Below are 70,114 nucleotides of genomic sequence, written 5' to 3'. Positions count from 1 at the left end.
TTCTTCCTCTCCCTCTGCGATTTCTCTCACTCTTGCTCTCTCTCAAAGAAATAAAATCTTTTTATTTTTTTTAAAGTAATACATGGGTGGAAGAATCAGATCTGGTCAAACACAACTTTGACCCACCACCCACTCTTTTCCAGTTCCAGGAAATTTCCTAGTCAGTCTACTCCCTCTGTCTGTGATACTGGGAAGAGAAAAGTGGACAGCAGGCTGCAGTGAGCACTTGCACAGAGGAGACCACCAGCCTGGCCTCCCAACTTTCCCTCTCCAGCCCTTCCCATGCCCCTGCTTGGTCTCTCTCCCCATCAGTCCAGAGTCTCTCACCAATGGAGGGTCAAGTGTCCGCAACATCTCTGGAGCCTCATCCCTTCTCTGCCCTACCTAAGGCTTCCTCAGGAGAGCAGATGCCCATGAGTCAGTGGTCAAATCCTTCCCTGCAGAGGCTGCTGAGCAGGGCACCAGCTGCAGATAGCAGCATGCCTGAGGGCTCAGCACCAGCATACCCTTATTTAACCTAACCTGCGCTTCCCTGACCTGCCCAGGCGCTGGGAGAAACAGGCAATTCGCGCAAATGGGAAGATGCCTGCCCTCTAGTGGCCACAGGCCTCCAGCTGCCTCCCCTAAGCTACACAGAAGGAAGGTGTGAGAACAGGAAGCAGGGCCAGGAGGACTTGTCCTGGAGGACAAGGGCTATAGAGAGAAGGAGGAGGAGGAAGGAAGTGTCCTGTGGGGCTGGCAGATGGAGAAAGCCTTCCAGGTGGGGGCAGGAGCAGGATGGACTGACTGCAGAGGAAAGCAGAGACTATTTCTCTGCCTGCCTTCCTTCCTTCCTTCCTTCCAGTCTTTTGTTTATTCTTAAAACAGACCTACCTACTGCAGATCAAGGGCTTGACTCTAACTTTGACCATGGGACACCCATGAGTAAGACTCTTGTTTGGTAGGAGAGGAGCTTCCAGTGGACTAGGAGAGACATTAACGTTAACAGAACTACACCCAGGGGTCAGGGCCATATTGGGGGTGGGGGGTGTGATAGGCACCCAGGGGAAACATAGTGATAACCCTCCACAGTAGAGTGGGCCCTGGAAGTCTCCCAGGCCCACAGCAGAAGCCAAGAGCCACAGCCCCAGAGCTGCCAGGGTAGCAGCAAGGAATATAGGGGCGGGAAATGAGCTCAACAGTGAGGATTTCAAAGGGACAGCAGGACATAATAGTGGGGAGGTGGCAGCTGCAGCATGGGGACACTCCAGTCTCAGCTAAGGCACTGTTTTAAAAAATTCAGCTGAGTAAATTGGAAGATCTAATCGGCTTTCTTCAACAATTCATGAACAGGGCAGCATCTCGTCCAGCATATAGAAAGGAGCTCCTAGGAGCTCTACAAAGTGGAAGGCTCTTACAGGCAGAAGAGGAAAATGAGTGGATTGTTTTCAGGCAAGGTCACCTTCCTTGAGGATTAACGCACTAGTACTTCCCAATTAAGATGACATTCCTGAGAGGGACTGAGACTGGTTGGATATTAAGTCTTGGTTTGCTAAAGTGGGGCTTAGTGACTCCGTTGAGTCCAGCTGTCTGTTCTTAACAGCACCAAGAGGCTCAGGCGAGGAAGAGTGAGGGGTCAATAAGGGAAGGAGCCGGGTTTCTGTTAAGCCAGGGGGAGGCTGTGAAGTCTGCCATAAACACAGCAGTATCCTGTAAGGAGAGGGGGGGAAATTAGGAATAGTGGAGACAGAGGCCAGATGATCTGGAGAACTTTTAAAGGCTGAGCTGGGGGGGGCACCTGGGTGGCTCAGTGGGCTAAAGCTTCTGCCTTCGGCTCATGTCGTGATCCCGGGGTCCTGGGAGCCTGCCTCTCTCTCTCTCTGCCTGCCTCTCTGCCTACTTGTGATCTCTCTCTCTCTCTGTGTCAAATAAAGAAATAAAATCTTTAAAAAAATAAGAAATAAAAAATAAAGGCTGAGCTGAAAACCAGCAAGGCTGAGAGTGCTGGGTGATGGTGACCTCAGGGAGTTATGAACCTCCAGCAGCCTCATAAAAAGCTGTGGGCCCTTCCAGGTCATAATGCTCCAGAAAGAGAGAGGCCCAAACCATAGCCAAGTAGACACAGACCCTGGAAGGGCCCACCACAGCAGCTGTAAGAGATGCCCAGTTACCATCCTAAGGACTCAGTCCTGAGGGAGAGCTCTGTTTCCCCAAAGGGGTCCAACTTGGACAGGTTCCTGATATTATTTGATCTGAGAAAACGAGGCAGAGAGAAAAACCCAATGTTGATTTCAAAGGGGAGCAACAGTTTGCCAAGTGTTTTACACCCATTGCTCCTTTGTATGAAGTCATATTTCTGCCTTCCTACAAGAAAACTATTTGCTACCACATTATGGAGATGACTGGACTGTCTCCAAATTCAGAAGCAATGTTTGGCATGGCTTGATTTAAAATATGAACTATATAACATATTTGAAATTTGGTTTTAAAGGCATTGGAGCATTTCATATATTTTTACTGTCATAAACTAGCGTATGTATGAGGCAGGGGGTGTACCCCTGTAAAGATTTTGAGCCAAATTCAGGACTTCACATATATTTAATTTTGCCTTCATTTTATAATCAGGAAGGGACTGGTAGCTCCAAATCTTCATTACTTCTTACGCATTTGCTTTTGGTAGTTCTTGTATCAAGAAATACATATAAGAAATGACTCCTCATGACTTCCTATATGCCTCTTCCCCCAAATCCATGAAAAGCAGCATAAAAAATGAGGAACAGCAACTGCCTGTCTTTGACGAAATGAAGGAAAACCTCTAACTCTGAACTCTAAAGTCAATGAGAAAGACTGCCAAGGGCAAAGAACACCAGGCCATCCAGGCAGACCTTCAAGGCAGAGCTGGTCTGGGGCCAACAAAACAAGCACATTTGGTACAGTAGAGTGGAAGGGGACACAGTGCTCAGAGAGGAAAGAGGCCGCATAGGGCACCTGGCAAACCACTACCTTGGCCAACACGGGGAGGGAGCAGAAAGGGATCTAGGGGAGGTCACAGCCCCAAAGCTGCTGCTCTTGATCAGCTCAGCAAAGGAGAGGTAGCAGCCTTAGGCACAAGCACCTTCTAATTAGGAGTCCCCATGAGATAGTGCAAATACCCTGACTTCTCCCCAACACCATCCTTGTGAAAACAGCTAATCCAAGAAGAACTGGACCACAAAATGAATACTCAAAGAATCTGTAGCGGAGAGAGGGGGCCAGGAGGAAGATGGAGGATAAATAAAGTAGCAAGCGAAGAACATCTCTCAAAAAGATTTTATGGTAAAAATAAGTATCATGAACAAAGATTTTCCCCCAAGAACTCACAGAGTATGCTAAATGTATCACTTCCATTTTGCAAGATCCCAAAGCCAAAATATCGGTGCAGAGTGAAGAAATGATAGGAGAGCAAAACCAATGGAAACAAATTTTTCTAGCAGAGCTCAGGAAAAAGAGAAAGAGGAGAATTTGACTGTCATTGAAATAAAGGCTACAGGAAGAGATTGGGGAGGCACTGCAGATAACAAACAGGGACAGAAAGGAGAAGACTGAGAAAATTGAGAAAGACAAACTGAAAAAGATTGAATAAGAAAAAAAGATGAGACAAAAAGGGATCTACTAGACACATAGTTGGGATTCTGAAGAAGAAGAGCAAAAGGAAGAAGAGAAATGCTCAAAAATGATTTTAAAATAGCAGGTAGTAGAAGCAACTCAGTGTCCATCAGCTAATGAATAGAAAAACAAAATGTGGTCTCTCCATGCAAAAGAATATTATTCAGCCATAGAAAGGAATGAAATTCTGATTCATGCTGGGACCTGGGTGAACCTTGAAAACAGTATTCTAGGTGAAAGGAGAGAAACACAAATGTCACATGTTGTATCATCCCAATTCTGTGAACTGTCCAGAATAGACAAATCCGTAGAGACCGAAGCAGGCTAGTAGACTGTCCTTGATTGGAAGAGGAAAGCAATGGAGAATGTCCCCTAATCGGTATGGGGTTGCCATTTGGGGCAATGAAAATGTTCTGGAAGTAGATAGTAGTGATGGTTGCACAAGCTTGCAAATGTACTAAAAACCACTGAATTGTATATTTTAAAAGGATAAATATACTATAATAATAATATGTGAATTATGTCTTAGTTTTTAAAAAACGACTCAGGTGAAAACAACAGAAAAATCAGGTAACTCTTACCAAACAGAAGAGACTTTGAGTCCACATGCAGAAGGGCACACCGTACCACATCCCAGGAGGTAGCTTTCACACATCAGTCAGCGCTGAGACATTGAGACATTGCCTGCAAAGACACTGAACTTCAAAGACAAAGCAAGACTCTCGTGGCATCCAAGCCAAAAAGCATACAAAACTCAAGCCACCTGCACACGGTAGGTGAGGCTGCCTTCAGAATATCCAAGTGACTTTCAATATCAGCAGATAGGGCAGCAATGTCTGCAGAGTCGTGGAGGGAAAAAAAAAAATGACCCAACTTCATGCCCGAATTTCCCACCAGTATCAAGGCAACAGAGAAATGTTTTCAAAGTTTCAGAACTCGTGAAGAAACTAGCTAGCAGTGGCATCAGCTTTGCCTGCGAGATGCCAGTCATACTCACAGACCTTTTCTTTCTAAGATTTTATTTATTTGACACAGAGAGAGAGAGAGATCACAAGTAGGCAGAGCAGGCAGAGAGGAGGAAGCAGGCTCCCCGCTGAGCAGAGAGCCTGATGCGGGGTTCGATCCCAGGACCCTGGGATCATGACCTGAGCTGAAGGCAGAGGACTTAACCCACTGAGGCACCCAGGCGCCCCAGACTTGCAGACTTTTGAGCCCCAACCCAGACCTGCTGAGCCAGAATCAGCAGTTTGACATGATCCTCAGGTGAATCTTATGAACATAAAAGCTGGAGAAGCACTGTCCTAGAAGATGATTTTCAGCCAAAGATGAGCAGAAAAACTAGCGATTACACCAACAACAAAGTCAGTGGTGTTGCACTGAATGTGTTTATGTGTTTAAGGAGGCAAAGATAACTGCTACATTTGTGGCTCCAGAACATAAACTTAGAAATAATTAAAGAAACTGGCTTCAGAAGAGAGCACAAGTATACTGACTTTCTCATCTTTCCCAGCAGGAGAGTAAACAGATACTAGTCTAAGCTAACAGGTAACAGAGATACACTTAGGGGAATAAGACAGGGTGGCACACCAAAAACAGGCAGTTAAGTCACCAGCTGCATTAAAAATGCTGAATGCCAAGATGCCCCCTACTTCCCCACCCCCTCCCTGGGGGCCCCCTGAGATGGCAGCCACACCCCTCCCTCTAGGCAGGAGATTGGAGGGCTCCTTCCTGGAGACTCCCACCCCCAACAAATGGCCCACGTCATCACCCGCTGTGAAGCTCCCACTATGTTTTCTTAGTCCCCAGTTTTAATCACAAAAGGGAACCAGGAATTGCTAGACATCTGAGAAAAATGTCTAACACATTTGAACAAAAGAGAAAAAAACTAACCTGGAGGACATAGACACCATGCAGGGAAAGAACATTTTATGCATGTGTTAAAACTCTTCAAATTGTTTATCCAATGAGTGAATACTACTGTATGTTAACTTTAAAATTGAGTAAGATTTTTAAAGCTATCATTGATATTTAAATATATATATTTAAGATATATATATTAATAATATATATCTTAAAGATATATACATATATAATATATATAAAAGATATATAATATATATCTTAAAGATATATATTATATATATATGATATGTATTATTTCTAAAAAGAAAGAAACAAAGAAAGGGAAGAGGGATAGAAAGAAGGGCCAAGAGGGAGGGAAATAGGGGCACCTGGGTGGCTCAGTGGGCTAAGCCTCTGCCTTCAGCTCTCAGGCCCCTGGGATCCAGCCCCGAATTGGTCTCTCTGCTCAGCAGGGAGCCTGCTTCCCTCTCTCTGCCTGCCTCTCTGCTTACTTGTGATCTCTCTCTCTCTCTGTGAAATAAATAAATAAAATCTTTTTAAAAAAGAGGGAGGGAAATAGAAAGAAGGAAGGAACATTCAAAAGAAGGAAAAAAAAACACTGTCGGGAATTTTTATTTTATTTTAGTTATTTGACACAGAGAGAGAGAGAGAGAGAGAGAGTGTGTGAGGGAGCACAAGCAGGGGGAGTGGCAAAGGGATAGGGAGAAGGCGCCCCACTGAGCAGGGAGTCCAATGTGGGGCTCAGTCCTAGGACTCTGGGATCATGATCTGAGCCAAACACAGATGCTTAAGCAACTGAGCCACCCAGTTTTCCTGAGGGAATTTAAAACCTGAAAGCAGGGGCGCCTGGGTGGCTCAGTGGGTTAAGCCGCTGCCTTCGGCTCAGGTCATGATCTCGGAGTCCTGGGATCGAGCCCCGCATCGGGCTCTCTGCTCAGCAGGGAGCCTGCTTCGTCCTCTCTCTCTGCCTGCCTCTCTGCCTGCTTGTGATCTCTCTGTCAAATAAATAAATAAAATCTTTAAAAAAAAAATAATAAAACCTGAAAGCATAGGGGCACCTGGGTGGCTCAGTCCATTAAGTGTCTGACTCTTGGTTTCGGCTCAGGTCATGATCTCAGGGTCCTGGGATTGAGCCCTGCCTCTGGCTTTGCACTCACTGGGGAGTCTGCTGGAGATTCTCTCCCTCTCCCTCTGCTCCCTCCCCTTCAAATAAATAAATCATTAATAAATAAGTAAATAAAACCTGAAAGCATAAATGGAAAGATGTAATGTATATATGTTAAATAAATTGAATTTAAATAAAAATTTTAAAAAAGAAAAATGCCATGTAAAAGTTGCAAGATAATTTGAGAAAAATCTCCCAGAAAGTAGAGCAAAGGAAAAGGAATAGAAAAAAAAAAAAGAAGAAGAAGCAGGAAAAAGATGAGAAAAGTTAGAACAATTCTCCTTAAATATCCAAATGAGAAAACGGAAGGGAGGAAATAATCAAGAATCACAACAAATAATAGTAATTGAAGGAATGTTGCCAGAACTGAAGATCTTGGAAGGTTGGAAGGTTGGAAGGGTGGAAGAGCCCTTCAAAAATCTATAGGTACACAATAGAGAAAGTTATTATGAGGTTTCAGAACACTGGGGACAAATGGAAAATTCTAAAACCCGAAGAGAGAGTGGAAAAAACAAGTCACACACACAAAAAGATCAAGAGTCAGAATGGCTTTAAATTTATCAACAACCACAATGGAGATAAGAAAACAAGAGAGTAATCATTTCAAAATATTGAAGGAAAATAATTTCCATCCTAGAATTCCATATCCAAGACAAAGTATCCATCAAGTGGGAAGGTTGAATACAGATGTTTTCAGGCACGCAAGGTCTAAAAAATGACCTCCCAAATCCCTTTTTCGTGAAAGGCTACTGAAAGATGTTCTTCACCAAAACACAATATAAACAAAAAAGAGGAAGAAACAGGTCAATGGAACCAAAAGATCCAACATGGAGGGAAGTGAAGGAAACCCCAGGAGAATGCTGAAGGAGAATCCCTGGGCGCCCACCTTCACTGCATCATCTCGTAACCATGCCAACCTGAGCCTGATCCTAATTTTCATCTGTACTTAGTTTATATAGAAAAATTTCCTGCTCTCCTCTCCATGCCCTGCTGTCTGCATCAGCTGGGGATGCTTAGCCCACTGCATAGAAATACCTCTCTACCCATCATATTGCTGCCAGATGTGCAGCACCTGTGAACTCTGTTAGCCCTGGGGGATATTCTGACTATGGTGAGACCATCCAGGCCTCACTCATTATCTTGCCCACTGACTTCCTTGGAAGGGCCTTTGAAAACTCAAGGACAGCAAAGCCAAGGCTATGTCCCAGAACCTCTGCTCAGTTTATCTTCTGGAACTTCATCTGACAATGACCATATTGCCTTTTTCTTGCACAAATGGGTTTAAGTTTGTTTCTGGGGTTTTCAAATCTATAACATCGAGTTATTTAGGAGTACGTTATTTATAGTAAAACTACAAAGAAAAGCAAAGAAAACTAATACTCATTAATAAGTGAGGCTAGTCGGTATCTGGGAGGATGTGGGGAACATGATATGCCCCTAAGAACCTTACTTAAGGTTCTGGGACCAGCTTATTTCCCAACCTGAATGATGGGTATGCAGCTATCCACATTATTTCTCTTCCAGCTGCAAATATTCATTTTACATACTCTTCTCTATGTATGATACGCTTCACAATAAAGTTGTTCAAATTTTTATATACACATATACGATATTCCTTGCATATTATTTTGCCCAAAAGTTATGATTCAAAAAAAAGACACCTAGCAGGTAGTAATTGCTCAGTTTCTTTCATAAAGGGCTATAGCTAGTACAAACAAGTATACAAAACACACAGGGCTCTTAACTTTCAAATATAGGTGCCTGTCATTGTTGATGGAGAGACTGGGGACTCAAAAGGAATTAAGGCCTTAGTCTCTGGTTGTTACACATATATTCCCCAGTGAAATGGCAGCAAGAAACTTTAGAACTTTATCAATTCCAATTTAGAACTTTATCAATTCCACCACACATCTCCACATGTGTATGCATCACCAGGCTAAAGAAGAAAAATTACACGATCATTTTAATAGGTGCAGAAAAGGATTTGACAAAATCTAACATCCATTCATAATAAAAACTCTCAGAAAAATATATAGAGGGAAACCTCAACTTGATAAAGGTTTTACAAAAAACCTACAGTTAACATCATTCTTAATGGTAAGAAACTCAAAGCTTTCCTGCTAAAATTAGAAACAAGGCAAAGATGTCCCCTCCCACCACTGCTTTTCAACATTGTACTGAAATCCTCGCTAATGCAATAAAAAAAGGAATTTTTTAATTTTCTTTTTTTAGAGGATTTTATTTATTTATTTGACAGAGAAAGACAGCAAGAGAGGGAATACAAGCAGGGAGAGCAGGAGAGGGAGAAGCAGGCTCCCTGCCAAGCAAGGAGCCTGATAAGGAACTCAATCCCAGGACTCTGAGACCAGGGCCAAAGGCAGACACTTAGCTGAGCCACCCAGGTGCCCCAAGAAAAGGAAATTAAAATATACAGACTGAAAAGGAAGAAATAAAACGTTCAATCAAATGAACTTTGATAAAGTCTACGTAGAAAATCCAAAAGAATCAACACTTGGAACTAATGAATGATTGTAACAAGTCTGTAGGATAAAAGGTGGATATACAAAAGTCAATCATTTTCCTATATACCAGCAGTGAAAAGTGGAATTTGAAATTAAAAATATAATTTACATTAACACCCCCCAAAATGAAGTACTTAGGTATAAAACTAACAAAATAAATACAGGATTTTTTCCAGATTTTATTTTTAAGTACTCTTTACACCTAACGTGGAGCTCAAACTTACAACCTCAAGATCAAGAGTTGCATGCTCTATCGACTGAGCCAGCCAGGTACCCCAATATATACAAGATTTATATAAAGGTATCTACAGGGGCACCTGGGTGGCTTAGTCGGTTAAGCGGCTGCCTTCAGCTTAGGTCATGGTCCCAGGGTCCTGGGATTGAGCCCCACATTGGGCTCCCTGCTCAGTCAGGAGACTGCTTCTCCCTCTCCCTCTGCCTGCTGCTCTGCCTGCTTGTGCTCTCTTTAACTCCCTGTCAAATAAACGAAATCTTAAAAAAGATACCTACAAAACTTTAATGAAAATATCAAAGGACTTAAATGAATAGATATTCCATGTTCTTGGGTAATAAGACTCAATATTGTCAAGATGTCTGTTCATCCCAACTTGATCTATAGATTCAATGCAATCCCAATCAAAATCCCAGCAAATTATTTGGTGGATATCAAAAAACTCATTCTAAAGTTTCTACAGAAGGGTAAAGTTTCTACAGAATAGCCAACACAATATGAAGGAAAAGAACAATGTTGGAAGACTGACCCTACACAACTTTCCTATAAAGCTACAATCATCCAGACAGTGAGGTATTGCTGAAAGAATAGACAAATATATCAATAGAACAGAAGAGAGAGCCCAGAAATAGACCCACATAAATATCGTCAACTGCTCTTTGACAAAGGAGCAAAGACAATACAATGGAGGAAAGATAGTTTTTTCAACAAAGGGTGCTGGAAGAACTGGACATCCATAGGCAAAAAAAAAAAAAAAAAAAAAGACTCTAACCCAGGCCTTACACCCTTCACAAAAATTAATTCAAAATGGATCACAGACCTAAATGTAAAATGCAAAGCTATAAAAACTTTGTGAAGATAACAGGAGAAAATCTAGATGACCTTGGATATGGCAATGACTTATTAAAGACAATACCAGAGTCATGATCTTTGGAATAAATCATTGATAATAATTTAATTTTCATTAAAATTTAAAATTTCTGCTCTGCAAAAAACACTGTCAAGACAATGGAAAGACAGGGCACAGACTGGGAGAAAATATTTGTAAAAGACATAGTGATAAAGAATTGTTATCCAAAATATACAGAGAACTCTTAAAACTCAGCAATAAGAAAACTAACAATCCAGGGGACACCTGGGTGGCTCAGTTGGTTAAGCTCCTGCCTTCTGCTCAGGTCATGATCTCAGGGTACTGAGATCAAGTCCCACATGTGGCTCCTTGCTCAGTGGAGAGTCTGCTTCTCCTTCTGCCTGCCATTCCCCCTGCTTGTTCTCTCTCTCTCTCTCTGATGAATAATCTTTTTTTAAAAAATATATTTAAAAAAAAAAAGCTAACACTCCAATTAAAAAATGGGGGCAAGAGACATGAACAGACAACTCATCAAAGATATGCAAATGGTAAATACACATATGGAAAGATGTTCCACATCAAGTCATCAAAGAAATGCAAATTAAAATGACAATGAGATACCACCACACAACTATCAAAATGGCCAAAATCCAGAACATGAAAACACCAAATGTTTGTGAAGATGTGGCGCAAGAGGAGTTCTCGTTCATTGCTGGTGAAATGCAAAATGGTACAGCTACTTTGGAAGACTGCTTGTCAGTTTACAGAACTAAACATACTCTTACCATATGATCCAGCAGTCATGCTCTTTGGTATTTACCCAAACAAGTAGAAAACTTGTGTCCAGGGACACCTGCCTGGGTCAGCTCATGTCATGATCCCGGGGTCCTGGGATTGAGTCCCATGTCGGGCTCCATGCTCAGTGGGGAACCAGCTTCTCCCTCCGCCTGCCACTCCCCTTGCTTGTGTGCACGCTCTCTCTCTCTCTCTGTGTCTCTCTGACAAAAAAATGCATAAAATCTTTAAACAAAAAACAAACAAAACTTACGTCCACACAAAAATAGGGACACTGATGTTTATAGTAGCTTGATTCAAAATTACAATACTTGGAAGCAACCAAGATGTCCTTTACTAGGTAAATGGATCGATAAACAGGTATATCCAGACAATGGACTATAACTCAGTGCTTCAAAGAAATGAGCTCAAAACCGTAGAAAGACATGGAAGAACCTTAAATGTATATTGCTAAGTGAAAGAAGCCAACCTGGAAAAGCTACGTATTGTAACATTCCAATCATATGAAGCTCTGGAAATGGCAAAATTATGGAGACAGTAAAAAGATCAGTGGTTGTCAGGGATTGGGAGGGAAGAAGGGATGAATGGGCAAAGCCTGGAGGATACTCAGGGAAGTGAAACTGTTCTGTGTAACACCATAAGGATCAATACATCTCATTCTACACTCATCAAAATCCAGAGAATGTACAGTACCAAGAGTGAACCCTAATGTAAACTATGGACTTCGGGCAATAATGATGTGTCAGTGTAGGCTCATTAAGTATAACAAATGTACTACCTTGGTGTAGGATGTTGAAAGTGGGTGAGACTATGCGTGTGTGGGGGCAAAAGTTTTATAGTAACTCTGCACTTTACACTCAATTTGCTATGAACCTATTCTCTAAAAATAAGGTTTGTTTAAAAAAAAAAAAAAGAAAAACATTGGGACACCTGGGTGTCTCAGTCGGTTAAGCATCTGACTCTTGATTTCAGCTCAAGTCATGGTCTTGGGGTCATAGGATTGAGCCCCACTTTGGGTTCTGAGTTCAGTGCATAGTCTGCTTGGGATTTTCTTTCTCCCTCTGCCCCTCTGCTCTCTCTTTCTCTCTCTCTAAAATAAATAAATAACATCTTTTTAAAAAATGGCCAAAATGGTAAATTTTATGTCATATATATATATATATATATATATATATATATTTACCACAATAAAAAAGTCTATAATTATAATATCATTTAGTTAAAATTGTATACATATCATCTTTCACTTAAAACAAGCTATGGAAACAGTGGTAACTTACTTAACTCATAAAATCATTCAGGAAATTTAGAAAGTTTAATTCATGAGAAATATACATGAGAAATTCATGTATAAAACCTTGGTCTTATACAAACAAAAATATTATGCTAACATAATTTTTATATGATAAACTACTTTTTAAAGACCCGGTCATGCCAAAAAGCTATTTTAGCTTGGAATTAAAGCTTTTTCTTATCTTTCAACAAAGGTTATCCTGAATATAAATTTTTGAGCATCTACACACACATCAAAAACTACAATTGATAATTTTTCTTTCTTTGTTTTAGATACTTTTTACTGTTTTGGGGGGTTAGGTATTTCTAGTGTGCACACAACTTAGAATGTTCTGGGGCTTTGGGTTTTTGCAGGGGTTTTTTAATAGCTAATCTTTAAAATTTCCCAAAAGAGAGAATCGAGGATAAAGGAACAAAAAGAGTGAGAAGCACCAGGCTTTAGACCAACACGAAATTGTCATTTTAAAAGCCTACTTACATTTCCTCTACAAGGGGAGAGAAGAAAGTTTAGACGTAGAGAAACAAGAGAAACTTGGGGCATCTGAGTGGTTCAGTCATTTAAGTGTCTGACTCTTGGTTTCAGCTCAGGTAACGGTCCCAGGGTTGTGGGTCAGGGTCGTTGTCTCAGGACTGGGGGATCGAGCCCTATGTTGGGCTCCAATGCTTGGTGTGGAATCTCCTTGAATTTCATTCCCTTCCCCTCTGCCCTTGATCACACACACACACTCTCTCTCTCTCTTCCTTTCAAAATAAATAAATAAAAATCTTTTTAAAAAGAAAGAAAAACAAAAGAAACCACATTACAGCTGGTTTAGACAGTAACTTGGGGCTTAACTATTTTCTCAAGCCATCCCGCTAGAAAGCGAGCCCTTATTAATCTCCGAGGTATGGAAATGGAGTGATGTGTTTCCTACATTAAATAAAACTATTTCTTTGATACGCAAGAGGATCTTTTCATGAAGGTTTTTTGCTTTTATCCTAAGATGTGAACAATCTTTGTTCTAAATCTTTTGTCCTAAATGAACAATCTTCTCAATGTCTACATCTCCCCAAGTGGCCACTGTAATTCCAACTGTCACTGGTGTACAAGTTGGTGGTATTAGAGTGAGAAAATATGCAGGAAGGAAGTGTTTGACCTGGAATAGGCCTAGTTTTAAATGAGAAAGAAGCCATGGAACTGAATGGTCCAAAAGGATGTTGCATGTGTGACTCTATTTTTCTGGAGCTTGGCCAAAGACCTATCAGTCATCACCTATCAAGGCCAGACGCAACCTCCTAAATCCAGGCAGACTAAACTGAACAAAATAGTTCTCAGTGACATAAGGACAAGGATCAAAGAAGAAATCCTTGCAAGGTTTTTAAATGATGACCTAAGGAACGCCTGGGTGGCTCAGTCAGTTAAGCATCTACCTTCGGCTTGGGTCATGATCCCAGGGTCCCACAGCAGTCTCCTTTCTCCCCCTGCCTGCAGCTCCCTTGCTTGTACTCTCTCTGACAAATAAATAAATAAAATCTTTAAATGACCTAAGACAAAGCATGTCCGGAGGACCATAGGGCCAGCTAGAAAACAGATTTATCTGGTTTATGCCCATCTTTCCCTATAGAATTTTCATCTTCAAGAAATAACAAGTGCAGGGGTCTGGGTGGCTCAGTCATTGAGCGTCTGCCTTCAGCTCAGGATCGAGCCCTGCACTGGGCTCCCTGCTCAGCGGGAAGCCTGCTTCTCCCTCTCCCACTCCCCCTGCTTGTATTCCCTCTCTTGCTGTGTCTCTGTGTCAAACAAATACGTAAAATCTTAAAAAAAAAAAGAAAGAAAGAAAGAAAGAAAGTACAGGTGTTGGTAAGGATGTGAAGAAAAGGGAACCCCTTGCACATTGTTGGTGGGAAGGCAAGTTAGTGCAGCCAAAATGGAAAGCGGCATGGATATTCCTCAAAAAATTAAAACTAGAACTACCATGTGATCCAGCAATTCTACTATTCTACTACTGGACATTTATCTGAAAAAAAAAAGAAATCTTTTTCTCCAAAAGATATCCACACCCCCATGTTCACTCCAGCATTATTATTTTTTTAAAGATTTTATTTATTTCTTTGACACAGAGAGAGAGATCACAAGTAGGCAAAGCAGTACAGAGAGAGAGTGTGGGGGGAAGCAGACTCCCCGCTGAGCAGAGAGCCAGGTGGGGCTCGATCCCAGGACCCTGAGATCATGACCTGAGCTGAAGGCAGAGGCTTAACCCACTGAGCCACCCAGGCACCCCACTCCAGCATTATTTACAATAGTCAAGACATGGAAACAACCTAAGTGTCCATCAATGGATGAATAAATAAAGAAGATATGGTATATTCATACAATGGAATATTATTCAGCCATAAAAAGAAATACTGCTATTTGTGACAATATGGATGGACCTAGAAGGCATTACACTAAGTAAAAAAAGTCAATGATTTGTATACCATATGATCTCACCTGTATGTGGAATTTAAGAAACAAAACAGAGGACCATAGGGGAAAGGAGAGAAAAAATAAAACGAGATGAAACCAGAGAGGGAGCCAAACCATAAGTGACTTTTAATCATAGGAAACAAACTGAGGGTTGCTGGAGGGGAGGAGGGTGGGTAGATAGGGTAACTGGGTGATGGACATTAAGGAGGGCATGTGATGTAATGAGCACTGGGTGTTATACAACACTGATGGATCACTGACCTCTACCTCTGAAACTAACAATACATATTATATGTTACTTAATTGAATTTAAATAAAAAATTAAAAAATAATAAACAGAAATAAATGTGATCACATATAGAATGACAGAAATGAAATAACTCTCATTCAGTTGGTCTTTAAAAATCATTAGGCTATCATTGTTACTTTGGAATGTTCTATAGAGGCGCCTGGGTGGCTCAGTTGTTAAGCGTCTGTCTTTGGCTCAGGTCCTAATCCCAGGGTTCTGGGGTCAAGCCCCGCATCGGGCTCCCTGCTTGGCAGGAAGCCTGCTTCTCCCTCTCCCACCCTTCCTGCTTCTGTTCCCTCTCTCTCTGTATCTATCTCTGTCAAATAAATAAATAATAAACAAATAAATAAATAAAATCTTTTAAAAATAAAAAATAAAAAAAATTAAAATAAAAAACCAAGAATATATGTTACCACAGGGACTAAAACACAGACCACTCTTGAATGTAGCTCCAACAATTTCAAAATATTACAGTATTTCTCTTGCAAAGAAGGCTGGTGGGCTTGTGCTTGGAGGGGGACAGGCAGAGAAGGATGGCTGTGATTGTGACTGTATAACTGGGAGTTCTCTCAATTAACTTCCATGTAGAACACAGTGTTTATATTTATTAGAAGATAAGTAATACTGGAGCACCTGAGTGGCTCAGGGGGTTAAGCCTCTGCCTTGGGCTCAGGTCATGATCTCAGGGTCCTGGGATCGAGCCCTGAATCAAGCTCTCTGCTCAGCAGGGAGCCTGCTTCCCCCTCTCTCTCTGCCTGATCTCTCTCTCTCTCTCTCATCAATAAATAAATAAAACCTTTTTAAAAAAGAATATAAGTAACACAAACATACTGATTTGAAACACGTATGTGTATCATTAAAACTCATCAATAACCACAGCAATTGTTTAAAACTTAGATTATTAAAAGTTATTTTTAGGGGGGTGTATTATGTGACATCATTTAGAATTGCCAGCATAGCAATGATAAAAGGCAGACCGACTTATAACTGATGTTTTGTTTTTAAATTATCTGCAGACACACCATTGCCTACATTCTGGGTGGAAGCTTCCCTTACCCATCCTTGGTCAGCCACCACCTTCCTTACAGAAGGAACAGCACATGCAAAGGCCCTGGGGTGGTAGCACGAAGAGCAAGGGGCCAAGTGGCTGGGATAATGTCAGCAAGGGGGTGAGGAGGGGCTCAGAAGTCGAAGAGGATGAGGTAAGGCCTTATAAGACCACACTGAGGATTTCAGTTTTCACTCTGGGTGATGTGCAGAGGTCTAGCTGAGGACTGACATGTCCTGGGTGTATCTGAGGAGCTGGGTGAACCAGAGGACTCACCCATGGGAGATAAGGGTATCACCCATATAAGGGAGGCCCAGAAAATAGGCAGTAGTTGCCAGATGAGGCAATGAGAACATGCTTCCTCCACAACCCAGGCTCTGTGAAAAGCCATCTTTGATGCAGAAATTCTCAGCCTCGGAGGACAAAGCTAAAGCATAGGGAATTTCTACCCCAGGTGCTCTCCAAGAAAAGAATTCTGAAGGGAGGTTGTCACACTTGTAACTATCTGCAAAGACTTATCTACAGAAAAGAATGTAGCTTAGTTTCCTCTCATCTCCCCAAGGGATGTCCCACCTCTGGGCTAGAAAATGAAGGTGGGCTTTGCAATGGAGAAAAACAAATGCACCAAATTCAAGGCCACCAGTGTGGTCCAGTCCAACATCAGAGTCTCTGGAGGCTCTAATGGAGTAGAATGCTTTTCTCCTCAAGGAGATGACAAGGGTGAGCCAGATCCTGCAGCTTCCCACTGCTTTCTCCCTCCCATGGTCACTGACGGTATAAAAGTGGAAATGGTCTGAGTGATAGTGGCAAAGCCCCAGCTTCCTAAGGACACTCCGATCACACCAGAACAGACTTCCTCACCCCTGGTGGATTCTGGACACACAGTGGGGCTCAGGCAGCAACAGCAGCCAGAGAAATCAGGTGCTTCTGAAGATTCCTCAAGTTCTCAAGGGTCCTATCTTGTAAATATCTGCACCCAGGGCAACTGAGTTGTGGACCTACAATGGGAAGGAGGACATTCTTGAGATTGTGACTAGGACCCCAAGCCGATTAATAGAAACATTAAAAGACACGAAACTTTGTTTTTATGGGGAGGAACCTAAGCTTCTCCTGTCAGCATGATGTCATCCACTTGGTAGATTAGCATAATGCCCTATAGATCAAGGTCGCCATGCACTAAGTTGCTGCCCAGAAACCGGATATATCCTATGACAGCATGAGGTCAGGTGTGAACTCTAGCCCCTAAAGTTCATTCATTCATTGTTGCTCACAGGCTTTCAAGGCTTACTTGCTACAATGATGTGCTTCCTTCTCCTGGCCCTTCCTTCTTCTCAAGCTGAACAATTCAGCTTTAATACTTTGTGTTTGGAGTGGGGGACCTCTTCTCTTCTCCATCTTGGTAATCCAAGGATACATGAGACAGCAGCCCTATAGTGGCCAGCCTCCAAGATGACCCTGAATGATTCTTCCTTACTGGTATTCATGGTCCTGCATAGTCCCTTGTCACACTAAACAGCAATGACCTGTGTAACCAACAGGATCCTGCAGAAATGAGAACATGTGATTTCCAGGGCTGTGTCATAAAGGCATTACACTTCTGTCTTACTCTCTCTTGGATCACTTACTTGAGGGAAGTCAGCCACCAAGTCAGGAGGACACTCCAGCAGCCCTGTGGAGAGCCCCACATGGTGAGGAACTGCCCCCCTGCCAAGAGCCAGATGAGTGAGCCACCTTGAGAGATCCTCCAGCCCCATCAAAGCCTTCAGATGATGTGGCCCTGAGTGACACTGTGACTGCACCTCATTGCTAGATCCTGGGCCAGAACACCCAGCTGAGCTGCTCCAAATTCCTGACCCACAGAGAAATGATGAGAGATGATGCCTTTTATTTTAAGCCACGAAGCTTTAGTGTAATTTCTTACTAAAACAGATTAACTACTCTGGGGAGACCACTTTTTACAAACTAACTTTTAACTGGTGTTGTTGTTGTTTTTAAAAATTGTCTGCAGACACACCCCTTATTGCCTCCATCCTGGGCAGAAACTTCCATCACATACCCACTGTGTGGCTACATGGAAGCCGCTCTGCATTAACTCCTCTTCAAGAAGCCAATGTCAAGGGCATTGTGGATGTGAGCAATATAGGATCCCCACTCGCCACAGACTTGGATCCCTGGGTGTGGGCTCCAAGCCCACTGGAGTTCACATCCCTTGGAGACTACTAGTCCTCTCATCTGCTGGCTCCACTTTAAGCCAAGAAAAACAGTGGGACTAGGGAGTGTGAAAGTGGGCTGCCACCTGTAGACTGCCCATCCACACTCTGCCCTAATCTGAATGAGTCCCTACCACTACCATATATTGTCAACAATGTGCATGAAACCCTTTCTCATGTCCAGTTGACATGACTTCCTTCCTATGACTTCAGTTTGACTATTTCAATAGGAAACCAGCAAGAGCTTTAGTCAAGCACACAGACGTGTGATGCCACTTTGGAAAAAGGAAATTACTAAAACCCTGAGTTATGGTATGCCTGGGTGGCTCAGTTGGTTGTCTACCTTTGGCTCAGGTCATAATCCTGGAGTCCTGGGATCAAGCCCCACATTGGGCTCTCTGTTCAGTAGGGAGTCTGCTTCCCCCTCTCCCTCTGCTTGCCTCTCTGCTTACTTGTGCTCTCTCTATCAAATAAATATATAAAATCTTTTTAAAATAAAATAAAACCCTATATATAGAGTTACAACACTAACATACCTATTAAAAAATTATAGGGCAGTGTATGGCAGGGGGCTGGAGGGGCAAACTCAGAGTCATAGGGCGTTGCAGTGGAGATACTATTGGCCAACAGAACGGTGATGACCTCATTGGCGTGATGACCTCATTGTTGCTTCCATAATAAATCACTATATTAGCTGACTCCTGACAGGGCAGGCTGTATTAGTTATCACAGCATTTCAAGATGCCCTGGCCTTTAACTATCTCTTGGCCAAGGCCTTGTTAGGACCCCTTTGTTTACAAACACCCTATGGAATGTGCCAGGCTCTGTGCTGAAGGGCAGCAGAATGCGCCCCTCCCCCCAAATTTGCCTCATGACGTAAGGATTATTGAGCTAAAGCCACTTGAAAAATAGCAGGTACAAGAAAGGAACTTTGACTTTCCTTTACTTCCTGAAATCAGGAGATAAAAATCCCATGTGAAAGATGGTCTCTTTATCCCAGGAGGAGAGAAGGGTTATAATCACCAGAAACACAGAGTGGAGGCCAAGAGAAATCTGTACAAATAGATTGTGTTAAAATAATTCTTATCTTGGGGCACCTGAGTGGCTCAGTGGGTTAAGCCTCTGCCTTTGGCTCAGGTCATGATCTCAGGGTCCTGGGTTCGAGCTCCTTGTCGGGCTCTCTGCTCAGCGGGGAGCCTGCTTCCCTCTCTCTCTCTGCCTGCCTCTCTCTCTACTTGTGATTTCTGTCAAATAAATAAACTCTTGAAAAAGTTTAAAAAATAATTCTTATCTTTAGTTTCCCCATATATTTATTTTTCCACAATTGACTCTCTTTGTTCAACCTAGTATATAAACACTTAGGCCTGGCCACTTCTCTCGGTCTCCATTTTCCTGTGGGGGCTCCCATGCACACACACAAATCTCCATGCTTTTCTCCTATTAATCTGTCCTATGTCAATTTAGTTCTCTGGCCCAGCTGGAGACCTTAAGAGGATGGAGGTGAAGTTTTGCCTCCCTACAGTGCTATGGTCTCTGTTTGTAGGTCACAATCCCATGGGACACTGCCTTTATCCCCATTCTCTACATAATAAAACTGAGACCCAGAGAGACTGAGGGCTTTCTTGAGGTCACATAGCCAGTAAATGGCAAAATCTAAGTCTGTCTGAGTCCCACGACTTTCTGCTACAATGTGTACAGGAGTGGGTTGGGTGAATTCAAAGAAGAGACCCTTGGACTGGCCTTGCAATGATCAGTATAAGTTTATCAGACCCAGGAGAAGTAAAGGAGAGAATACAGTGCTGAGCACCTCAAGTTTGTAAAATGGGGCTGAAACCCAAGGCTCCAGGGAAACCGGGGTGAGGGAAGAGGCTGCTGTAGGCAAAGGCCAGCTCACAAAGGGCCCTAAATACCAGGCCTGGGTCTTGGAAATTACTTGGGTGAGGGGGAGGCTCCTGGGTTGCTCTCAGCTGGGGAGATACAGTCAGACTCAGCGTTGGAAACCAGGGGACAGCATGGAGGCTGAATTGGAACAGCAGTTCCCAGCATGGGTGTGGATCAGAATCATCGAGGCTGCTCATAAAACACACCTGGAACCCACACTCAAAGTGTGTGATTCAGCCAAGCTGGAGAGAGACCCAGGGATCTGCATTTTAACATTTTCCATGGGATTCCGATACGAGTCATCCCTGAAGAAACACCAACCAGTACAGTAATCCAGAGGGAGAGAAGCAGCAAGGAGACTAATTATGAGGTTGTCACCTGAGATAAATGATGAGTCCTGAACTCCCAGCAGTGGTAAGGAAAATGGAAACAGACTCACTGCTCTAGCAGGATAATGTTTTTATAATGTTACCCGTTGTTTTTCCTTTTTCTGGTAATCCATCCCCCAGCCCCTTCCAAATAGCCAGTCCATTATGTGCTCGTTGCCCCCTGGGGAGTGGGATGTGACAGGACAGAAAACAAGTCTTGGTGGTATGATGTATTGGGCTTGTTTCAATTAATACAGGAATTTTGGGGGTGGGGGGAAGTTATAAATGAATCATAATTGGCCAGGAGCTGATAACTGTGGAAGCTGGATGATGGCTGCAAGGGATTTGTCATAGAATTCTGTTTACATTTGTTTTTTTAAGTTTTATTTGAAAATTTTTAAGTATTGCTAGATTTGGTTTCATAAAGGACTTAGGGACAAGGAGAGACATCTCAGACAGAGCTGAAAAGTTTTGAGAATCTTCATGAGCTAAAGGAGATAAGGAGGCTCTACGAGCAGGATACTTCTGTACCTCGGAGAAAGAAATACTCATTTGATTTGTGTACCTGGGAAGAATACAGTTCATCCTCTCATCATGTGCTCAGCTCTGCTCTTCTTCCTCTTCAGATCTGCCACATTCACAGCCCCGCCAGGGCCTCCAGAGGGAGGGCCATCCAGTTGAGCACTGCCATGACTGGGGACAGGGGGGTGTCTACCGAGCTCAGGGTTCAGTTGCCTGCACTGGGTGAATGCTCCGCCCTGACGTTTGTCAGCAATAAGGCAATGTCCTGGCCTTCACCTGCCTCTCCTTTGCTTCATTCTCCACTACGTTTAGAACCCTTGTCAGGGGGCGCCTGGGTGGCTCAGTGGGTTAAAGCCTCTGCCTTTGGCTCGGGTGGTGATCCCAGGGTCCTGGGATCGAGCCCCTTATCAGGCTCTCTGCTCAGCGGGGAGCCTGCTTCCCCCTCTCTCTCTGCCTGCCTCTCTGCCTACTTGTGATCTCTGTCAAATAAATAAAATCTTAAAAAAAAAAAAAAGAACCCTTGTCAGTAAGACACTGCCAACTATGGGGAGGGTCCTCCAGAGACCCCAAAATGAGGGCTTCCAAGGTCTGGACAAAAGGGAGTGGAGAAGAGGAGGACGGAGGGGAGTGATGAGAGTTCACAGAGGCTGGAGTACAGGGCAGAAAACCCAGGAGCAGAGAGCAACCTTGCTCTGGGAAGCAGCAACACCCGTCATGGAGATGTCTCTGAGGCACATCCAGCCAAAAAAAGGACCTTAGCTAAGCTCAGCAAGATCCTCACAGGCAAGAGTGGCACACAGCCGGAGGAGAGCTGGGGTCTCCAGCAGACGTGCGAGTGAGAACAGCCAGGTCTCAGCAGCAACCGGTGGGACCAATGACATCCCCATGAGTATCTATGTAGACAGATGACACTGAGAACTAGATCCCCCCCAACACACACACACACACACACACACACACACACAGTCTTGTACACTCTCACACCCAAGTACTAGATGAGGCTCCAGAGCCTTAAACACAAGCCCCACAGAAGGAATAAAACCCTCAATTAGCTGAGATGAAGTTTCTGCCACTCCAGCAGAATGGGAGTTCAAAATAGAAATTAAGTTGAGTTATTAAAAAACTTTAATTACATTTCTTGCACAGGTGAATTCATGAACAGAGATTCCTCCTTGCTCCTTGCAAAACAGACATTTTGGAAGCAGAATCAACAAGACTTGGAGGTCAGATGGATGATAGGGTGGTGAGAAGGAAGTTTCTCCTTCCCTTGAGAGATTTGTTTCCCAAACACCCTGGGCTAATTCAGGTTCTTCAATACTGCCTGCAAAGTTTTCCCACCTTCCCTTGATGGTCTTCTCTCAGGGCCCTGTAACATAGGTTCAATCATTCTTGCCTACTCAATTAATGATTAAACAATAACCAACTCCTCTAATAAAGCCACATACTTAACTTGCCATTTCCTATTTACTACCTAGAAAAAGTATCTGTTAGAACTGCACCATGCACACTCTACTATAGTCACTCTAACAGTGAGGCCTGTAGGCCTGGAAAAGGCCACAGCAATGCACTTCCCCCCACCAGAACACCTCATCTGGACTTCCTTATTTCATTGCTTTCCCTGGGCCAAGGCTCCATCACCCTTGCTGATGGTCCAAATCTCAACCCGAGATTCAAGACCTTTCACACTGGACCCGATCCCTCATCCTCTCCAACTTTATTCCTTCTCCTCTAAGCCCCCTCTTCCTCTCAGGGGAAGCAGGGAGAGTCAGTCCCAGATCTTCCTGTCCAAAGGGGCAAACCCATTCTCAAGTTTAGAGGGAGGAGGACTGAGGGAGAAGGAAGGAGACCCTCCCTCAAAAAGGTTACCTCCCTCAAAAAGTGCAAAGAAAGTCCTTAGTTAGGGGGCGTCTGGGTAGCTCAGTCAGTTAAGCATCTGCCTTCAGCTCAGATCATGATCCCAGGGTCCTGGCATGGAGCCCCGAGTCAGGCTCCCTGCTCAGCAGGGAGTCTGCTTCTTCCTCTCCTTCTGCCACTCCCCCACCCCTGGACTGTGCTTGCTCTCTCCCTCTCTCAAGTAAATAAATAAATAATCTTTAAAATAAAATAAAATGAAAATTTTAAAGAAAGTCCTTAATCAGGCTGAGGTCCAAATCCAAGACTCAAGGGGAGGAAGGGGCCCTAATCATCTTTCCTCTGGTGGAGGCACTTCGTCCCGGAAGTCAGCCAGGATGACAGTGGTGAGTTGGGTGGGACTCAGTAACTGCACTGGGACTGGCTGAAGCCCACATCTGTAGAAGGCCCAACATCACCCATCCACGCAGATGTGAAACAATGCCAAGATGGTAATCCAGTTTGCACTGCCCTTAGAATTTCTCCTGCCCTCCTCTACGCTCAAGCAACTAGTTAGTTCTGCACCCACCACATTGGTTGGGAGGGCAACTAAATCACAGGGTAGTACTGGCAAACTACCCTGGATTTTGTGTTCCACACCCAAGCCCTTAACAGACCTGGGTGATGAGGTCAGTGGCCTTCACACTTGTGACCGTAGGCCCCCATAAAAGTAGTTTGGAAAAGTATACACCCTCGTGCACAAGACCAGCTAAATAAATTGTAGCACCCAGTCCAAAATGAAAATGTAGGCCTCTTGATCAAACCTTACGAAGAATGTCAAGGGGATTAAAGAGTTCAACTTATCATGATGAGCACTGAGTAACAGACAGAACTGTTGAATCACTGTATTGCACACCAAAACTAATATAATGCTGTTATATTACCTATACTGGAATGAAAATAAAAATCTTAATAAAACTTAAAGAATTTCCAGAAGACAAAGGCAGGGCATTTGAGGTTCAGAGCCCTTCTGAATGTGGTACCCTGAGTGACTGCCCAGGCTGTGCGTCCATGAAGCTGGCCCTGCCTTCATACATTTTTAAATTAGCACAGAAAAAACATATATATAAATAAACAGTTGCAAAAGATATAATTTCAGTATATTGTATACTTGATTTAAAAATATTTTCAGGCACCTGGGTGGCTCAGTGGGTTAAAGCCTCTGCCTTCGGCTCAGGTCATGATCTCAGGGTCCTGGGATTGAACTCCACATCAGGCTCTCTGCTCAGCAGGGAGCTAGCTTCCCCACTCTTTCTCTCTGCCTGCCTCTCCACCTACTTGTGATCTCTGTCTGTCAAATAAATTTAAAAAAAATCTTTAAAAAAATTTTCTTCCAGTTCTTAGAGCAGCATAACAAGCTTATTTAACGTATGAGAAATGTTTGTCATGTTGGCTCATCAACGTTGAATGGATAGTCAAACTATGGTACTTCCACACCATGGACTACTAGCCAGCAGTAAGAAAGAATGCGTATGGGTCCACACTACAACATGCGTGAATCACAAAATAATTATGCTGAGGGAAAGAACTCAGGCAAGGCAGTTCATACTACATGAAATGCAAAATATTCGTAAAGACCGAAAGCAGATCAGTGGTTGCCTGGGGAGAGGGGATGGAGTGGAGGGATGGATTACAGTCGGGTGGAGCCATGTGGCTAACATCTCACCCACAGAACGTGAGTGGAAATGATGGATAGTCACTTCTGGGTATTGCTCATAAAAACATACCATGCAACCCTCACTCTATCTTTTTCCCCATCTTCTAGATGATTGGAGAGAACACAGATGAAAGACATGTCACAAGAGAGAAGGGGACCAGATTCCTGAATGACTGCATGAAACAAATCCCCTTGGACTGGCATGGGACGTGACGTGAAAAAGAACTATACTACTATAGTATTAGACACCAAACATGTTGGGATTGTTTGTTACAGCTGTTGGCCCACCCTAATGAATACATAGTCCAGTGTCATCTCTGCCAAAAGATAGCTGGCCAGTCTTCGCAAAGTTAAGGTTCCACCCTTGGGGGCTTAGGCTGGTTTCCTGAGGTTGACAGACTGGACTCAGCAGTGATAGAGGTGAGGCCATCTGTGGGAGGAAGGAGTTGGTGTTGCCTGGCCAGTTTTGTCATAAAGCTGCTGAGAAAGTCCCTGAGTGGCTGCAGAAGGGGACTGCCTGGTGGTCACAGGTGTCATACTGCCACCATGTAGAAGAGGTTCTCCCACAGTGAGAGCATTTTGGTGAATGTCCATCTGAGACACAAATCACTTTATGCTCTGAAGCCATTCTGGGCACTTTATGCACATTTATCTTCCTCAAAACTTCCTGTCACTAACCTTCAGTCTGTTTCCTTCCAAATCTCTGCCCAACAGACTAAATGATCCAAAGCCCAGGAATCAGTGTGTCTGTACTTCAGGCCTTCTGGGCGTACTTCAGGCCTTCTGGGCATACTTCCCTTTTCTAGGTCCCTTAGGCCCTTTTGAAGGCAGGCAGGAACCCCACAGAAGCCACTTCTGGCTGAAGTCGCATACTGTGCAGGGCCATCTATAAATTGGGCTTTAAACTTTTCTTCCTCAGGCAACTCATCATCAAATCATCATAAATGATTCTCCATGAGACCATGAATACCAGAAGCAGGAGAGGAATGTAAACAACTTGCTCAGGCAGCCTACTGTACTTCTGTCTTCAGGGCTTGCTTGGACCCAAGCCACATACGTCACTCCTCTTAACAATGGAGTGCTGCTGACCGCCCCTGATTTTATGGCTGCGTTGATGGGATAACATGGTAGCTCGGGTCACATGATAACCTGGTATGCCTTGGTCAGGCAACCAATTTCACCAGACCCCTGGAGCAAGCCAGGAGCATCTCAAAAGGAGAATAACAATTTGCCAAAGGAGGGTATAACTTTGTTCCAAAACCCGATGCCTAAGTATAAAGACAAAAGGTAGAACTATTTACTCTGTAAGCTGATCCAATAAGAAAACCTTCCCTCCTCATACGGTCCCCCATAAAGTTGACAGCTTTCAAGTGATGCAGTAATAGGTAAAAATAATTAAATACAGCATATTTTACCATTCAAGTCTAAAGAAGCCCAAGTATGGTACCTGTTTATTAGTGATAGGGAGTATGATGTACAGCAACCTGTCCTTCATTTTATGAGGAAGAGCTCAACATATCCCAAACCCCTGGATAGTGTAGATAGTGGAGAGACTGCTGCATATATTTGTTTTTTTTAATTTATTTATTTGACAGAGAGAGAGTGAGCATGAGCGGGAGGGGCAAAGGAAGGGAGAGAGCATCCCAAGTAGAATCCACACTCAGCACAGAGCCCAATGCAGGGCTTGATCTCATGACCCTGAGATCACAACCTGAGTTGAAACACTTAACTGACTATGCCCTCCAGGCACCCCTGCAGACAGACCACTGTTTGTGAGATTATTATCTGCCTTCCAGCACACACATCATGCTTACCAAGTCATCTAGGGCCTCTCCTACTTCCTGTTCTCAAGGTCCATCAGAATGATGTCATCAGTGTCACAGTAGTTTAGCCTGGTAGCCCAAGGAATGGTGATTTGGTCAAAATTTCCCATAAAGTAAATATGTTCAGAAAGTGACATACCCCTGAAGCAAGACAGTAAAGGTTTACTAGAGGAACACAAACTATTTCTAAAATTTGGTATAGAAGGAAAAGCATTTACTAGACCCATAGTTGTCGATTAGAGGCCAACAACTGCACCCATATGTTCCAAGAATGACCACTCTGAGAAAGTGCCCATAACTGGGGTTCTTACCAGAGTAAGTTTGCCAGAATGCTCTGTCATTCTTCAGGACCATCTATCTTCTCCATCAATAAAGAGAATGTGGCATACACACACACACACACGCACGCACACGTATACATATATATGTGAAAGAAATATATATAAAATACGTCTGTATAAGAACATATATTACATACATAGTGTATGTGTACAATATATATAAAGGAATATATTCATCCTTAAAAAAGAAGAAAATCCTGCCATTTCCAACAACATGAATGACTCTGGAGGACACTCTGCAAAGTGAAATAAGCCCATCACAAAAAGACAAATATTGCATGATCTCACTTATATGTGGAATATGTTAAAAAAAAAAAAAAAAGCTGAACTCATAGTAACAGAAAGAATAGTGGTTACCAGAAGCTGGGTATGAAGAAAAAGAGGTTGGGTTTTGTTTGGGTTGTTTCATTTTTTGGTTTTTGTTGTTGTTTTGTTTTTTTAAGTAGAATGGTGGTTGCCAGTGGCTGTGGGAAAGGAGAATGAGGAGTTACTTAATCAGTACAGAGTTTCAGTTTTGCAAGATGAAAAGAGCTCTGGAGAGGGTTGGCAGTAATGGTTGCACCTGACGAGAATGTACTTAATGCCACTGAACTATACGCTTAAAAATGGTTAAGATCTTTAAGTTTTATATTAGGCACATTTTAACACAATAAAAATAAATGGGAAAAAATACTATCTATCTTCTATCCTGGCCAAACTAAGAAGTAATGTTCATGTAGCAAGAATCACTCTGAATTCTTTAAATCTTTGATGATGGCACTAATCCCTAAAAAGAGATAAAGTATTTTTCATTTACGTTCTTGCTAGTTAAGGAAAGCTCCAGGGCCATGTAGCCCTTCCTCTCAAAATAGCCCTTGTTCCCATTAATTTGGCTAATGTCATAATTCTGCCCTGTTGATGATATCAATAGCAACTGTACATATAATAGCCATATAGTTTCAGGGTACCAATGGTCCTGGTATGAGAGATTGCGCTCAAAACTTTTTCTAAAATTTGTACCATGTGCATGTCTCCTATATTCAAAAAAAAGAGATGGGGATACTCATTTTAACAACTAAATACGTAATTATCACATTTTTTAAACGTTCCTTTGTGTACCACTCAAAATCCTTTCCTGTACATACAACTTTTGCGGAAATGCTGACCTAGTATTTGCCCCAGTCATCTCATCTTCATCACACTGGTTGTAACCGCGTATTTAACGGTCCACTTTGTCCACCAGACTGGGGCAGGAGCGGAGTCTGAGCTCTGCTGTCCCAAGCACAGAACGCTAGACTCCCCAGTCGACCATACGTTGCAAATAAAGACCTAGACCATTACTTCATCTCTTTCACTTCCTGCCGTCCACGAGACCTTGAGTTTTGGCTTGCTGATGTTGAGTCCCGGCTTCGCCTTCTGTAAGCCTTGATTTTCTCCCCTGCAAAATGGGAATAACCGTACCTGCCTCGCCGGGTGAGTGCGAGGAGTCGGATGGTGGGTGTGAAAGTACTCTAGAAATTCATTCATTCATTCATCCACTTAACTATTATTAAGCGCCCAGGGCCGGGCGGCATGGTTACCACAGCGACCACCCTTACCGGGCGCAGGTCGCACCAGGTTCTCACACTCGCAGAACTCAGGTGACCTTATTCAAAATGGCGCAGGCAGCCTCGGGGGCTAGTGCGGCGGCGCGGACGCCGCGCCCTATGACCTGCTGGCAGCAGCAGCGGGGGGGAGCCGGGCGCCGCCATATTGGCTGTTGTCCTGCGAGGGGAGCGGCGGCGGCGGCAGTGGCGGCGGCGCGAGTGGAGCGAGGGAGCGGCGCGAGCAGCAGCATGACTCGGAGGCGGAGCAGGCCGAGCGGCGGCGCGGGCCGGCGCGAGCGGATGCGGGCCGCGGGGCAGCAGAAGCCCCAGGCTCCCGAGCCCCCGCCGCCGCCGAGCCTGGAAGCGGGAGCGGGTGCAGGGCCCTCGGAGGCTCCCGTGGAACCGGACCGCGACGGCCCCAGGGAGGAGGACGAGCCCAAGTTGGCGCCTGGACCGCAGGTAGGAGCGAGCTAGGGGAGTCCGGCTGCTCCGGCACTTTCATCTCCCGGGAGCGGGGCCGGGGTGAGCTTGGGGATGGACCATCCTCCACTGGCTGGGGCTGAGGCTATCTCCCCTGAGGCGGGAGTGGAGGCTGGACCCTTCTCCAAGCCGAAGTGTGGTCCGTCCTGTCCTGTGACCAGGGCTGCCTGCCCTCTCCCGCCGCCTCCGGGCTGGAGCAAGGGCTTAAACCTTCTGGTCGTATATCCACACTGGGACTGGGCTCTGCTCCTGAGGCCACAGCTCAGCTCTCTGCCCTTCACCTCCCCCTGGGCCCACCTGCTCCCCCTACCCACAGGCTGGGGCGCTGTGCCCTGGAAGGCTGCAGCCTCTTCCCTCTCCCCACCCCGGGAGCCCCACCCTTTCCCCTCACTGCCTGCAGCCGCTGCCCCCTGAGCAGCTGTGTGCCCCCAGCATATGTCTCCAGTGGCCTCCCGCTTCTCCCTGCCCAGCCGAGCAGTTGGAGCAGCCAGCCAGGCCGCCCAGAAGACTTATTTGGTGGGGCTCCTGCGCTGAAGCATAAACTAGCAAAGCCTGCCCTTTCTTCCCTCTCTACCTCTGACCCCACAAGGTGGCCTACCCCAACCCTCAGATCCCCGGCTTTGGTGAATCCTGCTAAGAGTGAGCAGTAGCAGGACTCAGCAAAGCTTCCAGCTTCCCACCTGGAAGAAGGTCACTTTCTTTTGAGCAAAGGAGATAATGGGAGGTACCCTGCCAGTGTTCCTGAGAGCCCGGGGTGGCACGAGCCACAGTTGCTCTGGGAGGGTTGTGGCACCTGGGGCTGGGTGGCTCGCCCTAAGCTTGCTCTGACAAAAGAGTTTTGAGTTGGTCTTTTGGCTGAGCCTGCCAAGGAAGGCAGGCTCCTGCAGGAGTCTTGGAGGGTCGGATGCAGCGCCGGATGAGGATGAGGCGTGGCGGAAGATGCGTTTGGCTCTGCAGACACTGCATCGGGCAGCAGGGGACTCTGGGAGGCTGGTGCAGCCAGAAGGCATGGCTCTTGACAGCCTTCTAGTAGAATCTCTGGAATTGTGCATGTGAGTGGGGATGCCATTTGGGGAACCATTCCCAGAAAGCCTTCCCTGCCTTCCCAATTGCGTCAGGTGCCCCCTTTGTGCCCATAGCCCCCTGTACCTCCTTTGGTAGCACTCCCCATTCTTCATGGAGACATTCTGTTGATGTATCTGTTCCCTGCACTGCACTGTGAACTCCACAGGGGCACGGACTATGTCATCTATCTCTTATCCTCCATGCCTAGCCCTGGGCCTTGCTGACACTGAGTAGAAATAACTAGGTGAATGAGAGAGAATGAATCCGTTGAGGACCTGTGCTTATTGTAACCCAGTTTTGATGCTGGTGTCCTTTGTGTTTCAGATCACAATAAGATTTTTAATTAATGAAAATGTCACCACTTATTGAGTGTCAGAAGGCCCACCTTCACCCTGAGCCCCTACCCTGGGAATCAGCTCCGCAGGTTGGACCCCACCCTTGCCTGGTCTAACTTTAGACCCTGAACCTGCTTCCCCCTCTAGCTTTCCTCTTTCTCTTCTCTGGGCCACCCTGGGAATGCTATTATCCAAAAGGGGAGCATTAAGGTAGGGAGAGCCAGGGGAGCTGTTGTCTTCTCTCCTTCTCACTCACCAGCAACACTTTAAGGTCCCCTTCCACTTAGCTAAGTTATAATATTCATGGCCAGAATTTTGGATAATGGCTTAACTATTTAGTTTTTATTTAGGACACAGCTTTCCTAAGAACTGTAAGCTTCATTATCTGTTCCACTGCTTGACCTGCCAGTTCATTAATTTATTAGTGCCAGATGTTTTATATACCATACTTCTAATCTTCCCACCACCCCTGTTCTTTCCTCAGTTTTTAATACAGTTGTGATGAGTTAACTATTGGTTTAATTATTGGTCTGCTTTTGCTGCATAAACTCTGAGAGTGCAGGAACCACGTCAGTCACTCTTGTACCCCTATGCCTGTGGTTAACAGATGTTTAATGAATGAACTGAAAGATATAAATACTATTTCCCCATTTTTCAGATGAAGAAACAGAAACTCAGAGCAAGAAAACATTTGCTCATATAACTCCCACTATAGGTCTCAGGTGCCTTCTGCCCCTCCAAAAAAGGATACTCTTTTGTGTACTGTGCAGGGTTTAACAAGGCCTTTTTTAAAAATATAGCCACGAAGAGGTGAAACAAACTGACGAACTCTCTTCTGATTGTACCTCACTTTTTTGCTGGGGAGGGGGTTTCTTAATCCAGAAGCAGGCTTTTGTGCCCTGGTGAAAAGCACCTGCTGAAAGGGTTGGGGTCACTTAAAATTCTCTGTGTACACAGAGTGGGCATGTAAGGTGAAACTCTGTGTTGCATGCCAAACTGAAGCCAAAGACAGCAAATAGGACCACTTGTAGTCCTCAGACAGGTTCTGAAGCCCCACGTCACACATTGTTTTATTTTTATTTTAATTTAAGCCAATTTTTTAAAAACCATAAGATTCCCACAAAATGGATTTGTGCCATTTCTTAAAACTCTAAAAATCTGGTGTTGCTGGGCCCACATTTCTGTAAGACCGTGATCTGCAGTCTCTGAATAGTGTCTGCCCCTAATAAGGACACCTGATCTGTGCCAGGCCCTGGGTTAGCTGGGAATGCAGAAGTGAATCAGATGTGGTCCCTGCCCACAAAGGGCTCATGGTCCAGGGAACACGTATACAGTCATTGAGTTAGGCTGGAAGAGCCAGGATTCCTGAGTTCAGGTTTGAAGGCCACTCTGGTTCTATCCTGTCCCCTTTGCTCATTTGCATAACTTGTTCACATTTAAATGCAGAACCTTAAGCTGGCCTATTTGGGATCCCAAAAGCCCTTCCAGTTGTTTGAGGTCACTAAACTGCATTGATCTGTTTACTTAAAGAATCCATATCCTCATTTACTAAATAAGACTAAAACAGTTACTACCTTATTAACAAAGGGGGAAAAAAAAAAGAAAGAAAAACAACTTACAAAGCAGCTGAATAAGGCAGTAGTGAGAAATAGTGTTTAGTATTCCAGACTTGTGGTGAACTCCCAAGCTCAGTCTCTAACTTTGTGACTCTGGGCATGTTTTTTCCTCTTCTAAGCCGCATCAGCAATGTCATAAGAGAATGTGGAGCAACCCACGTAACACCAAGTACATCGAGGCTCCTGAGGCAAGAGCAGGAGTCAGAGATAGTTGGAACTGTGCCAGATGGCCATGCAGAGTCTGAGGGTTCTCACCTGCCAGTTCTGCTGTCTGTCTTTTGGCCTCTCTTGGACCACTCAGCCTGCAGTCCAGGTGCATACTCAGTAAACCCTCAGGAGACTTGCCAGACTGTAAACCAGCAGTTGGAGCTGGTTGAGCTCATCTTGCCCTTCCCATCTCTCATCTCTCTACAGCACCTGCTGAGACCTGCCCAGCCCAGTTTAAAGAGAGTTTAAAGAGACTCTAGAGACCTGGTTCCCCACTACTCAGAGTTAAACCTGCTCCCTCAAGAGACTGGAGCAGAGGATAAGTCAATATCTTTATTGAAACCATCTCATTATGTTTAATCCACTCAGCAAGCATTATGACCTTTATTTTGGGCACACAGATGAATAAGATAGTTCCTCTAACCAGGGACCTCTCTCAAAATCACTGCAAACCCAGTCTAGACACTTTCATTGCAAGGAGTAGGTAATGATATGGGCGGTGGGGGGTGGGGAAACCCTGCCACCTCTGGTTCTTCTCTGTAAGCCAGTAGAGATTCTCTAAAGTAGAAATGCTAAAAGGCCTTTGAAGATGAAGACTTACTTGTTAAGATTGTTTAATTTTTAAATTCCTTAAAAAGTTTTTATTTTTTTTTAAAGTTTTTATTTTTAATTTTCTTAAAATGTCCCAGATCTATAAACTTAATATCTGGTATTAAATAGCCTGTTAATATCCTGACACCTTTATATCCTGAACCTAGAAATTTTGAGAGCAAGGGCTATGTTTTATTTGTGGGGTATTTATTGTACACGGTCCTTATGTGCTCTATAAGTGGCTGTTAAACCAAAGTATAATAAAAGAAGTAAAAGTGAGGTTTCTTCCACTTTGTTCTTACCAGCCTCTACTGCTGGGCCAGGCTGGCCATCATTCATTCATTTAGGCCCATTACACACACACCACACCCAGTCTCCCTCTCGCCTGACCTGGTGTTAATTTATTCTGCAGACACTAATGGACACCTGATCTGTGCCAGGCCCTGGGCTAGCTGGGGATGCCAAAGTGAATCAGTCCCTGCCCACATGTATATATTAATTGTAGTTAGGCTAGAAGAGCATCACTTTCTCTGAGTGAAGGTTCAAGTCTTAGATCCTAGTAAATGGCCTTTGGAAGAGTTTTAGCCTTTTTAGTTTGTTTTCTCACATGTGTGACAGTGATGCCAGGTTCCCTTTAGGGCAGCAAGTACTGTATGTCAAGCACTTAGCACAAGTGGCAGTCATGATTATTATAGATACTTGGTATGGGAGATGCACAGAAATAATAGTCTAGAGAAGGCTTCTCAGAACTAATGTTTCAAGGTTGAGTAGCAGTTCCTTTAGAAGGGATGGTGGGAGAAAATATCTAAACAAAAAAAGACCCAGAGGCGAGAACTGCCCAACTCAGGCAGAGTAGCATGCAGTCAGGCTGGAGAGGTTAGCGAGGTTCTACAAAACCGCACCAAGAAGTTTGGGCTTTATCCTGCAGGCAGTGAAGAATCAGTGAAAGCTTCTAAATAAGAAAGTGAACATGATGTTCTTGGGTAAATTCTTTGAGAGCATGAGAGGAAGCCATCTCAGTGCAAGAAGCAGCTGTGATTGCTTGATTCTACCTCCCCCTCACCCCAACCTAACTAATCATCAGATCCCCGGTACTTTGCTGGACCCTGTCCCAGACCTACAGAATCAGAGTCTCTAGGTCTGGAGCCCAGGAATCTGTGGTTGCTAAACCTCCCAAAGTGATTCTATTGTGTGGCTGGGTCTGGGAAATGCTGTGTTGAGGGCGGCATGGGGAAGCTTTGCGGAAGCCTAGGATGTTTTTCAAAGAATGGGGCTTCCCAGAGAGGGGAGCTTTTCCATAAGTAGGAATAGAAACAGCCTTAGTTTTAAAAACAAAACAGAGTTTCCCCAGTTTTCCATTTGTTGCCCCATGAAGATATTCTGCAACTGCTTATCTTCCTTTGTGTGTCCAAACACTTACCCATGCCCATTTGGTACTGCCATCTCTGCTGAACAATTGGGATGCAGTAAGTCATGAGGCACAGGTCCTGCCCTTCAGTGTCTTAGTGTTCTGGAGAAGACATTTCAAAAACGGATACATAGATGATAAGCTCTATTCAAGAGATACGTAAGAAATGTTAGGACATTCCACAGCAAAGCACAGTTTATTCTGCCTGTGGACTTAGGAGGAGGTAACACTCAAATTGTGCAAGGAAGAGGCAGAGGGAAAAGCATGAGTGAAGATGTAAGTGCTTTATGTGTTTGAGGAGAGAAACAGATATTAGGGAAAGGAATGGTTAATGATTCTTCCTGGCAGGATGTGCAGAGCAGAAAAGGACTGAGGAGAGGAGGTCTTACATCTCAGGAAAGGCCTTGTGTTTGCACCCTTTGGTTCTGTCCCCATGGTTCCCCCCTCATCCTTCAACCTGTAGGTAGATGAACATGCTACAGTCCTAGACCATCTCCCTTTAGACCCTCCTCAAGGCTCTCAGCTCTCCAGCTCCCTTTGTGGTTCCCCCTCCATTCTGAACTGAATAGACCTCTTCATCTACTCTGAATAGTGATAAAGGGAAACTGAGGCAAAAAGAAGGGCCCTAAAATACTGAAGGGTCTTACTAGGAAGTTGTAGCCAGAAATTGTGGATGGGAGGGTACAAAGGGGCCTTGAAGGTCACCTGTCTAGTCCTCTGTCCTGTGCTTCAAGTAATAACTTTGGATTGGGCAAGTCTCACTTAGTAAGTTTCCCTGTCATTTCTTCCAGGACAGAAGAGGAAAGAAACTAACGGGTATTGAGCACCTACTGTGTGCCAGGCCCAGGCCAGGTACTTTACATAATTTATTTCCTTCTGTCCTCACAACTTTGTGAAGTATGGTTTTATTCTCATTTCATAAATGAGGAAATTGAGGCTCAAAGAAATTGAGTAATAATTCAAGATCATACTGAAATGGCAGAACTGGGATTTGAACTCGCAACAGTCTATCTCCAAAGTTCATACTCTTCCACCCATAAGCAATCTGTACTGGGGTGACAGAGTAGGTAATACGGTTTGCCTGAAATTCCAGGTTAATAATAGTAGTTTACACCTTCCGGTGGCTGATTGCACCCAGGAAGCAGGTTCAACAGGTGAGCCAGCCTGGGGGGCGGGGGGAGGCCACTGGGGTCAGAGAGACTCGATGCCCTATCCTTGGCTGAGCTTGTACAACCAGAGAGGATTCTCCACAAACCAGCTGGTGTAAAACAGCAGTTCTTTCAGGAAGGAACTGAGCCAACAGCCTGAGTGGGAGTTCGGGTGAAAGCTCCAGGGCATTGTGGTACAGTTATATGACCTCCTTAAGAATTAACTTTAGCACTGATACCCTTTTATCAGTGACCCAGAGTGACAGCTATGCTGTTAGCATAGCATGCCCAGGAAAGGACTAATTCAGCTGTGTCTTTAGAGTCTGTCCTTTGTGTAGAGCAACTGAAATGCAGCCAGGTGCGCTTTAAGCATTTGTTCATTTATTCAGTCAATGTCTACTATGTGTCAGTCCACGCCAAGCCTAGGTTCTTGGGCACACTTAAATGACCAGGATGCACTCCCTGCCCCCAAAGAGTTCTCATTCCTCCAGGGGTTTGAGGCAGACAGAATATGTCTGTGGCACATTATAATAGGTGCTATAGTAAAAGAATTATTTCTCCTTAGCCTGGTCCAGCAAAAACTGCATTAACCTTTGACCAAGATCTTTGGGCATGAGTACAAATTTGCTTAGGAGTAGAACTGAGATACTGAGGCTTTGCAGGGCAAGGTGTATTGGAGGAGCAATATGAATGGAACCTGAGATTGTCGGGGGTTGCACATGTAAGTGAAACACGGAGAGGTCACCTGGGGCCAAGACATGAAACACAGGGGCCAGAAGGTGTCATGGTAGTGAGCACAACCAGAAAGGAGCCAGGAGATTAAAGAGAGACCAGGCTAGGAAAGAGGAGCTCAAAGGAAGCAGTTCCTCAAACTGGATAAGTATGTGAGAAGGCACATAATAAGCTTACATAAACTAGAGAAGCCTAGTGTCCTGGTTGGATGGTTGTTTTCGTTTGTATATTACTTTGTTACGTTAGTTTTAATTGGGTGTCATTGTAATTTGTGTTCCTGCCTGATTCTCCAAAATGAAGCATCTGGGCGTTTGGGAGTTTTGACAACCCCATGCAAGAACCTGCCTGGTTTAAGCATGTGTTCTTAGGCAGGGATTCTGTATCATTTGATGTTTCCCAGCACCTAGCACAAGGAGAATGGGCTCTGAGCATGTTCATTGAATGAGGGAAGGAATGGGTGAATGGAAAAGTAAGTGGCAATGACTGGGCTGATGAGCTTTGCTAGGCTAGGGATTAGTCATTTTTCTCTGCTTCTAGAAGGAAATTTTGGCTGCTTCTGTTGTCCTCTGTCTGCCTTGGTGACAGGGAGGCTCTTGGAGTTGGGTGCCTTGAGAATAGAGTGCTCTAATGGGATCATTTCAGAATAGAACTTGGAAGCTATTACAGGGCTACTGGTTAGATACAGCATACGTCTTGGGGGAATCCTCTGCAAATGTACACAAACTTGGGGTTAAAAGGACTCCATGAGAGGAATGAGAGCAGGTTTAGTGCTGGATATTAGATCCACCTTCAGAGCAGACCTTGATAGCTGCCTGTTCTGGTGACCTGGATTATTCCCCAGCAATTCCCAAATTGTGGACAGAAAGGTGAAATGGAAAATTTATTCATGCCCCAAAGAGCTATCCAGATGTGCCAGAAACGCTATCATTCTTCATAGTGACTGTTGCTAAATGTGCACCCGCCAGATGACAGGAGCCTTTAGAGGCTTTACATTAGCAGTTCTCAAAGTGTTTGGTCTGAGGCCCTTTTACACTCCTAAAAATTACCAAGGACCCAAAAGGACTTTCTTTTGTTGGTTTTATCTATTGATACTTACCAAATTAAGTATTAAAACTGAGAAAGCTTAAAAATATTTTAACCAATTTTTTTTAAGAATAACAATAGTAACCCTATCATGTTAACATGAATATTTTTTTAATGAAAAATACATTTTCCAAAAAAAATAGAAGAATGGTCTCATTTTCATTTTTGCAAATTTCTTTGTCTGGCTTAATAAAAAGAAGCTGATGCTCATATATGTTTCTGTATCCCATCTGTTGCAGTACATTGTTTTGAAGTATATTTTAAAAATCTAGCCCCAAATAGATAATGTAGTTGGAAATGGAAGGAGTATTTTAATGGTCTTTTCAGGTGATTGCTGATCTTTGCAATATGGAATCTGAGACCATATCAATGAAGTCTTTATACTCATTTACATTGAAATTTGTCAGTTTATCTAGCACCTTGAATGGATTTTTTTTTTTTTTTTTTTTTTACCAGTGCATGATTCTAAAACATCGTGCTTTGCTCATTTGGAAAATAGGCTCACTGAGTTATGCGGCTCTTCCAAATGTTTTTCCATTTCATTTTACAGTGTCAAAAGACTATATTTGTTAATATCACTGTCATTTTTACCAGAAAAGTCTTAAAGTATTGGGAAGCTGTTAAGTTCATGATGATGGATACAAAATTCTAATATCCAAATTCCCAAAATTCTGATCTTTGCCTGAAAGCTTGAATTTTGTCATTGGCCACAAATAAAAAGTTTGTTTTCCTTGAAGTGACAGGCTCATTTTGTTCATTTTTTGAGAAAATGACTGGCAGTTTCCAAGTCTGAATAACCCACTTGTCAGTCATTCTTTCAAGTAAAAATGATGTTCCGTGAGAAAAATTGGCTTCCTTTTCCTTTGATTTTAACTACTCTTCTCCAGGAAAATCTAGACTATCACAGCATAATGTTTCTTAGGCCAAGACAGAAAAGTTTGGGGCCTGGTCAAGAGAGGGAGCAGAGATAATGATTGTAATGACTGCGCACACCACCCCCCTGGGCTGGGAGTGGCCACAGTGTAGGGTTCACCTGGCTCCTTGACTGCCCTGGGGATGTGCGTGCTAAAACATGGATCCCTTGTATGAGTAATCCCACACTCTCAGAGTTGCTGGTTTTGCCTGGAGTGAAGCAGAATTTAATGTTGGAGATATTTTGAGCAGATCCCAAATGTAGAAAACCCCTAGAATCTTCCCTTGCTCTCCCCACCCCCCCATTTTTTACCTAGAACTAGAAGTTTATCTGGAGAGGCTCTGAAATTTAAACTGCATGAGAAGGAGTAATTTCTGCCCAGGGCTGTTGGGTTTAAGGATCAGTTCCCTGGGCTCTGTGATGAGGAAAAATGGTTGGGCGTTTCATTCATTTGATAACTATTTATTGTTCATGCTCTTGTGTGGGAATACTGTGCCTGATGTTAAAAATGCAGCTTGAGAACAGCTAGTTGAAAGCCTGAGTTGACTTTGAGGCATAAGGGATCATGATTGCCAGGAATTTGAAAAATGGCAGGAGATTGCATTCAAAGGGAATTCTGAACCAAGAGCTTTTCTCTGCCAAAGGAAAAATTTGCAGAAACACTGGTAGTACGGGCTGCATATAACATCTCCAGTTTCAGGATTCTCACCATTCTGTGGCAGAAGAAAAGAAAATGTCAGAGAAAAAAGTCCCCAGGCCCCACCAAGCATTGTATTTGGGGGCAGGCACCAAGGCTTAGGGCTAAAACAGCTTTGGGGGTAGCCCCAAGAATTGCCTGGCCCAGAAGGAAAAACTCAGGTATATCAAACTCAGGACCATGAGTAACTAGATTCCATTTAGCTTTTTATTAAGAACAGAATGGCCAGAGGGCCAAAGTAATAGATTGAGTGTCTATTGCATGGAATCCCTGGGCTAGCCTTTGCATCTCTAATGTCACTTAATTCTCTGGGCAACCTTATGCAGTGTGAGGTGGTTTCATCCCTGCTTCAGTTAGGACTTAATGAGCTTGCCAGGCCCAGTGTTTTTTTTCCTTTAACTGGAAAGACAGCTTGTCCTGTAAATTTATTTCCATTGATGGCTAACCTCATTTATTATGTGGACCAGTTTGGCTCTAGGAAGAGCCACATTATTTCCATGAATGAGGCCATCTCGTTGTAATCCCCAGGGAATGTGATCTTCCACTCTTCCATGCTTGAGATTGGAACCATTCAGGTGAAGGTCGAGGATAGGGAGATGGCCTTTCTCTCTCTGAGAAGCAAAAATTTCAAAATTTCAAGCAGTGTCTTGCTAAGGTATATTGCCATAGTGATACTTAACAAATCTGATTTAGCCATTATGTGCCTAGCTGAGCCCAGGCCCTGTGGTACAGTGAGAGATCCGGACAAGAATCAGACCTGATACTTGCCCTCTAGGAGCTCAACGTAAATAGAAGGGACAGGAAATGCAGGTAAAGAAATGAAGTAGAAGGCACAGATTCTGTAAGCAAGGCATAATGTGCTATGCAGATATGGGGAGGGGAGAGGAATTACAAGAGGGACTCTCTGGGAAGGCTTCGATGGGGTTGGGTTTAAGCCCTGCCTAGCTACTTACTGGTAAAATTGGGAAGGAAGGGAGTTTGAAGCAGAGGATCCCCTTCAGCAAAGGCATGAGGTAGGGGTAGGAGAATATAGAGAGTATTTGGGGAACTTAAAGAATGACTGTGGGGTAGAGGACAGAGATTAAGATGTCTAAGTCACCTTAAATTCATTCCACATGAAAGATGCTTGCATTCTTATAAAATACTTTGACTGTATTTTCTATATTTTTCAAGCCTGGTCCTGAATTTAAGTTTCCCCACTTATGTTTCCCATCACTCCCATCATATTCTTAATTAGTATCCAATGTTGAGGCAGTGTATTAATGGGCCTGGTACTGGACTAGGTGCTTTGTCCGTTCAATGTTCACAGCCAACCATACAAGTTAGAACTTAATCCCATTTTACAGATGAAGGGACAGAGACTAGAACTTGCCCAACATCCTACAGCTGGTAAGTGGTGGAGACCCAAGATAAGTGCCAAAGCCAGTTTTAATTCCCCTGCGTCCAGTGCCTCCCACAAGTACTTTGACACTAGGTACAGTCACACTGATCACACATTTAACTTGTAGGAATTCTGTATATGCTTTTAAAAGAGGGAAAAAACCCACTTATTGAACATTGCCATATGTGTTTTACAGTTGTTATCTTGTTTGTGCCCAGACTATATATACTCTACATCACAGGCTATACAAAGAATTTCAGAATAATTTTACTCAGACAAGATTTTCCTCCTATATAGTAACTTTAGAACCTAATACCCGAATGAAATGAAACTCTGTTGTAGTAAAACTACACATCCTGGTGTTTTCCTTAAGACTGTGGTCACCATTAGCACAGGGAAAGGGACTTGGGTGTTGGCCTCACCTCCTCCCTCTGGAGTTGCTATGGCATCTTACAACTATGAAAAGTTTCCTTGGAACACTTCTCAAAAACGCCCCCTTTGCCTGACTTCTCCAAGTACCGTCCTTCTCCATCATTCTCCCACCCTTCCATGAGATACCACCAGTGGGTTAGAAGCTATATCCTTTTATAGCTGCAGTTCAACAGCTGTCTTGTCCACTGAAATGTTCACTTGACAGAAACCTTTTAGGCAGTGTCTCACATAGGTTCCACGCTTAAGATTTCTCTCTCTCTGTTACTCTTTTCCAACATCCTTGTTCTTCCCCAGATGTTTCATTATGCTCCTGGTACTACTATTTGGTTCCTTTCTTTTTCTAGAATCCAGAGACCGAGGTCAGTGTAATTGTAACATTACAGATTTAAGGATACCCTGATGCCAATTTATTGTGAGAAGGTGATTTTATTTGAGAAAGATGATGGCATTTATTTTCTTGGTAGGATGAGGATGATTCCCTTATTCCTTTGCTTAGGCCTCTGCAAACACCTGTTACCTAGTAGTGGGTAAGTTTGGAAGGTATATCAGTTAATATAACTATTGCATGTAACAAACCACCCCAAAACTTAATGGCTTAAAACAGCACCATTTATTATTTCTCATGAGTCTCTGGGTTGATTGGGTGTTTCTGTTGATCAGGGCCAGCTTGGCTGATCTCAGCTGGGCTCACTCATGTGCCTGATCCGCTGGCCAATCAGCAAGGAAGACTCAGATTTCTCCACACATCTCTCACATCACTCCAGCAGCTAGCCCGGTCATGTCTCATGGCAGGCAGGGGTGCAAGAGTGATCAAGCCCAGCCATGCAAAGAACCAAGTAGAAATGCATACATACATTTCAAGCTTAAGCTGGGAGCAAATTTGCTAAAATCCCATTGGCCAGAGAAAGTGACATGACCAGCCCCAGTGTCAGAGAAAGAGGGTTCTACAAAGTTGCAGAATAGTCCTGGATATAGCAGTGGTGTTGGTGGTATAGAGGCGAGCATAGGAGCTTTCCAAAGCTGCAGAATGTAGGAAAGGTGACCCCACTAATTGAGGTCATTAAATGTAATCAGTCTCCCAATCAGTACCCCTCAATATGACATAAAAACCTATAGACTTATATTTCTATGCCATTTGTCCTAGAAGGAAGAAAAGTCCAAATAATAATTACTGTGTATTGGAGCGATGCTTTGAGCATGCACAGGGCTAGGCACTTTCCCCTTTTATGCATTGAGTCTCACATCAACTCTGCAAGGTAGGTAGGAAGTTGGAGTTCAAGTTAAATAACTTGCTCTAGATCACCCAGCTAATGTGTGCTCGGTCAGGCATTAGAATGCAGGTCAGTCTGACCCCCAAAGCCCAGGTTCTTTTCACCATGCCTCACTGCCTCTCAGAAGCACCAGGATCTGCTTTACCTTTTCTCCGACTCAGTTTTATGTTGAATTAATGCTTTCTGATTAGCTCTGCAAACCCCTCCTCCAAAATGCTGCTGTGCTCCTAATGGAATTGTGCAGCTTTCAGGAAAGGCACACGTTCTCTCAAACTCAACATTAACTGAAAGGATCTTCCCAACACCCAGGTGGGGATTGGTCTGTGGACTGCAAAGACAGCCCAAGATTTGTGGCCTTTCCCAGACATGCCAGAGAAGGAAGGGGACTTTCCTTTAACCTTCAAGATTTGGAGATAGCAGGGCATTTGAGCATGAGCTTTGAAGTCAGCAGGAGTTGAACTCCTAATTCAGCCACTCACTAGCTCTATATCCTTGGGCAAGTTACTTAACTTCTCAAAATCTGTTCTTTCGTCTTTAAATAAAAGAAAAAGGAGTAACACCTAGTTTGCAGAGCCATTACAAGGACTAAAATTATGTATAGAAAGTGCCTAACCCAGTGCCTGGCACGTAATAAGTGAAGTTATTAGTATGGTTAATATTATTTCTAAGCAGAGCCTTTCCCCTCCTGGGAAACCCTGTTTCTGTCTGTTGGACAGGTTCCCCCCACCTCCACCCAGTCTGTGCAGACTTGCTGCCTGCTATGTCATCGGGAACGCAAAGGCTGGGAAGAAGGCCCTTCCCAAAACGGACTGGTGTTGCAGGGTGAGAAGCTGCCCCCTGACTTCATGCCAAAGCTTGTCAAGAATCTCCTAGGCGAGATGCCTCTGTGGGTCTGCCAGAGTTGCCGAAAGAGCATGGAGGAAGATGAAAGGCAGACAGGTCGAGAGCATGCAGTGGCGGTAGGTAACGGTTGAGAAGGGGGTCCCTGAATGCAGGAGGGCACCCTGCCCAGAGAGATCAGGCTGTTGAGCTATTCCTTCTCTGCCCTCTCAGGTGGCTCTCCTCCAGCAGCCCCTGCACCCAGGCCCTGAGGGGCTGCTGGGCCGTTTCCAGACAGCAGTAGCAGCTTGGGTTCACAGTCGGGGCAAGAACGGAGAGGCTGCAGGCAGCCCCCTTGGCCCTGAGGGAGCTTTTGTGGTGTGAGGGCCTGCTTGTAGGTACTGTCAATGGAGATTCTGCCCCTTCTGTGTCCCCATGCTGCCTTCAGCCCTCTGACAGCTTGAAAGCCCACCAGTATGACAAGGATGGCAAAGGTTGGTTTGAGGGTCCACCGTGTGCCTCAGTTAGAAAGCCTCCGAGATGCCCAGGAGCCATCTAAGTGGCATCTCCTGAATCACAGCAGTCAGAATTTCCTTGTTTCTCCTTACCCTGCAGTCCCTCTCTTACCCCAGGATCGTGTCAGCTTACGACTTTGGACTTAAAGACCCTTCCTCTCCTTGGCAGCTCTCAGGACTCCCTAAAGGCCCACAGTTGACAGGCAGTCTGTATCTCTACCGTGGTCTCTCTCAGCACTATCCACACACTTCACTTTATTGGGAGCATCACTGCTCCTCCCCCGGCAAAGGCCTTGCCCTTGCATCTGGTGTTGTGGGAATTGTACTTTGGCCATGGCACAGGGCTTGGAGGAGGAGGTGCTCCTGAGTAAGTTAAGGCAGCAGAGGGTTGGCTCTGATGTTTGCTGTTTTACCATGAGCCTTTTTCTTCCCCCTTCTCCAGATCTCCTTGTCACACACATCCTGCAAATCACAGTCTTGTGGGGGTGACTCTCATTCCTCTTCGTCCTCCTCTTCATCGTCCTCGTCCTCCTCCTCCTGCCATGGGAACTCAGGGGACTGGGATCCCAGCTCCTTCCTGTCAGCACATAAGCTCTCGGGCCTCTGGAACTCTCCGCACTCCAGTGGGGCCATGCCGGGTAGCTCACTCGGGAGTCCTTCTACCATCCCTGGTGAGTCTCTGAGCTCGGGAGAGAGCCAGGCCACATAAATGTAGAGAGCTATGTTTTTCTAACCACTTCGTTAGACAAACCAGGTCAGTTATTAAAATAAGTAAAAAAGGATCTGTTCTGCTGGAAGCAGGGGGTACCTAGCCCTTGGCTGTCTCCATGACACTCCTTTCCCCAGAACTCTGAAGTTGAAAAATATTGTCATTGGCTCTGACAGCTTTCCCTTCAGATTCAGGAGAGGACGTGGTAAACACTAGCTGAACAGAAAGTGGAGTCTGGGAGTGTCCTTTAGGGAGTTTGGACGTCAGCCACCTAATACCTGTCCCCTGCAGCAGCACAGAGGACCCAGGTGCTTTGTCTTCCTAGACCTCCTTTTCTCCACCTAAGGGACATGTGTAAAAGCACGAGAAGTTGCTGGTGCAGACTGCCAGAATTACTAGCCAAGGTCACGTTTATATAAGCTTTCTTTACACTCTGAGTTAAACTTTAGATACCCAAAGAAAAATTCTTGGGTTATTGAGGTACTATGTAAATATTCATTAGTGTCTGTTTCTAAATTGAGGGCTTGAGATGAGTGTAACACTCCATGTTAACTATATTGGAATTAAAATACAGAAGAAGAAGAATAACAAAATGGAGGGCCTGAGTTCTCCAAAGGGGTGCTACTCCCAGAATTGTGGGAGTTGAGTAGAATTCCATTTATTTTGATCCATAAGCCAGAGAAGACTCAGCAAAGCCTTTTCGTACTCTCTGATACTGGGCCACCTCCAGAGTCTGGCATACCCTGGCTGCCTCAGTCCTCATGGCCCAGAGGCAGAGCTCCACTGGCTTTTGTAGACCCTTTTCTGGGCCCGAGGAATGCTTACAAGCAAACAAGTCCTAGAGAGACCCCAAGAGACAGGACACATATCCCCTACTTGTTTCACAGCAGCGGTGTTGTGGCCTTCCATGGGGCGGGCATTCCTGGGTCCTTCTCTCAGATCTGGGCTCCTCAAGCCTGTCCAACCAAGTTGCTCCCTGCAGGGAAAACTCTCCAGCCCAAGATACTGCTAGACTTTCCAAAAGTTCACATGGTCCACTGTGCTGAGAGGCTGTCCCCAGACAGGTACCCTCTGGTCACGGTAAGCAGGATGTTGTGACAGTGAGCCCTTGGGCTTTCCTTTCCAGGGTCTTGGCTCTCTCTCTGACCTCCTTCTTCCCCATCCATCCACAGGTGAGGTTTTCTCTATCTCGGAGCACCACCGGCACTCAGACCTCACTGCTCCACCTAACAGCCCCACCGGCCACCACCCCCAGCCAGCATCGCTGATCCCATCTCACCCCGGATCCTTCGGCTCACCACCCCACCCACACCTGCTGCCTGCTACCCCGGCAGCGCCTTTCCCTGCCCAGGCTTCAGAATGCCCTGTTGCCGCTGCTGCCACCCCCCACACCCCAGGGGCATGTCAGACCCCCCACCTGCCCTCCACCAGCATGCCGCTCCTGAAGATGCCTCCACCATTCTCGGGGTGCAGCCACCCCTGTAGTGGGCACTGCAGCGGGCACTGCAGCGGGCCTCTCCTCCCACCTCCCAGCTCTCAGCAGCTCCCTAGCACTCACAGGTAAGTGAGTGGCACGAAGGGCGTACTCCCTGCCAGTTTCAGCCTTGAGTTGAGAAACTTTACAAAGCTACCCCCTCCCCGGCTCATGCTGTCTCTAGGATAGAGAAGTAAATCTTAGAAAATAAAAAAAGGGTAGACTCTATGTCTTTTATATAGTTTTTACAAGCAGAAGTAGGTGTTTATTGTTTTTTTAAAAACTTGGAGGGGCGCTTGGGTGGCTCAGTCATTGAGCTCCTGCCTTTGGCTCGGGTCATGATCCCAAAGTCCTGGGATCAAGCCCTGCATCAGGCTTCCTGCTTGGCAGGGAAGCCTGCTTCTCCCTCTCCCACTCCCCCTGCTTGTGTTCCCTCTCTCGCTGTGTCTCTCTCTGTCAAATAATAAATAAAATCTTTTAAAAAATAAAAACTTGGAAAAATTCAGAGATGGCTAATGAAGAAAAAATTTCCTCACAACCTAACAATAAACTTTTTTTTTAAAGATTTTTATTTATTTATTTTATTTACTTATTTATTAAGTAGGCAGAGAGGCAGGCAGAGAGAGAGAGGAGGAAGCAGGCTCCCTGCCGAGCAGAGAGCCCGATGTGGGGTTCGATCCCAGGAACCTGAGATCATGACCTGAGCTGAAGGCAGAGGCTTTAACCCACTGAGCCACCCAGGCGCCCCAAACTTTTTTTAAGGTTTATTTATTTATTTTGGGAGAGAGAGAGAGCACATGTGCACGAGCAGGGTGAGGGGCAGAGGGAGAGAAAGAGAATCCATAGGCAAATTCCCTGGTGAGCTCAGAGCCCAATACAGGGCTCAATTTCATAACCCTGAGCTCATGACCTGAGCTGAAATCAAGAGTTGGACACCTAACTGACTGAGCGCCACCTGTGTGCCGCTAATGATCAACTTTTTTTTTTTTTCTTTTTTTAAGAGTTTATTTATTTATTTGACAGAAGAGAGAGATCACAAGCAGGCAGCGAGGCAGGCAGAGAGTGAGAGGGAAGCAGGCTCCCTGCTGAGCAGAGAGCCTGATGCGGGTGTTGATCCCAGGACCCTGAGATCATGACCCGAACCGAAAGCAGAAGCCCCAACCCACTGGGCCACCCAGGTGCCCCAGTTTCTAATACTGCAATATATTTTTCTTCTGATGTCTCTGTACCATGTTTATACATTGTTGTGTAGTTCTTTTTTAACATTATAGATCATTTCCCCAGTTAAGATTCTTCAAAAAAACTTTCAAGTGACCACAAATTGTCTTACTGTATACCTCTAGCATAATTTATCATTCCCCTATTTCTGGACATTGGGGCATTCTGGTTTTTGTATTTAAGATTTTATTTATTCATTTGACAGAGAGCATGAGCACAAGGACGCAGAGTGGCAGGCAGAGGAGAAGGAGGCTCCCCACTGAGCAAGGGTGCCCCGACACGACACAGGGCTCAATCCCAGGACCCTGGGGATCATGACCTGAGCCAAAGGCAGATGCTTAACCACTGAGCCACCCAGGCACCCCCGGGCATTTCTAGTTTTTAGCCACTAAAAACAAGGCTGTAATAAACATCCTTGCACCCAAATCTGTATTTGAGTTCAGAAGTACAGGTTTAAGGATTCCCTGAAGTAACTCTGAGTACTGAGGAAGTTTATAGTAATGTAGATGTGGAAGATAAAATTCTTTGGAGAAGATAAGTGTGTATTTTTGTATTATAAATCAGATCTGTGTTTAGTACGCATTTATATTCTTATTCTAAAATCCCAGTACCACCAGTGCTGGCAGTTTTCCTTACAGGTCTTTCCCACATGGTGGTGGTGTCTATAAAGTGTGCAGCTTTTTGTTGTCCCGTTTCACTCAGCTTTCCTTGTTTGGTTCCTATCTGGTCTTCTTGGCCTCAGCTAAAGGCTGGAGAATATTCTCCATAGTATACTTCACTGTTTTCCAGTTGCTGATGATTTAAGTCACCAGTATTTTAACATTGTAAATAATCTCTCTAAAGATGGCTTTGCTTAAAACTTTTTCCTCTTTTGGGTTTTTTTCTCCTTGGAATAGGTCCCTCAGAAAGAAAGAAGTTCTCAGTTTAAAGGATGTCAAAATGTCTTTTTTGAGGATTCTTAATACACATTGAAAAATTGCTTTCCAAAGGGCTCTCCAAATTGATGTAACCATCAATCTTGGGGTGCTAGTTTCTTTGTATTTGCAGCAGCACTGGGTGCTTTGATTTTGCTAATGTGGGTGAGAAATGGTTAGTTTGGATTCAGCTTCTCTGAGTACCACTGATAATGGTTCCTGCCCCTCGTTTTCTACTTCTTGCTCAATATACTGCCCTGAGAGCCAAGCCTCCTCACTGCTCCTTCACCTTGCCATTTCTCCTAGCTCCACCCCTTGTCTCCAGCCCCAGGGCACTCCAGCTTCTAACCCGGGGCTTTTGCTCTTCCGGCTCCAATTATGGGACTTGGTGGGCTCAAGTCTTTTCTTACCCTGAGAAAATGGGCTGTATTACATGATGCCCCCAGTGCACCCTAAAGTCCAGAGGCAAAGCAGTACAATGGGAGAGCATGAGCTTTGCAAGGCACAGGCTGAGTCCTAGTCACTCTTTGAGCAAAACAGTTAAGCACTCGGACTCTTAAGTTACTTCCACTGCAGGATGGGGGTAGCAACATCTATTTTGGAGGACTTGGGAGACGCTTAGAAATAATAATGCTAATTAGAGTACCAGACCCAAACAGTAAAATCACTCTTAGAGTCTGGGCCACATGCGACATTTCCTTTCCTAACTATAAGGCCCCACATGAAGGCAGCTCTGCCCACTGGGGCAGACTCCATCGAAGAACCTTAGAGGATGAAATCGACCTTGTCAGCCTCCTTCGGATGCTCCAGGATAGCCATTGGCCCACTAATCTGTTTGGATACCTACTTACTGAGCACGTGCTGTGTACAGTGTTGTTATGCTGCACACTGGGACCCAAATACAGAAGTGGCATAGTTCCTGCCCTTAAAGAATGCAGTCTGCTCTGAGAGACAGGTGGGCAAACAGACCATCAGAGTAAAGTGTGATATACAGTAGCATAGAGAGGTATCCACGCCCACTGTGTGGCCCTCCAAGAGGGTGGGTGCAGGCACAGGGCCTGAGAGACAGTGAGGGTGTTGCCTTTGTTATTGTGAGAGAGACTGATAGGACCTGACTGCCTTGGCCTTTGTGGGATGAGGCAGACGAAGGGTATTCGGAACAGCAGTGGTGGGGATGCTTCCCCAGGCTCCTCCTGAGGCCTGCTGCTTCCCTGCCCTCCCTCACCTGTGGGCTTGTCTTTCTCCCCCATCAGCAGGGACCCCGGGTGCAAGGGACACAAGTTTACACACAGTGGTCTGGCCTGCCAGCTGCCCCAGCCCTGCGAAGCAGATGAGGGCCTGGGTGAGGAAGAGGACAGCAGCTCAGAGCGCAGCTCCTGCACCTCATCCTCCACTCACCAGCGAGATGGAAAGTTCTGTGACTGCTGCTACTGTGAGTTCTTCGGCCACAATGCGGTGAGTGAGCCTGCCCAGGCCAGAGAGGGCTGGGGGCCAGTCAAGGTGAGCCGTAGGAGCTGCTCTCCCCAGAGACACCCCCCAACCCCCCCACCCCCGCTCACAGGGATCATAACCACACTGGGACCCTCTGAGTCCTCGCAGCCTGTGTCCGCTCACTTGATCCTTCCAGCACATTGGTGAGGTAGGGATTTTTAAACACCTTGCTACCTTTGCTTTTTTCATGGTTTCTCTTAAGATTGACTTTTTTTCCTTAGGCAAAAGGAAAGGAAGTGGCAGAGAGAAAGCTATGATTCTGATGAGCATGCATACGTGTGTAATCACAGAGAAGCGAACGCTTGTGCGTGATGAAGGCAGAATGGAAGCAAAGGCTCTCCGTCCCCCAAGCGTGAGAGCCAGCGAAGGACAGGCCGTGAGCCCAGATGGCACCAGGCAGGAGGCTCAGGGCAGAGTACATGCTGTTTCTGGACAGAGGGCGAAAGCAGCTCAGAAGTCTCCTAAAGTGAAGAGGAAAGGGCCGCCGGGTAGGGTAGAGCAGTTGATGAAAGTAATTACATTGTTAGTCACCTTTAAACTAAAAGTAATTATTCTCATTTTAGAGATGACAAAATCGAGGCACACAAAGACTCAGTGACCTGCCCAAGGTCATACAGCTTCCAAGTGACAAAGCCCGGGCTCAAACCTGCTTTCCTGGCTCCCAAGTCAGTGTGTTCACAATGCTGTTACGTACCTCCCACTCCCTCCGCCCACCGCCGCCTCAGCTGTGGGCCTGGCGGAGGCTGAAGCCACTTGGCCTTTGCGGCTATAGTAGAAAGAACAGTTGTCTCGCTTCTCGCCACATGTTCGGTGCCAGCGGGTGGGAGTGCTCCGGGCTTCCCAGGCCCAGGGTGTAACGTCAGCACCTCCCCCTCCCCCAGCCACCCGCTGCCCCGACGAGTCGGAATTATACAGAGATCCGAGAGAAGCTCCGCTCGAGGCTGACCAGGCGGAAAGAGGAGCTGCCCGTGAAGGGGGGCGCCCTGGGCGGGATCCCTGGGGAGCCCGCCGTGGACCACCGAGATGTGGATGAGCTGCTGGAATTCATCAACAGCACGGAGCCCAAAGCCCCCAACAGCGCCAGGGCCGCCAAGCGGGCCCGGCACAAGCTGAAAAAGAAGGTGGGTGTGGGGGGGGGAGCCTAGTTCTACTGCCTCTCCTCCCTGAGGAATCCCTCGCCCCAACCCCCCAAGACTTGTGGGCATGAGTGATGCTGGCTGCCAGAAGCTTCGGCACAGCTCACTGCTCTGGGAAGGTCTGAATGCGTTTGGGAGGCATCAGGGTCAGGGAGCCTGGGGCCAGTGATTGGAGGAAAGATGAGTCCTGGCCTCAGAAGCTGCTTGCTGGATTCCTCAAAGCACAGGACTTGCTTCAGTCAGTCAGTCATTTATTCATTCAGCAAACACTTCCGCAAATACTGGGAGCCAAAGCATGATGCAGTTAAGTTCTCACCCTGGAGAAGCTCAGTCCAGTGGAGAGACTGACACAAAACTGGACGAGCATGTTTTCATGTGACAAGCCCGGGGATGAGGGAAGCCCCCCATCCTGCTTGGGCACGCTGGAAGTGGCTTACCAAGAGACTGGCTTGAGAGCTGAGTTTCAGGGAGTGAGTTCTGTTTCATCAGGAGAGTCATTTCTGGTAGCAGGCATAGAACATTCACAGCAGTTGGGGGTAGTCCAAGCTCAAATAGAGAAGAGGCAGGACAGTTAGTAGAGGTGAGAAAGGGCCTCATAGGTCCCGCTGAAGAGTTCTGACTTGGTCCTTTCGCTGAGGGGGCGTCACTGCAGGGCTTTTATCAGAGGATGTGCTTGATCAGATCTGTTTGCCACCATGACCGTGTGGCAGTGTGGAAGGTAACCTAGAGGCATGACACTCCCAGAAGGGACACTGAGGCCCAGGGAAAGCTGATTGATGGTGGGTCTAGAGCAAGGGAAGCAGACATGACTCGCTTTGGTGATCTGATTATGGAACAGAGGTGAAGTCAGAGATGTCTTCCAGGTGTTTGCCTGGGTGACTGGCAGGATGGTGTGCCCTTCACTGAGCAAGGACAGGATTGGCAGAAGACAGGGAATTCAGTTGGGGCACTTTGATGCAGAAGTTCTCATGAGACCTCCAAGTGGAGCTGGAGGTGTGGGGCTGGGAGTTGACAGCTTGGAGATATAATTGAAGCCGTGGGAGTGACCCAGCCCATGGGCTGAGCGAGCTCCTCAGAGGGCTGAGGAGAGAATCCAGTAAGCTATTCCTGGGTAGCCCTGCTCCCAGGCGAGCCCCAGGGCTTGGCAGCTCATCCCCTGCCACCTCGTTACCTCTTCACCTGCCTGCCCCCAGCTGCGTCTGCACAGCACCACACTTGGGAGCCCAGCAGCTGAAGAGTTGGGTGTGACAACCAGCTAGCTCCAGGTCCTGGGTGGTCAAACAGCCCTAGTGCTCTGGAAAGCAGCAGCAGTTCTACATCTTTTTCCAGCTCAAAGGACAAACCAGGACCCTTTCCCTGCAGCCTGAAGTAATGAGCCAAGGGGTCCCACCACTGCCTTCAGAAAATGGTCAGCACTTACTTTCTCCCATCCAGTGTTGCCTGACCAGAAGTGTCCGGTGGGCAACAGCAGTCTCTCAGCCTTCCCTGGCTTCTTGAGGCAGTGGTTCCCAGTTAGGTCCCAGCAAGTAGGCATACTTTGAAGTTCCTGGGTCTGGTGTGCTTTCCATAAATCTGTGTGCCCACACATCCCTACCCGTTTGCTGGTAAGGCCAGTAACACTCTTCTTTCCCCTCCTTTTCCTCCTGGCAACTTCCTTCCAAGCTCAGATCTCCTCAGGTAACTTCTTCCACAGTACTGTACTCACACGTGTCTCTCACCTGCCGTTTATCACACTCCACGCACTCATGCAGGTTTCTGCTGCACAGCTTCTGTCTGCCTGGTCCAGTCTAGAGGCCAGAGTGCAACATGGCACCAGGCAGTTGCGAGGTCATGTGATAGGCAGTCATGGTCATTATCCCTTACGCATCAGCCTCCTCTCCAGTGTTCTTCCTCTACCTCTCAGACTTAACCACAATCTGGCTGTCCACCAAAAACACAGCTTCTCCTGGGAGCCGTCCAGTGGAGACTGCTCATTCTCTCACACCTCAGGAGACCAAAAAAGCTGAGTATCTTTCTGCTCCCTTGTACCATTTCCAGACCATAACTATCTCCCGTAACTATCTCTCATGTACTAACCCCTACTCCTTTGAAACTGACCCTGGCTCTGCCATCTACAGTCTCCTGGCCACTCCTCTTCATCCACTGAAGGCTGTCACCTGCCCTTTCTCCTCTTCCCAAGCCATAGAGATCCCCTGACCATCATTCACTCGCTGTCTTACCAATACTCTCATTTCCTTGCCCTGTTGCTCTTCTGTTACACCCACTCAGAAAAATCAAAGCCCTAGGTTTGACCCCTCCCTGCCTCTCCCCTTCCACACCTCTAGGAAAGTTCTGGATCATATCTGTCTGTGGCACCCAGGCCGTGTGGTCCCCTGCTTGCCTGCGCCCTCACATTGCCTAGCAGGCCTCTGGTCTACTTGTTCTTCATCACTTCTATTCATAGACCCTTTGTCAGACCTCCGGATTCTTCTCCAATCTCCAGGCTTTACCCACCCCGCTTTTCTTTTTTGTGAGATGAACTCATTTCCTGGTTCAACAAGGGAAAAAGCCAGTGAACAGGCACTCCCTCAAACATCTTACCATTCCACCGGCAGACTTTCCTTCTTGTCATGAGAGAAGAGTTACCCCTTCTGCTTAAGGCCATGCAGTCCTTTCCCACCACCTCAAACTAAGCTCAGCTTCCTGCCCTGGCTCCGGCCTCTCCTAAGCTGGCTCCCATCAGCATTTCACTGTGCCCGCTACACTCTCTTTTGTGCCTTGAGCATACAGCCTCTCTCTCGCCATCACCTTATCTCTTTCCTCCCATCCCAGCCAAATGTCTTGAAAACTGCTGTCTGCATTCACTGTTTTTCCTATCCGCTCATTGCAAACTGTTTTCCTCCCTCCCTGCCACAGAACCACCAGTGGTCTGTGATCTTTGTTGCTAAATCATACCCTCTTAACCCATCTTCTCTGTCCACTAGGCATTTTGTATTGGTTATCCTTTTCAAACATGTTCTCTTTGGCTCACCTGTCCTTGGCCAGGTGGCGGAAGGGAAGAAAGTGGGAATGCGTGTTCTCCAAATTTCTTACCTTCTCTGATCTCTCTTTTGTCTCCTTCATGGACTCCTCTTCCTTTCTTCCGACCCTCCCCTCAAGGCCCTCTCCCTGGCAAAGAAAGCCGTCTAGATAGTGTTTTTCCTGGTTCACTATGTCTTCATATGTCCTCCCTGCACTTGACATTGACAACTCCTGCTGCTACGAGGCACCTCCTCACAGATGTCCTGGTCCTCAGACTGAGCACATCCAAAACTGAGCCTGTTCTCTCTCTCCAAGGAGGCCTGCTCTTCCTACTCCACTGTTGTCTAGTTGATGGCGCCACCAGCCACCAAGTTGCCCGAACCAGAACCCAGGGCGCCATCCTGGGAGGAATGCGTCGTGGTAATCGAGAGCAGCGGGCCTTGGAATTGGACCTCAGTTTGAAACCTGGCTCTGCCACACTTGCTGGATGACCTTGGGCATATCACTTCACCTCTAAGCCTCAGTTTCTTCATCCACAACATGAGAATAACAGTAGAGCCTAACTCAGATGGTTGCGGGGATGAAACAGTGATGCACAGAAAAGCTCAACGGAGAGCACGCGTGGTCAGGGAAGCGGCGGCTGCCCCAGTGGTCGTCAGTATTTGTGGCTGTTTTTTGTGGCTCATCCTATCTCCCCACCTGTCCTTGAGTCCTGGCCACACGACCTCCCAATAGGTCAAACCACCCAGTTCTCCCCACCCTACCACTGCTACTAAAAAAGCCTTCAGTGGCCAAACATTGCCCTCAGCGTCAAACGCAGACTTGAACCTGACCTGCAGGGCTCTTCAGCCCCTGCTTAGCTTGCCGGATTCATCTCTCAGTCTCTCCTCCCTGGCCTTCCCACCTACCACTCCCGACCACTCCTGAAAGAAACCTGGGCACCAGTTCTCCCTGTGAATGTTGGCATTCCCTAAAGATCATATATGCCCGTTCCCCAGTCACTTGCTGTTCCTACTGCCTAAAAAGTGCTAGTCTTCACTCTAGGATGATCCCAGTCACTCTCCAGGGCCCAGTGAGCTGCTGTCTCCTCTGGGAAGCACCTCTGATGGCCCAGTCTGAGTTCCCAGAGCATCTTGTCCTTTCTTCCTTGTAGCAGTTATCACTGTCACTCCGAATTAAACAGCCTATTTACACGCCCATCTCCCCCAGCAGACTCAAGTCCGCAAACAGACTCCTCACGCACAGCGGAATCCCCCAGAGCCCAGCCCAGGCCTCATCATCCCTGGTCAAGAAGTGATCGTCAAACAGGACTAAAAGACCTAGGAACTGCAGATCACACCTGGGTGTGCTGTCCCAACTCTGCCACTTTCTAGCCATGTAACCTTGGGCCAGTTCCTTATTCGTGCCAAAGTCAGGTGTCCTCATCTGCAAATTGAGGAAAATGGCGCAACAAGGGCAGTTGTAAGGATTAAACGAGACAGTGTGAGGAGAGGATCTGGCTCATGGCACGTTAACAGAAAGCGTTTTCTGTGCTCTCCTCTCACTACCAAATCACGCTTGGTTCCATGTCACTCCCTCTAATTGTTTTCAGACTTCTTTGTTTAGCAGCAGAACTCTTTTTTTTGCAATTGAAGTCCTCCATGGAACCTCTATTCCCAAGAGAAAAAGCTGTGCTGGTACAGGGGAGGAGTGATGTGAGGGGCCTTCCAGTCCTTCATCCATCCCTGTGGCCTTGGAGCTCTGCTCATGGCCTTAACTCCATGGCACAAGGCCAGCAACACTGCTGTAGGCCCAGCTGCTTCCCCACTTGAGCACCACAGTGCCAAGTCACAGCCTCATCAGCACTCGGGGAAGGGGACACATGCCCTCTCAGGTGTCCTCCGGGCAACACTGAGCTATAGGTAGGCAGTTTTTCTTCCAAATACACCAAGGGGAAAGGTAAGGTTCAGAGAGAGTAAGTGATTTGTCCAAGGTCCCACAATGGTGGTATTGGTCTGTTGCAGAGCCCTACCGGGGCACAGGGTCACCCTCTTTTAAGTTGACTCTGAGATGGTGGCATGCCCTCTTTTCTCTCCCCAGTTTCCTTTTCCTGTTCCTCCCCCTCCGTTCCCAAATCAGCTAGAAATATGTGAAATAGTGGAAGTCCTCCAACCCCTGGCCCAACACCACCACCTCCTTCCCATAGGCTTTTGACATCTGTCTCTCATCTCCCTCTAAAGGCCTCCTTGGTCTGCTGGTGTGTGGAGGTTGGGTAGAGGAATGGAGCGACTCAGAGTCCACAGACTTCACAGTCATTCTCCAGAACTGGGTCTGTTCACGCTGACTGAGAGAGCCCAGCCTCCCAGTTCTCACCTGGGCAGAGGGGCTGCTTTTACTTGTGGGGCCCCATGTAGCCGTGCATTGTAGGCCATCAGGCACACTTTAGGACTGGCCGTGATTACTTGAGGCATCTGAGTGGTAAGTGGCTTTTATACAGAATTTCTCCCTCTTCCATAGCACCCGTACACACATGCCTGCCACCCAGAGTGTCTGACCTCCCATGGTGGTCTCACCACCCCATCTTACTTCTTGAAAGGCCTCTCATAATGCCAGCTTTTTTTGCTCCTAATACCAGCAGAACTGGAGAGTGACTGTAGCAGCCATCTCCCTCTCTTGCATCCCCACTTTGGTCTTCACCCCAGAATTTTTTTCCACTTTTCGCAGATGAGTCCACTGAGACTCAGTGAATGAATGAACTGCTTAAGGTCAGACCTGGCAGGCAAGGTGCAATTAGCTGCATTCTTATCCCTTTGAGTCCTAGTGGTTTTAGGCCCTAGGATTGACACTGGGACTCTGATGAACAAGCTATAAAAACCTATCCTCTAAGTCTGTCTTCATCCCCAGAACATGCACAGGTCTCATTGCATTTCGTCCTCACTCCTGCAGAGTGGGGGAGCAGGCCTGGGTGGCCAAGGCCCTGCATCTAGCCAGTTAGTTGCAAAGCTGGGCCCCAGGCTGATGTGTCAGGTGTCACACTGTGCCTAGCAGCTGCCAGGCCCTAGCTGAAACTGCTTCTTATATTGGCAGGAAAAGGAAAAGGCCCACTTGGCAGCAGAAGCTCTAAAGCAGGTGAATCGTAGTGTTTCTGGAAGCCAGGAGCCAAGGCCTGCCAGGGAGAGGCTCTTGGAGTGGCCCGACCGGGAGCTGGATCGGGTCAACAGCTTCCTGAGCAGCCGTCTACAAGAGATCAAGAACACTGTCAAGGACTCTATCCGTGCCAGCTTCAGTGTGTGTGAGCTCAATATGGACAGCAATGGATTCTCTAAGGAGGGGGCTGCTGAGCCAGAGCCCCAGAGCCTATCCCCCTCAAACCTCAATGGCTCCTCAGAGCAACGGCCTGATATTAACCTTGACCTATCCCCTTTGACTTTGGGGTCCTCTCAGAACCACACGTTACGAGTTCCAGGTGAGCCGGCCCCACCATGGACAGAAATGAGAGGCTCTCACCCACCATGGACAGAGGTGAGGGGGCCCCCTCCCGGTATCATCCCTGAGAATGGGCTAGTGAGGAGACTCAACGCTGTGCCCAACCTTTCCCGGGTGATCTGGGTCAAGACACCCAAGCCAGGCAACCCTAGCCCTGAGGAGCCAAGCCCAAAGGAGGTTCCCAGTTATAAGCAGGAGCTGCCCGAGCCTGTGGCCTCAAGTGGGAAGCCTCGGAAGGGCAAGAGACAGGGCAGTCAGGCCAAGAAGAATGAGGCAAGCCCAGCCCCCCGGTCCCCAGCCAGCCTAGAGGCTCCCAGTGCCAAGGGCCAGACCCCCAGCTCCAAGCAGCCGGGCAAGGCCCCGGAGCTTCCCAAAGTGGGCAGCTGTGCCGAGGCTGGAGAGGGGAGCCGGGGAAGCCAACCGGGACCAGGCTGGGCTGGCAGCCCCAAAGCCGACGAGAAGGGCAGCTCCTGGCGGAACTGGCCAGGTGAGGCCAAAGCACGGCCTCTGGAGCAGGAGTCTGTGCAGCCCCCAGCCCCAGCAAGGCCACAGAGCTTGCCACAGGGCAAGGGCCGCAGCCGCCGGAGCCGCAACAAACAGGAGAAGACGGCCGCCTCCTTGGGTGAGTGCACCAGGAACTGAGTGGTTGACCCCACCCACCCACCCAGCCAGGCCACAGGGTGGAGGGTAGTCCTCGCGTGTGGGCAGTGCTGCCCCGAGAGCATGACCCTAGAGGCCTGGCTGTGGGCACTGAGCCCTCCTGGCTGTGTCTTCCTAGACGATGTGTTCCTGCCCAAGGACATGGATGGGGTGGAGATGGATGAGACTGACCGGGAGGTGGAGTACTTCAAGAGGTAGGTGTGGGGATGCCTTCTCACCCACCCTCACCCTGACATCCTCAGAGAGAGAGCCTCGCCAGGCTCGCTTCCACCAGTCTATCTGCTGGAACCCAGGTGGCCACACGGCAGGAAAAGGCATCTGGGAAGGTGTAAGGGACAGGGAGGAGGAGGCACTTCAGGCCCCAAGAACCAGGACTTTCTCCAGTTTTATTCACTTTGTTTGTTCATTTGTACTTTCTTTCCTCTGCCTGGGCTGAGTTCTGGGCTGGAGGCAAATCAGATGCAGTCTAGATGGAGAGAGAACCTAAACACACAGTCCAGCTGTAAGTGCTGTTGGAGGAGTAAGGACGTGGGGTTGCAGACCAAGCTGAGATTCAGGGGTGGGCAGTGCTCCCAGAAGAGATGGGAACCAGGCTGAGACCGGAGAAGTAAGAATGAGTGGGCCAGGTCAAGCAGGGCCTTTGTGACAGCAGAACTAGTAGGTACAGAGGTTTGAGGCTGAAAGCAACACCCAGTACAGAGGGGAGCAGGAGGCAGCCCAGTGTAGCCAGAGTAAAATACCACGTGAGGGGCTACCCTGTATCCCGAGGCAGTGTCACTGTCTTCATACACTGTTCGTGGGCTCGTGGGCACCCTGTCCAGGTCAGCAAAGCTCTCGTAACCTGCTAGGCCGCAATACCCTGGAGCCAGAAGGGTTGTACAGAGTTGACTTGGTTCCTTTAGTGACCAAGACACAGGGACTAGAAATGGGGTCCAGCAAGGAGAGGGGGATCCTCTGATTGTGCTTTCCTGGTGTCTATCAAACCTAACAGGTTCTGTTTGGACTCTGCAAAGCAAACTCGTCAGAAAGTTGCTGTGAACTGGACCAACTTCAGCCTCAAGAAAACCACTCCCAGCACAGCTCAGTGAGGTATGGAGGACCCCCAAGTGTTGCATATACTTCTCTCTGCAAGTTCTGTTACCTTGTGTCCCCACCACACCATTTCATGCTCAGGAGCACACGGAGTTGAGCTAGTGGCTTGCCAGCCCTGGCCCCTGCAGTGACACAGTGACGCCTATGAGCTCTGAAGACACAGGCACCATCTCTTCTCCTGTGGCCCCTCACGCCTAGGCCTCTGTCCTTTCATAGCTCCTCCTGGGCCAGACCCTCCTTAGAGCCCTCCTGCCTGTGTTCCTGAAGGGCCCTTCCTGCACTGCCATCCCTGGGCTATCGCTACCAGGCCTCCACTTCCCTCACCATCTGCCTCTGAAGAGCCGAGGCAGCCTTACCCCAGATGACTGCCCCCACTCCTGACATTGTTAGCCTCAGGGTTCAATCTCACTTGCCCAGCCTGGTAGGCTGCCATTTAGGGTGCTTTCCAGCTAAAGCCATGCAGGAAGGGGCTAGCCCCAGAGGACCAGGGAGAGGGTGGATGAGATCGACCAAGGCCTCAGTGAGGTCATTTAGGCATGGAGGAGTTGGTAAGCGCTCTCCCCAACCATGGCAAATGAAGAAATTAATAGCTAAGCTGCCTCCTGAAGAAGAGACCTAGCCCCAGCTGGGCTCGGGGCTCCTCTCCCAACCACCTACATAGGTCCTTTTGTGTGAAATGCTGACATATCAGATGACGCTGTGGACTGAGAACAGAAGACTAAGAAGCCACTGGACTGAGCACCATAGTGCAGGAGAGAAGAGTGACTGGCCCACAGGCCTTGGTGCCCGGTTTGCAGCCTGATGGCTGTGCAGTGCCCTATCTTAACCCTGTGCTCTGTCCCTGGGATCAGGCCTTTTCTGCCTGGTCACACAACTGCCTTTAAAGCACAGGAAACTGGGGCAGGTGAGCTGAACTCAAGGAACCTCAGGAGGATGTCCTCACCTGTCCTCCTTCTCTTGTCAGTGCCAGGGCAGCAGACTTCCTGGACGCTCAGCCGAGTCTCTTGTCCTCCTCTGGGTCAGGATTCCCCACCCTTGAGGCTGGGCTCCCTATGGCACCCCGGGCTGCCTGGAGACAGAACTGTCTTTAGACTCACCTCAGCCCCTCTCTCTCAAGGGGCTGGACTCCCTGGTCTTTTGCCAAACTGAAATGTCCACACTCTCAGGAGCTTCTGCTAGGGCGCCCTCCTGCCCCTTTTGTCCACTTCCACAGGATCCAGGAGTTATGGGGACCCCAGGCACTTTCATTTGTTGCCTCTTCTCAGAGAAAAAGGGGCACTCCTCCTCCCACAGCCCAGTGCCCCTGTCAGCCAACAAACCTCATTCAGCCATCTTCTCTCAGGGACTCCCTCTTTGATTGATCTCTTTCCCAAGATGGGGGATGTTCCCTCCCTGCCCCACCCCACCATAAGGGCTCTCCATTGACCTTTTCCACCCTCCTCAGAGTGGGATCGGGAGCCCGGAGAGTGTGTGAAAAAGCAGTGCCGGCACGGATTCGGGACCTAACCTGGGCTGTGTCCCCGGAGCGTGAGGCAGGAGTCAGAGTGCATATGCTGCCTCTCCTCCGCCCGTCAGCAGGAGAGCAAAGGCCAGAGTCGGGGCTCTTACCCCACCCTGGATGGGATAGACGTGCTACTGGGGAGCTGTCCCCTGGCAGGGTCTCAACCTGCATCCTCTGCTGAAGGTAATCAAGGAAGTCTATTCAATATTTTCAGCCCAGGGAGCAAAAAAGAGCAGGCAGCTCCTCCTACGCAGGGAACCTATGGAAATCCAGAGCCAGCACAGGGAGGCTAGGGTACAGGCTCACTCACGGTATGGTCATGCTCTGTTTTCTCAGCCCCCTGCCAGGTCGAGCTGCTTCAGGGTGTCCTGAGAACCCCCCCCCCAACTGCCAGCTGAAGGTCTACAGTTTCTTCCTCCACATCCCTACCCACCTGCCCAAGACCCTCCCTGCTCCACACCGTCCTGGACCAACCAAAAGTTGAATGGATGCTGTGCCGTGCTGGGGCCCCTCAAGACCTCCGCAGAGCCGCTTCCTGGTGCTACGCAGCCCCCTCACTCAGAGCCTGGGGGCTGGACTGGCCTGTGGGCCGGGGGCTGATGGTACTGCTGGCCCAACACTGCTCTCTTTGTGTTTGGTTTTGTTTTTGTTCTTGTTTTTCAATTCTTTACTTTTGATACTGTGAAGATCTTTCCTGCCGGAAGATAAAGCAACATTTGGACACAGTCAGTGTGTTGTGGTTTGCTGGTCTGGGGCAGGGGTGAGGTGAGGAATGTACTCAAACATGGGGTCTGCCTTGGTCATTAGCCTCACTGAGCACGTACTATGTGGTAGCAGTTTGACAGTTTGCACTTAATTCTCACAACAGTTCTAAGTGGGACTGTTAACCCCATTTTACAGATGAGGAAATTAAACCCAAGACAGGAAAGTGACTTTAGTGCACTCGGTCTGGCTGAGAAGTTAGAGCCGAAGCCTGTTTAACAGCAGCATCTGTGCACTTTCTCCTGGTGGGAGGACCCTTGTGTGTGACCTGGAACAGCCCCTTCCCCATGCCCTGTTTCCCCCTCTGCGAGACGGTGGGGTGAGACGCTGTGTCTGGGCAGCTACTGTGAGAGGTGGTCTGGGAAAGGCCTCAAAGCCTTTTCTGTAGCCTGGGTTATTGACATGGTCAAGGGAAGTGGAGTAAATGGAGTTTCTGTAAATTGGATCGGACTTTCCAGTGGGAATGACACATACAGCCTAAGTACCTGAGAGTTGAGGATAATGAACCCTTCTGTAAAGTAAAGCAAACTACCTCATTCCTACCTTCCACCTCCTGTAGATCTGGTTTGAAAATTCCGATTTTAATATAATAGGTTTGCTTAAAAAAAAAAAAAAACTGCGTCACACACACCTGTGTTCTAACTCCTTGTCCCTATTGTCATTTCGTCAAGCTGACACTTAAGCTTGTGTGGGGGAGCAGTGGAGGCTGTGGTCACATAGTCACTAAGAGCGCTTTATAGAGAGTTGGGAAGCAGGATTGGAAACTGTTCCCTCTCCCTTCCCCTCCTCCCAGGTTCATCCCCACCATGGGCAGTCAGTGCCAGCTTTCTCTTCTAAAGAAGTTAAAAGGCATCACCCACAGGCTCCCAGTTCCTGGTCCGTGGCCCTTCCTAATCTCCAGGGAAGTCTGCATATGCCCTGGTGAAACCTGCCTCTGCATACGTATTATCTGTGTTCCTCTCTCCCTTCAACTCCTGGCACCGGGCTCCTGCCCTGCAGCTAAACTGGCATAGCTACCTAAAATTCTGCTTCATCATTCAAAAATTGCCTGTCTGATCAAGGAACAGCTTTACGTACAGAGAAATACCTGTGGATGGTGCTCAGAGCCTTCTGTGCCTGGTCCTTGCCTCCCTGCACTTCACTCCAGCCCCACCAGATTACTTCAGTCTCCCTCCAGGCCTGGCATCCACAGGTCTCCCAACTTTACTCACGTTTCCTTCTTCCCAAATTACCTTCCCTTCATCATGTCCTGCTTATCCTTCACATTCCAGCTGAAAGGCCGCTTTTACTAGAGAATCCTCTTGCCCTGCCTTGCAGTGCTTCGAAAAGTACTACTTTATCTGTCTTAGAATATTTCTCCTTTACCTCAAGACCTATTTTCGTCTCCTCGACTAATCCATAAACTCACAAGCCAGGTTTGTGTCTTGTTCATCTTTTATCTGCTTCAGCACTGTGCACAATGCCCAGTATGTGCTGATAATAAATACATGAATGAAGAAAAAAGTAGTACTGACACATCACTCCTCTTTAAGAGTCCCTAGTGAGGGGCACCTGAGTGGCTCAGCCCTCCGACTCTTGATTTCTGCTCAGTTCCTGATCTCAGCGTCGTGGGATCTAGCCCCAGGTCAGACTCTAGCTCAGCGTGGAGTTTACTTGAGATTCTCCCCTGCCTCTCCCTCTGTCCCTCACCGCCGCACGCTCTCTGTCAAAATAAAATGTTTAAATATAAATGAAGTACCCCCTTGAAGTTGAAGTTACTTCGACCGTCAGGGCCCTGCATACTCTGGGCCCACCCAGCCTCCCTATCCAGCTTTAGCGCGGGCCACTCCACCCCACAGCAGCTGGCCACTTGCTTTGTTCTTTGAGGAATCTGTACTGGCATATGGCCAAGCCTTCACTCCTACAGAATCCTCAATCAGAAAGCTTCTTTCCTCTACTCCCTTGTTCTGAGTCCACACCTCTGGAAGCTCAGATGCAGGTCTCTTCAAAGACTTCTCTGGTTCCGCAGGCAGTGAGTTACTCCAAGCTCTATTACAGCATTTACTATAAAAATCGCTCCTTAGGTATGTACGGACCCTCAGCGAAACACTTGTCACCAGCATTTTATTTATCCTTCATCACTCTGAACATACGTGTTGTCTCACATAGACTAGGACGCTAGTCAGAGCTGCAGCGTGAGTTGATTCATTTTTCCGTAAGCCACACCCGGTCCCCGAGCCTGGGATGGAGGCCCCGGCGGGGTCCCAGCTGGCTCCGTCCGGGATCGTGCCGGATGACGTCAGACTCTGGGCGAGGTTTCGCAGCGGGCCAGCCGGCCTCTCCGGGATCAGCCGTCTCCACTCGGGACCTTCCGCCAGACTTCGTGTTGTGAGCCTTTAGCGCATGCTCCAAGTCTTCCAGCGTCCCATAATGCCTTGTCTGACGCTTTGCCCTGGCCCTTGGCAACAAATGCGCAGCCGCCCAAGGGACTTTGACGCCAGCACGGCCTGACAGGTTCTCCAAAGAAAGTTTGTCCCTCTGCGCGACCCGGCACTCAGAGGTCGTTGCTAGGCGCCCAAGTTCCGCTTCACATCTGATTGGATTTCACTCAAAAGTTGAGGCGGGGTTTTACCGTGGCGCGCATGCGTGCAGCAAAGGATGGAGGACTCGGAACCCGAGCGGAAGGTAGGAGCGAGGCAGGGGTCCTCGCGGGTGGCGAGCGGCAGTGAAAGCGGGGGACTGAGCCTGACTCCCGTGTATCTGTAGCGGGCGCGCACCGACGAGGCGACTGCCACAGGAAGCCGCTCCGAGACGGAGGATGAGGACGACGAAGACTATGTGCCTTACGTGCCTTTGCGACAGCGCCGGCAACTGCTGGTGAGGGCCCGGGTTCGGAAGAGGAATGAGGGCGTGGGAGCCGGGGACAAGGGGCGGTGGGGGGAGGTGGCCGCCCGTGGAGCGAGCTGTTCAGTACTCGGGACCGTGGCCCTCCGGCGAACGAGGAGCGGGCGACCTGATCTGAGGGGCAGCGCAGCTCCACGTCGCAGGGTACAGGTTCCTCTCCCAAAAGCCAAGATCCTGACGCAGGCCCACTGGGCCCAATGCGCCTCTCTGTTTTGGGCTTGGTTTTGCGGGGCGCTGGTGGAACCTCAGCTCCAGAAGCTACTGCAACGAAGGCGCAAAGGAGCTGCGGAGGAGGAGCAGCAGGACAGCGGCAGCGAGCCCCGGGGAGATGAGGACGATATCCCGCTGGGCCCTCAGTCCAACGTCAGCCTCCTGGATCAGCACCAGCACCTCAAAGAGAAGGCTGAAGGTGGGCTGTAGAGCAGCGGGGAGGTTCAGCTTAGTGCAGTGCTTGGTGTCTGATATCTGCTTCTTTCCTCAGCCCGCAAGGAGTCTGCCAAGGAGAAGCAGCTGAAAGAAGAGGAAAAGATCCTGGAGAGTGTGGCTGAGGGCCGAGGTGTGGCTGTAGTCAGGGCAGGGTGGGTGGTGGACTGACAACCCCAGACATGTTATATCTCAAGGGCCTGGTCTCTGGGAAGGAAGAGCCAGCCCTGAGCCACGTCTGTCTCCTCAGCCTTGATGTCAGTGAAGGAGATGGCCAAGGGAATCACATACGACGATCCAATCAAAACCAGGTATGTTTTTCAGTCTGGGGAAGACAGTCACTCACTTTTACTTGGAATGGTATATGGCTGAGACTGGCAGGTGTACCCCAGAGCCAGCTGTGCCTGGGGCCTCTCTTGACCCCCACCACCCACTCACAGTTGGACACCCCCTCGCTATGTCCTGAGCATGTCTGAAGAGCGGCATGAACGGGTTCGGAAGAAGTACCACATCCTGGTGGAAGGAGATGGTATCCCACCACCCATCAAGAGCTTCAAGGAAATGAAATTTCCTGCAGGTACCTGGGAACTTTGGTAGTCAGACAATTGTAGGGTTGTGTCCCAGCCCCCACTGTGCTCAGCATCTGCAGAGATGGGTCTAGCCAATGGAGATGGAAGGACTTGGGGGTTGAACTTCAGTTGCTCCAGTTATCGTGGAGGTCTTGGACAAGTCTTTCTTTTTCTTTCTCTTTCTCTGGGCCTCATTTGTAACTTGAAGGGGGTAGTGCTGGGTTTACAGCTTTGGGGGCATATAAAGTATCTGTGAGACACAGGGATGATGCTGAGGTTGTTTTCCGTAGCCATCCTGAGAGGCCTGAAGAAGAAGGGAATCCACCACCCAACACCCATTCAGATCCAGGGCATCCCCACCATGTGAGTGTGGACCTGGGAGCCCAGTAGGGGCGGTGATGGGGAGGAGCAGTCACTTGGTGTCCATCTGGAGACTCATTCCCTACATTCTACTGAACCTGATCCTCAGGTCTCTCCTCTCCCAACAGACTATCTGGCCGTGACATGATAGGTATCGCCTTCACGGGTTCAGGCAAGACACTGGTGTTCACATTGCCTGTCATCATGTTCTGCCTGGAACAAGAAAAGAGATTACCTTTCTCCAAGCGTGAAGGGCCCTATGGACTCATCATCTGCCCCTCGGTAATACAGACCAGGCTAGAGGGCAGGGTAGAGAGGGTAGAGACAGGACTGCCTTCTGGTGCTAACCTCTGCCCTGTGCCTACAGCGGGAACTCGCCCGGCAGACCCATGGCATCCTGGAGTATTACTGCCGCCTACTGCAGGAGGACAGCTCCCCACTCCTGCGCTGCGCTCTCTGCATCGGGGGCATGTCTGTTAAAGAGCAGATGGAAACCATCCGACAGTGAGCACAGGCACCCCCACCCTGTGGGCCTCCCCAGAACCACTCAGCAAGCTAAAGGGGCCTTTGCTTTAGCTACCCCTGCAGACCCTTACAGAAGCTTCCTTGTCCTCAAGGAGTTCCTCGTCTAATGGGGAGATCAGTTGGGGTGGGACAGAGGGATGTGGTAAGGTAAGGTACTGTGGGAGCACAGCAGATGGAATGGGGGCATCTGGGCGGTCAGGGGGTCAGGGCATTCTGGGCAGAAGACACAGAGGTGGGGGATCCAAGATGTCCAGGAAGGTCAGGATCCTTCATTGTGGTCCAGCATGGAGGCTGAGACACTAGGGCAGGGCCAGATCTGCAGTCCCCAGCAGATAGTGCTATTCGACCTGGGCCAGGCTCTGGGGTTATGGACAGGCCACACCCAGTCCCTTCTTTCAAGGCGTTCCTGGTCTCAGGGAAAAGTCAGATACAGAAAGGATTAATTTAGCATTCCGGGAAGGTGAGCCCATCAACGCCTACAAAGGGACGTGCAGGAGCACATAGTGCGGTCTGGCTGGAGCTTCAGGACCGCTGTCTTCTAGAGAGGGAAGGGTATGTCAGGCAGGGTTGATTCATGGCTGGGGAGGAGCTCTGGAGCACAGCAGTAGTCAGGAAGGCTGCAGCCCCATCCAGAAGAGACATGTTTTACAAGTAGGACAGGATGCTGGAAGTGATGAGGGGACGGGGAGGAGAGACAGGAAAGAGGCCAGAGAGCAGAATGAGCAGACTGCCAGCCCATAGGTGCAGGGGTGGGCAGGTAGCCCTGACCTCAGGGTCTTCTCTTGATCCCTAGCGGTGTGCACATGATGGTAGCCACGCCTGGGCGCCTCATGGATTTGCTGCAGAAGAAGATGGTCAGTCTAGACATCTGCCGCTACCTGGCTCTGGACGAGGCTGACCGCATGATTGACATGGGTTTTGAGGGTGACATCCGCACCATCTTCTCCTACTTCAAGGTGCCCGTCCCTTCCTGGCTAGGCCATTCCTGCCACCCTCCCCAGCACACCCCATTCAACTGTGGCAGGCCCTGAGGCCTAGCACTGCCCACCCACTGGCCCTGCTTCGGGGCTTGACATCCCAGCTACTTGGTCTTCCCAGGCCTCAGCATGCCCTCAGTCCTAGCCCTGCTCTTCCTCAGGGCCAGCGACAGACCCTACTCTTCAGTGCCACCATGCCTAAGAAGATTCAGAACTTTGCCAAGAGTGCCCTGGTAAAGCCGGTCACAATCAACGTGGGGCGCGCTGGGGCCGCTAGCCTGGATGTCATCCAGGTGGGCAGACACTCCTGGTGAACAGGGTTTCACTTATGAGGGTTGGATATGGCCTGGCCATGTGGAAGCTCTTGGAGTAGGGTTGAGGGGCCCCCTTGTGGGCACTCGGGGTTTCATTCAAATCTCCAGCCCTTAGCAAGAAACATTCTTCGGGTGGCCAGTGCTTTATGGCAAGAGGCTTCTGGCTTCCTCCCAGCTAGGATTGGGGGCCCAGGCTCTGCGGCAGGGCCGTGGCTCGTGAGCCCATTTGCAGGCCCACCTGACCTGGTCCTTGTGATGGCAGGAGGTGGAATATGTCAAGGAGGAGGCCAAGATGGTATACCTGCTCGAATGCCTACAGAAAACACCCCCACCCGTAAGTGTAGCCCAGCAGGCTAGCCCAGGACCCCTGGCAGGAGAGGGAGGGGGCAGTGGGGGCAGCATGCTGGAGAAGGTCGGTTGGGGTCAGCTCCTGTGGCTGAAGTTGGCCTTCCCGGACAGGTGCTCATCTTCGCGGAGAAGAAGGCTGATGTGGATGCCATCCATGAGTACCTGCTGCTCAAGGGGGTCGAGGCAGTGGCCATCCATGGGGGCAAAGGTCAGGGGTAGTGCCTGCGTAGGCAGGGATTCTGCTGCCACTGCCACCGTTCTAACCCCTTTCCCTGCCTGGTGGGCCCCCCACTACCCCCAGACTCCCGTCCCTCTAACAGCTCCTGCCTAACCCTCTCCAGACCAGGAGGAACGGACCAAGGCTATTGAGGCGTTCCGGGAAGGCAAGAAGGATGTTCTGGTGGCCACAGACGTAGCCTCCAAGGGCCTGGACTTCCCTGCCATCCAGCATGTCATAAATTATGACATGCCTGAGGAGATCGAGAACTACGGTGGGGGGCTCGGTGGGGTCAGGTAGGTGGGCTAGCCCCCAGCCCCACAGGCAGTAGGTGAGAGGCCCTGTTCCCTCTCCACAGTGCACCGCATCGGCCGTACCGGGCGCTCTGGGAACACGGGCATTGCCACCACTTTCATCAACAAGGCCTGTGGTAAGGCTTCCCCCTCGGGATCACCTCAGCCGTCTCCGGGGTCCTCTGCTGTGACCACCCAGGTCCCGGCTGCAGGGCCTAGGGTTGGGCCTGACAGTTCCCTACCCCCCCCCCCCCAGACGAGTCGGTGCTGATGGACCTGAAAGCTCTGCTGCTGGAGGCGAAGCAGAAGGTGCCCCCTGTGCTGCAGGTGCTACACTGCGGGGATGAGTCCATGCTGGACATTGGAGGTGACTGCAGCGGGGGACACAGGCCAGTGGGGTGGGGGGAGCATAACGGGAGCACCACAAAACATGTCCAGGTGGCGCATCAGAGGGCTTGGGGGCGGGACCTAATGGGAAGCCAAAGTCTGGGCTGTGGAGCCTGGTCTTGCAAGCATGCTGACTCTCACCCCCGTGTCCTCAGGAGAGCGTGGCTGTGCCTTCTGTGGGGGCCTGGGCCATCGAATCACTGACTGCCCCAAACTCGAGGCTATGCAGACCAAGCAGGTCAGCAACATCGGCCGCAAGGACTACCTGGCCCACAGCTCCATGGACTTCTGAGGCTTCTGCCGTCCCTCGTCTCCGAGAGACTTCAGTCTCCAGCCACCATCTGTACACACCAACCCCCTGGACAAAAAGCCAGCATCTTCCGCCCAGCTGGCCTGGGCTGGGCCAGGCTGGGCCTGGCTGCCTGCGCCCTGTGTACCCCAGAATTACTATTTTTGTTCCCCTTTACCCCTGCTGTCATTAAAGCACAAACCTCTCTTGTCTCAGCCCAGCCCTGCCTCTGTGTTTCCTTCCCTGATCCTGCTTCCTGGACAGGCTGTACGCTCTGACCTCCACAGCCCCTGTGAGGCAGGGGAGTTGGCATCTCCCACCACCACCCAGGAGGAAACTGTGCCCTTGGGAGCTGCAGGGAAACACTCAGAGCGGGAGAAACCTGCATGCCCATCTCAGGCCACATTCCCTTCAGCGCCCCCTGTTGAGAAAAAAAGCCTAATGCGCACTGCTTCCTTCATTCTGCCACCCGGGAACTTTACTCTGCCGGAGCAGCAGGGAGCCATGTGGGCCTCGAAGCCCCATATGGCCCCAACAAGAAACAAGCGAGAAAGCACTCCCATCACAGCGCCAGCGCGTGGCCTGAATCGCCGCCCAGTGCCGGCCAATTCTCAGGAGGTTTCTGCCCAAATCGATGTCAATTTGGGCAGTAAGCTCCTGAGAATTGGCTGGAAATCCCTGGCAAACTCGCTTCCGGCAGTGGGGACCTTCAGGGGAGCTGCCCGGGACCGGCCTGGGGTCCCTCGTGGTGTTGCCCGAAGCCTGTGAGAAAGCGCTCAACGCCGGGTGTGCGGGAAGCCCACGTCGCCTCCGACCCACCCTCTACTCAGCCCCATGGGGAGCCCGCCTCAGCACCAGCAGGTGGGACCTGCCATGCCCCTAGGCTGAACCCCAGGGTTGGGTTCTCAGGCTTCCATCTCCCGAGGCCTGGCCCTCAAGCCTTCCAGATTGGGGACCTCTGAGCCATACCACAGGACACCGCCTGCCACCCAGGAGGAAACCGTGCCCTTTGGAGCTGCACAAAACGCTCAGATTGGAGGAAACCAGCATGACTCCTGGAGGCCACCCCTCCTTTGGCGCCCCACCGGGCCACCAACGTGGAGCCTGAGGCTTGGCCTGACCCCTCCCTCAACTTTGGCCCTGGAAAGCTCCCCTCAGCTGTGGCCCTCAGGGGAGTCGGTGGATCCGGCCGAGTTCCCAGATGGTGTCAACGCGCAGGTAGTGAGAAAGCACTCTGAACAGCAGGCGGAGCAGGGCCTGAATCACTGCACAACGCCAGCCAATTCTCATGAGCTTTCTACCCAAATCAATATCAGTTTGGGGAGAATGCTCCTGAGAATTGGCCGGAAACCCCCAGTGACCTCGCTTCCGGCTGCGCAGGCCTTCAGGGAAGCCGCCTGGGCCTGGCCAGAGGTCCTGAGTGGCTGCAGCCCAAACCCTTCGAGAAAGCGCTCTAAAACCCAGGCGCATGGGTGGCCAAACCCTCCCTCTACTCAGCCCCCTGGGGTTTCATTTTCAGCCCTGGCAGATCCGGCCTGCCGTGACCTTAGGCTTAGGTCTAGGCCCTAGGTTGACTTTTCAGGCTTCCGTCCCCAGAGGCCCCAAGCCCTCCAGATTCGGGAGCCTGGAGCCACACCCCAGGAGTCCTCTTGCCACCCAGATGGAAACTCTGTGTTGTTGGAGCTGTGCAGAACCCTTCAGAGCTGAAGAAACCTGCATGCCCCTCTGAGGACACCCCCACCTTGTGCAGCCCCCTGGCTACAAACCCGCAGCCTGACATGCCGCCTGACCCAACCCTCAACTTAGCACCCCAAGGAAGCCGCCTCAGCCCTGGCAGATCAGGCCTGCCATGGCCTTAGCTCAGCTCACCTCAAGGACCCCAGTCAGCTCTAGGCAGACCTGGAACTCCCATCTGCCTCAAAGCTCTGGGATCCCCCCTTCTTCTTCCAAAATTACGCTGGCCCAAGTCTTTCATGAGAAAGGGAAAAGGCTACCTCCTGAATGCTTACCACCTCCTTTCCTCTTCTGTC

The 70,114-nt window shown here is 48.0% G+C and overlaps 2 protein-coding genes across 16 annotated transcripts; both read left to right on the top strand.

Moving 5' to 3' along the window:
• The first annotated feature begins 28,599 nt into the window (after nt 1-28,599).
• Nucleotides 28,600-60,119, top strand: FAM193B (family with sequence similarity 193 member B). Of its 15 annotated transcripts, XR_004381149.1 has the most exons (12): nt 28,601-28,843; nt 42,460-42,702; nt 43,520-43,748; nt 44,959-45,346; nt 48,646-48,847; nt 49,765-50,004; nt 56,086-57,106; nt 57,263-57,338; nt 58,136-58,233; nt 58,898-59,140; nt 59,812-59,920; nt 60,074-60,117. XR_004381149.1 is itself a non-coding variant. In XM_032844671.1 (11 exons), the coding sequence occupies exons 3-10, from the start codon at nt 42,589-42,591 to the stop codon at nt 58,230-58,232; spliced, it is 2,367 nt and encodes a 788-aa protein (XP_032700562.1). In that variant the 5' UTR covers nt 29,804-29,916; nt 34,878-34,938; nt 42,460-42,588; the 3' UTR covers nt 58,233; nt 60,074-60,119. The 15 variants fall into 15 exon arrangements, 12 of the variants coding, with proteins under 12 accessions (XP_032700531.1, XP_032700546.1, XP_032700515.1 ...); XR_004381145.1 differs by lacking the exon at nt 58,898-59,140 and having other exon boundaries at nt 59,815-59,920; XR_004381146.1 differs by lacking the exon at nt 58,898-59,140.
• A 2,942-nt stretch (nt 60,120-63,061) lies between these two features.
• On the top strand, nt 63,062-68,304 carry DDX41 (DEAD-box helicase 41). The gene is made up of 17 exons (XM_032844620.1): nt 63,062-63,163; nt 63,245-63,355; nt 63,632-63,791; nt 63,864-63,938; nt 64,056-64,116; nt 64,246-64,382; nt 64,665-64,737; nt 64,863-65,016; nt 65,102-65,238; nt 66,053-66,215; nt 66,398-66,529; nt 66,813-66,884; nt 67,010-67,106; nt 67,240-67,389; nt 67,474-67,545; nt 67,665-67,775; nt 67,951-68,304. The coding sequence occupies exons 1-17, from the start codon at nt 63,137-63,139 to the stop codon at nt 68,085-68,087; spliced, it is 1,869 nt and encodes a 622-aa protein (XP_032700511.1). The 5' UTR covers nt 63,062-63,136; the 3' UTR covers nt 68,088-68,304.
• The last annotated feature ends 1,810 nt before the right edge of the window (nt 68,305-70,114 follow it).

Source organism: Lontra canadensis, unplaced genomic scaffold (assembly GCF_010015895.1).
Source record: "Lontra canadensis isolate GAN:19392208 unplaced genomic scaffold, GSC_riverotter_1.0 scaffold4, whole genome shotgun sequence".
NCBI classification, from domain to species: domain Eukaryota; kingdom Metazoa; phylum Chordata; class Mammalia; order Carnivora; family Mustelidae; genus Lontra; species Lontra canadensis.
The sequence above is the reverse complement of the archived record's forward strand: the minus strand, read 5'-3'. Positions and strand labels throughout refer to the sequence as shown.

What these genes read in the sequence shown, in the direction of transcription:
- FAM193B (XM_032844624.1), top strand. Translation starts at nt 28,634, where the DNA reads ATGACTCGGAGGCGGAGCAGGCCGAGCGGCGGCGCGGGCCGGCGCGAG. An exon ending in GGCACAAGCTGAAAAAGAAG is followed by an intron (nt 50,005 to 56,085) that starts GTGGGTGTGGGG and finishes TTATATTGGCAG; the next exon opens with GAAAAGGAAAAGGCCCACTT. An exon ending in GAGGTGGAGTACTTCAAGAG is followed by an intron (nt 57,339 to 58,135) that starts GTAGGTGTGGGG and finishes CAAACCTAACAG; the next exon opens with GTTCTGTTTGGACTCTGCAA.
- DDX41 (XM_032844620.1), top strand. Translation starts at nt 63,137, where the DNA reads ATGGAGGACTCGGAACCCGAGCGGAAG. An exon ending in ACTCGGAACCCGAGCGGAAG is followed by an intron (nt 63,164 to 63,244) that starts GTAGGAGCGAGG and finishes GTGTATCTGTAG; the next exon opens with CGGGCGCGCACCGACGAGGC. An exon ending in TGAGGAGATCGAGAACTACG is followed by an intron (nt 67,390 to 67,473) that starts GTGGGGGGCTCG and finishes CCCTCTCCACAG; the next exon opens with TGCACCGCATCGGCCGTACC.